General features: G+C 32.5%; 1 protein-coding gene and 1 long non-coding RNA gene across 4 annotated transcripts; one reads left to right on the forward strand and one right to left on the reverse strand.

The window, feature by feature from the left end:
- Positions 1-20,498: 20,498 nt before the first annotated feature.
- LOC132733191 (uncharacterized) lies at positions 20,499-59,778 on the reverse strand. Of its 3 annotated transcripts, none has more exons than XM_060719792.1 (18): positions 59,622-59,778; positions 44,705-45,140; positions 41,978-42,057; positions 40,821-40,946; positions 40,025-40,147; positions 37,472-37,549; positions 35,698-35,822; positions 34,961-35,050; positions 34,027-34,116; positions 31,002-31,064; positions 29,617-29,730; positions 26,356-26,415; positions 25,844-26,015; positions 24,450-24,632; positions 23,983-24,053; positions 23,561-23,639; positions 22,736-22,798; positions 20,499-22,417 (listed from the first exon to the last, which is right to left on the reverse strand). In XM_060719792.1, exons 2-18 carry the CDS (start codon positions 45,133-45,135, stop codon positions 22,110-22,112), a joined length of 2,256 nt encoding a protein of 751 aa, XP_060575775.1. In that variant the 5' UTR covers positions 45,136-45,140; positions 59,622-59,778; the 3' UTR covers positions 20,499-22,109. The 3 variants fall into 3 exon arrangements, with proteins under 3 accessions (XP_060575775.1, XP_060575773.1, XP_060575774.1); XM_060719790.1 differs by having other exon boundaries at positions 24,450-24,635; XM_060719791.1 differs by having other exon boundaries at positions 24,450-24,635; positions 59,598-59,733.
- On the forward strand, positions 52,742-55,380 carry LOC132733195 (uncharacterized). Its single transcript, XR_009626140.1, has 2 exons — positions 52,742-53,457; positions 54,292-55,380. It is a non-coding gene; the product is annotated as an uncharacterized LOC132733195 (long non-coding RNA).
- Positions 59,779-62,903: the final 3,125 nt, after the last annotated feature.

Consider the following 62,903-nt stretch of genomic DNA (forward strand, 5'->3'; position numbering starts at 1 on the left):
AATAACATTGAATATGAGCTACATGATCTTGTTAAATGTCCACTTAATTCGCAAATAAGAGATGCGCTTTATATCGACATTTGTAAAACTAATGACAGATTTCTAATGTATAGTGATAATGAGAAATTTATATATTTGCTATCAAATGAAAATATTGTAAAATATTCTGCCAAAGCCTGCTTAGATATATTTTGTGTGAGGCGCAATTTATTATGTAATGGCTAATCTTTACTCTGTACATATGTATCATAGTCAAAATCCGAATAATAGTTAGTATGCGTTTGTTTAATATGTGTAATTATAAGTTTATTGCCACCACATTTTTCAGCTTTTAACAATTTTTTAATACATGTATTGTTTTTAAATGGGTTTTTATTCATGATCATGTTCTTAGTCTCTCATTACTCTTTTAGAGTGGTTTTGTACATGTATGTCTTTTAAAATTTGGTTATATTTGTTTTGTACATGTATGTACAAAAGTGAGACTTGAATAAGCAAATTGACTTGACTTGACTTGTTTAGAACTATCTGAAACTTTTATTTTATGCTCAAATAAAGGGTTTAATGTTAATACTTTCCTTACTCATTTTTTGTATCGTTTAATTGAAATATAATTAATTAATGTCCAAGGCATCATGATAATCAAATACGAACGCTTGAGCACTGTCTTTATATGAATAAGAATCGTGGTAATTGGCGAAATTATTTGTCATATTTCCCTACGACAAGGATTTACCCGTCCTGTCACAGTATAAAAAGAGAAATAGTACGGACGTAGTAGAATTTCCGATTCGTAATGAATTTCTTTCAAATTTTCCACTTCGCAAATCCATACAGACATTTGTCAAGGTAGCGTTTTGATTAGCTTATCTCAAGGTATGCAGTGCACAACGCTAATCAGAACAGGGCTTCGAGAGTTAAATACAAAATTTGAAGCGTTAACACGCAGTTCAAATGTTGCACTCATTGAAAGGGAACAATCGTGAGATAGGAGCGTAAACACCAGTCGTACAATAAGTTACTTATTCATTCCATCTCTCTTCTGTAAAATAAACAATCGAATAATGAATCAGATGCATCCAATTCATCAAAGTCAACATGTCAAAACTTTTTATGGGTAAAACAAACTAGTTTTTCTGATGGAAATATAATAATTTTTAGAGACATGTTTTAACAATTTGTAAATAAGGTGAAACATGCAAATCATAACAAACTTTATAAAATTTAATTGTCAAATACAATAAATATAAAATATATTTGCTTTCCGTGCAGTTGGTATTCATTTTATAAATTAATGTTTACCATGGTTTTGCACTTCAACATGCTTTAACAGTTTGTATTTGTATGATGCTAGTAGCACTTAAACTCACCCGCTCAGGAAGGATCTCTTTTTTTGTAGTAATTTAAGTAAAAAAGGCTTTTCTTCAACGCAGTTTAACTTTAAACTGCTGAAGCTTTATATATGAGAATGGTACCAGTTGAACATGAGACCGTGATTGTGCCCGATGTGATTTTAATAAATATAGAAGAACGAGCTGTTTCCAAGCATCAAGTGTTTCTAGATATATTAAAAGCTTCAATTATTTAATTAACCTAAATCGTGAAGGCATTTCTGGGCGCGGAAAGCATGCAACCCTTGTTTTAATGTTTAATTTATTTATCGGAAGCAAGATACATTACTTGTATTACTCTCATACTCCGATATTACAAATCTGTCAGACATTTTTTTGCATTGGTTACATGGCAAACGATATAATAAGATGGCATTTGAGTAAACCACGAATATGTAGGGCGGAAGGGATGTTGAAGCAGGAAGGTACACACCTTGAGATTAGTTTGAAGCACCACCAACACTCACCGTTATCACCAGAGCCTGAGCAAGATAGCAACATAATGGTACACCTGACAGTTGGCTTAGCGGAGGCAGACTTGGATAACAACAGCAGTTCAAGACCGATTCTTGATTATCCAGGTCCGTCGAAAACAGTTTGCAACAGCAACGTGTCTTAGTTAGTGCCTTCTTGATGCTTCAAAGGCCAATGATTGTACCCAAACGGTGCGTTTGTAAGAGTGCTATTGACTCGATGTCTTAACAGACCCGTTAAGAATGAGTTAGGGAGCATGTTGTATGGCTTCATAAATGTATGTACATGTCTACTCACTGATGAGTCTAGGTTATTTGACAGGCGTGAGAGAGTTTGGAGAAGAGTTTGGTAAAATTTTCCAACCGGTATATTGCCGAGCATAACCACTACGGGGATGGGTCTGTTATGGTGTGTGGAGGCATCAGCTGGTCCCTTTTTTCTTGTACTTGAAGAAGCAGGTAACTAGTATGTTAAAATGTCAAAACATGATTGTATGAAATAAAGAGGGCATTAAACATTGCTGAGAACAATAATGGTTCTATTGAACTGGTAATCAACTGCAAAACCTATGTAAGGCGCAGATGGGTCCCATGTTACCAAAGTTTTCGTAGCGTATACTCAATCAAATTATTTGAATGAACACTACCAATATGTTTTATATGGACGTTTACCAAAATCAAATTGGAAAATAATAGAAATGAAAAATAAATTAAACAAAGTGATAAAACACTAGCATCAAAATAACCTTATAATAAAGGTGTATAGTTAAATTTTCTGACATAATCTATAGAACAATTAACCGAACACTACTCTTGCTTTAACGTATATAAAAACGCCCTTATGGTCTTCTAATAATATTCTACGAAAGTATACAAATTTGTATAAAATGGTAATTAATGATATTTAATGAGATCGAAGTCAAAATTTCTAGATAAAGTAAAGATCCCTCGGAAGCAATACAGACATCAATAAACATGTACATCGAATACTCGGTTTTGCTGAGTCTGTTCATGAAAGATAATAAACAAGCTCAGCATCTTTTGCGTCCCCTCACCCCTCCCCTATCCTCTTTCCATTATCCTATGTTTTTTTTGCTCAAATTCAATTTTTATTGTGTAACTGATGTATACAAAAGAAAGCTGTTTTGCAGATGATGATTTTATCATCTCTTTTCTCATTTTTGCAAGTTTCCTGTTTCTTGTCATGACATTGAATAAATGTCTTCCCGAAAGTCATATGTTTTTGAAAATATGCTGTTTGACAGTTACTCAATTCATTAATTTGTATGCAGTGTCATTGAGATTGATGGTCAAACAAATATGAATTTCTTATATTTAACACTCGAAGATAGAAAAATCAAAAACAAATAGTGAATATAGATTGATTGATTGATTTTACTTTTCAACGTTTCGGCTTACGCCTTCATAAATAAATTGATTAATTGCATTATTATTATATATTACATAAAACTTAAGTCAATTGTGTTATAAATCTTTTCTAATTATCTTCTTTGTAATAGATGTAGTTTACATTATACGATAACCAAACATAAAGAAGACCAAAACAAAAAACAAAAAGTAAATGGTTTAATCATGGCAAATCAACCAATCAATCATTATTGTTGAAATTATGCCTAATTATTATTCCAATTATTTCGTTATTAATGATGAAATTCATCAAACACGAAACTATCTTATAAAAAATTAGTTGTTAAGAAATATTTCAAAAATTCATGTAATCACAAAAGCGTTGTGCGATACGGCATCTCCGTTTAAGAATACAATATACACATGGCCATGAATTTTAAGGCACATACGAACCTATCTTACAAAATTACAATAGTTGTTTACTTTCATTATGTTGTTAACAATACTTATAATGCTTCATGATCACAAATTTCTTATTAATCATGCTACATTTTTCTGATGAACATTATTATTTAAAATGCACCTTTAAGGATAAACGGTTTTATTTATAATTTACTTCCCTGTTACAATGCATTGTATGGCAGTATGGGAGATAACAAATTTATCATACTTAAGACTCTCCGTCGTAGATAATCTAACTTTGTCACTTTTAGTTAACAATTATACTATTTTGTTACTGTCAATAAAATAAAAAAGTAAATTTATTTAAGTTTTGTTCATATTTACTACACTAATTTTATTATTTTAATCCATTGAGAGCATTTCAATGAAAATGATTTCAGTAAAAGTATTAAGACTTAATCTTTTTTTTATTGAAAAGTATTAAAGAAAGGTTGATGCATCAATTATTTGTCATGACGTTCACGTCCTTGTTTTTATTTGGGTTTTTTGGGCTATTCTATTTTAGTTTGTATTAATATTAAAAGCTTAAATTAAAGAAATGCATTATTTTGTAATGGCACTTTCGTCTCGTGTCTATTTTTTTTTTACCAATCTTGGTATATGGTCGGTATTTTTCGCCAAATAACTACCGATAGCGCATACCGAACAAAGAATCCTATATTTCTCAGGATCATTTCATATATTGAGAAGACAATGTATTTTATCTCCGTACACAAATGATAGACTGTACAACTGTCTAAGGGTAGTTTACCGAGACGAACAAAAATGCATCGCTGTAAGAGCTGTTGCATTGCATTGACATAAAACGTGTGAAGGTTTTTCAAAATATCCATTTGTTTACCTTTAGAACCATCTAGCAAGCAAGCTCGTATATAAGAAATTCACAACTTATCTTTTTAAGGTTGTTTACCATTTGGTCAAGATGGCTTTTGAGTGTTACATGTTTATGCAGATTCTTTCTTGTTGTAGGCAAATATACTCCGAACGACGCAGTTACAGGCGACATGGGATGGCTCCCCCCTCGGATATGACAGTGGCGATCTACACTCGGACATTGGTTTAGGTTAAATAATATGCCATCGACAAGACTTAATAATTATGTATTTAGATGGTCATATAGTATACGAAACAAAATGAAAAATTCGTGCTATGATATAGATACAATTACACAGAAAGTGTCTTTATAAATCTTTGTTATTAAACAAATACTATAGTCAGTCGGAGAGATCAAATGTTGTGAACTCATCGCAGGAGAAACTGTTTCTGGATTTAAAAAATGATTGGTTAAAGAGAATAAATTCAACTACTGGTGTATTGGGACGAACAAAAGGCAACAAAATAAGACAATATAAACTATTTAAGGAAGAATATAACATTGAACACTATGTACAGCCTGAAATAATAAAAAGACAGGGAGCGCATTATCCAAATTAACATATGGAATTGTTCCTCTAAAAATTGAGACTGGTCGTTATGAAGTTTTACCAGTTAATGAGAGAATATGTTTTAGTTGTAGTAATAACATTGAATATGAGCTAAATGTCCTTGTTAAATGTCCACTTAATTCGCAAATAAGAGATGCGCTTTATATCGACATTTGTAAAACTAATGACAGATTTCTAATGTATAGTGATAATGAGAAATTTATATATTTGCTATCAAATGAAAATATTGTAAAATATTCTGCCAAAGCCTGCTTAGATATATTATGTGTGAGGCGCAATTTATTATATAATGGCTAATTTTTACTCTGTACATATGAAATATGTGTAATTATAAGTTTTATTGCCACCACACATTTCAGCTTTTAACAATTTTTTGATACATGTATTGTTTTTATAATTGGTTTTTATTTATGATTATGTTCTTAGTCTCTCATAACTCTTTTAGAGTGGTTTTGTACACGTATTTCTTTTATAACTTTGTTATATTTGTTAATGGATGTACAAAAATGAGACTTAAATAAACAAATTGACTTTACTTGACTTAACTTGTTTAGAATATCTGAAACTTTTATTTTTTATGGTCAAATAATAAAGGGCTTAATGTTAATACTTTCCTTACTCATTTTGTTGTATCGTTTAATTGAAATATAATTAATTAATGTCCAAGGCATTATGATGAACAAATACGGACGCGTGAGCACTGTCTTAATATGAATAAGACCCGTGGTATTTTTCGAAATTATTGGTCATCTTTCCCTACGACAATGACTTAAGCGTACCCGTCCTGTCACAGTATAAAAATAAAAATAGTACGGACGTAGTAGAATTTCGGGGTCGTAACGATTTTCCTTCAATTTTTTCCAACTTCGCAAATCTATACAGACAATTTTGTCAAGGTAGCATTTTAATTAGCTCTTCTCAAGGTATGCAGTGCATATCTGTGGTGTCAAACCATTCCTCGCTGACATTTGACGCTTATGTAAAACCTCGTTCGTTTTAACTTATGATTCTTTTTAATGAGGCGGTGTCAAAAAAAATCTGTTTACTAGTATATACCGTCCTATACTAGAATATATCCCTCCACGTAAAATTGACGAAACTCAAGAAAGTGTTTCTAACATACACAAAATGACCAAATACTACTTGTATGTTGTTGTTGTTGTGTTTTATCACATGTATTAATTATGTTTTTTATTTTTTTTTTTTTAATTGCACTCGATTATTTTTCCAAGCTTTTGGTTCAAACTTACTAATCTCTAAATAAATATACATGTTTAAAAAATTTACAATGTACTTGTGAATACAATGATGCCCAATAATTTCATTTTGTCACCTGAAATGTCCACAAAGAAATATAACTGAAATGCAATTGAATAACATGGTCCAAACAATATTCTTAAATAAAACACATGTGTATTCGTATTTAGATGCAGATAAGAACAATTTGTCCCGCTCATCATAAAAGGGCTTGGAGGGTTTAATTTATCATGCAACTGCTATGGTAACTGCCCGATAACACTTGCCTGATAATTATTTTTGATATCAGGTCAGTAACCTGATATCAAAAATAAGCCCCGCCCATGTTAACGGACTTTTTTCAATTGCTTATATTCTCGTTTTCATCAGCATGTGAATTTTACAATGTAATCTCATTCCCTTACAAGTCTTGAATCAAGGTGCGATATTTATTTATTTATTATTTCGATTTCAATTACGAATAAATTAGATAGCGAATAGTTTGAAGTGACGTCATAATTTATATTGCAAATGACATCATCGATGTTCACGTCATACTATACATGTAATCATAACAAACAGGCTAGACAATTTTCTTTGAGAACTTGTAAATGTTTACTTTATTTTCGCCGGATTATTATTTAATAAGTGAACAAATTGTTTCGTTTGAAAAATATGACGCATGTTTGTGTAGCTTTTGTTTGATTGCCGATTTGACTTTTCTTTGATTGAAATAATCGAGAACTTTTGAATTTGACAATTCAAGGACAAAAATTGCAGTAAAGTTTAGTTTATGTGATTTCTAAGCGGATTTTTGGATCGATGTTTAAATTAAAGGTAAGAATGTTATCGTATTAGGCCTACATTCTGTTGTATCTTTTATCCGAGTCGAAAGAAAAAAATGGCCGCCAATTACAAATTCTAAGTTTCAGGGGCGGAGGAATTTGTTTTCAAGAATTATTTCTTTTGAACAAAATCCCCCTTTTTAAAACGAAATTCGCTATTTAAAAGTAGATTATTTTGTTATTTTGACAGTTATTATGTGTTACATGATAAATAGAAAAACATGCTACTGTCTTTTGATATCAATTTTATCAGGCTCGGCTGATATGGGCAGAAAGGGCTCGGCAAGCCTCGCCCTTTCTAGCCCATATCAACCTCGCCTGATAAAATTGATATCAAAAGACAGTAGCATGTTATTCTCTATGTATCTGACGAAATGAACGATTTTTTGAAGCGTTAAAACGCAGTTCAAATGTTGCACTCATTGTAAGAAAACAATCGTGAGTGTGTAAACACCAGTATCATAAATAATTTACTTGTTCAAGGTACTTCTTAAATTCGAGCTCTCCTCTGTAAAATAAACAATCAAATAATGATGCATTCAATACATCAAGGTCAACTTGTCAAAACTTTTTTATGGGTAAAACAAACTAGTTTTTCTGATGGAAATATGATAATATTCAGGGGCATGTTTTAACAATTTGTAAATAAGATGAAAAATGCAAATCATAAAAAACTGGTAAAAAAGCACTTTATAAAATTTAATTGTCAAATACAGTAGAATCCCTACTTAAGACCACCCCGGAATTAAGACCACCCCGCTATTGAGACCAGTTTTTAAAAGTACGGAATTTTCTGTTTTTTATATCAATGGTTACATGATCCAGAATTAAGACCACCTCACTTATCCACTTTTAAGACCACCAGATTCAGTCCCAATTCTTTGTTTTGTTCTTTATTTGACCCCACTATTGAGACCACTGATTTAAAGTCAACACCTACCTAGATCTTAAATTTGTTGTTATTATCAGCTTGAATGCTCTTAGGCATGACACCTAATTTGACAAGGTGTCAAAAACACCTTATATCATTGGGATATTGTATGAAATAAGGTGAGAAAGTAAATTTTAGAGTGATTTAATCTTGCTTTAAGCACATTGATTATGCGAAGAACTAATTTTTTATTTGATGGGTGAATTGTACATCATATCATAATTATTATTGAAATTGATATTGAAATCAGACAAAATAGAATTTGATATTAAACTTCTTCCTTCACATCAGATGTTAATTTGTAACATAGTTTTATGTTGTATTTGCAGGTATGTATATTGTTTGTTCATACAAAATGACTAAAATAGACCATGGTCAAAAAGTGTGTAAGCATTGATAAGAATATTCACAATTAAGACCACCCCGCAATTAAGACCACTTTTGTCTAGTCCCGATGGTGGTCTTAATTGAGGGGTTTTACTGTACAATAATTATAAAAAAATATTTGCTTTCCGTGCAGTTGGTATTAATTTTATAAATTAATGTTTACCATGGTTTTGTTCGTCAATATGATTGAACAGTTTGTATTTGTACTGATATTATTAGCACTTATAGTCACCCGCTCAGGAGGGATGTCTTTTTTCTAGTAATTAATCAAAACAGGCTCTTATTCAACACAACTTTAAAATGCTGAAGTTTTATATATCAGAAAGGTACTAAGATGATTAATATGTTGAAAATGATTGATCATTAATATGTTGAAAATGAGTGTGCCCGGACCCCAGCTGATATCAATAAATATAAAGTACTCAGCTGGTGCCAAGCACCAAGAGTTTCTAACCATATTATGAAAACTACATAAAAGCTTTAATTGTTTATTTTGCATAGTCTAATTCGAAATTGTTTTGAAATTCACTCGCCTTAAAAGCAATATGTTTTTATCGTGAATTCCTCGCTGGTCACGGAAAGCATGCGGTCCCTGTTTTAATGTTTTATTTTTTTAGCGGGAGCAGAAACACATTACTAGTATTATCCTTATACACCAATATTGCCAATGTTTGTTCAATTAAATGTCAGACATTGTTTGCATCGATAACATGCATAGCAAACGATATGATAAAATGGCATTTGAGTAAAGCATGAATGTGTAAGGCTGTAGGGATGTTTGAGCAGGGGGTACACACCTTGAGATTAGATTAAAGCTTGGTGTGCACCACCAACCCACAGCGTTATCACCAAAGCCTGAGCAAGGTACCAGCATTATGGTACACCTGCCAGTAGGCATGGCGGAGACAGAAAAGGGTGGCAACAACCTTTCAAGACCGATTCTTTATTATCCAGGCTCGTCGAGAACGGCTTGCAACAGCAACGCATCTTCATTATTACATTCTTGATGTTTCTGGGGAGGTCAATGATTGTTCGCAGATGGTGCGAAGAAGGTTGCACGAGAGTAATATGCGATTAAGAAGACCTTGTGTAAAAATGCTGTTGACTCGATGTCACCGACAGACACGTTAAGAATGAGTGAGGGAGCATGTTGGGTGATCCAATCAAAACTGGTTACATGTACATGTCTATTTAGTGATTAGTCTAAGTTATTTGACAGGCCTGCGAGAGTTTGGAGAAGACGTTTGAAAGTTTTAATGCCGATATACTGCTGAGAACGACCGCTATGTGATGGATGGGTCGTGTATGTGTATGTAAAGGCATCAGCTGGTCCTTTTTTATTCTATATCAAATCCTTTGTTGTACTTGAAGTAGCAGATTTCTGTTTAAATGACAAAACATGATGGTATGAAGTAAAGAGGTCATTAAACATTGCTGGGAACAAAACTGATTCTATTGGACTGGTACAAAGTTGCAAAACCTGTATAAGGTGCAGATAGAGTCTCATTCAATTTAGGTTTGACAGCTCTGAATTCAGTATTGTACTCAATACCGTATATTGCCTCATATTAACCTCATATCATTTTACATCATATTTTTATTGTTAAGCATTTGAAGTCTTAGGCTTTGTGTAAAAATTATCTTTTACGAAAACATTTAAACGTTGCTACTATTTTATAACCATTTTCTCGAGAAAATAGTAGAAATTAAAATAAATACATAAATACATGAATGAATGAATGAATGAATGAATGAATGAATGAATGAATGAATGAATGAATGAATGAATGAATGGGATGGATCGATGGATAAATAAATACACAAATAAATAAATAAAACACCAACAAAAAACAAACGAATAATAAAGGTGTATACATTTGTACTGTTTATTCATTGTTGCGTAATAGGAAGGTGTTACTTTACTGCCGGTAGATATATTGTCCATTGTTTTGCTAAAAAAAACTGAATTCAGAAAATATTGTATTACAGTAATGAAGATGTACTCTAAATTTCTATGAAATTTGCAAATACTAGGAATTGATGTGATAAAAAGCAGATAACATAATTGTTTTCATGTTAGATTTATCTAGTTCACAGCCGCCGAATGAAATAAGAATTTTCAAAGTGCACTGGGCCTCAGTCTTACTGTGCTTTTTTCAAAGGTGAATAATCTACGGAAAGGTAACACCCGAGTGAAATTAACTGTATCAAACAATGTAGACTAACGAAAATCGACACCGTGTAAAGTAGCATGTAAAAAATATCAACTTATATCGACCCAGTCCCAGTTTGAACCACATTCTCATTTTGCTTTATAATTGTTAACTTAAGATATTCTAAATAACTAATTTGTTACATATCTTAAATAAAATGAAAAGCTGACCTAAAAAATGGACATTTAAAATATACTTAAAGATGTTTGCGTGAGTTTTCATGTAGGCAAATAGGCAAAATCAAAACTGTTCAATAGAATTTCTTTAAACTTGGCATGTTGTTAGAACATGATAACAGAAAAATTTTAAACGGAAAAAAAAATTGGGGTCACCGTTCTCATTTTAGAGTTAACTGCCCTAGAATTGGACTTTTTTGTTAAATTCAAGGGCAGATAATTTAAAATGAAGCGAAACAATACAACTTTCTTTTGTTTTCGTGAAGCTTACCTTCATTTTAGTCAATATGCAAAATTTTAAAAACAAATTTAGAGTGGATTTTTCCCAACTTCTTCTCTTAACATGCGCGTTTTTTTTTTTACAAAATGGCCCATTTTTTAAGTATTTAGAGTACCTTTATTTTTTTATTGAAAAAAAAAAACCAGATAGGATATAAGGAATTGCATGTTATTATGTATTGTTTTCAACAATAAAAAGAAAAACATTATCCAGAAGTAAAGACAATAATTAATTTACGTATGTATAAGTTATCTGCCCTTAGATTGACCTCAAATGTGTAGAAAATTCTGATTCAGGGGCAGATAACTCAAAAACGAGAATGGTTACCCCAACTTTTTCCCTTAAAATGTTTCTGCTATCATATTCTAACAACATGCCAAGTTTAAAGACATTCTAGGGAACAGTTTTAATGTTGCCTATATGTCTATATGAAAAGTCACGAAAACGTCCTTTAAACGCATCGTTTTATTATTATTTTGAAAATCTGTCACATTTTGTTTCTTATGCAAAGGCTTAAGTGCATCTTCTTCTGTACGGAACACTATAGTCAGATACACCTATAATGCTTTCTATTTTGTTTTAGCTCGAATATATGAAGCAAATGGAGAGCTGTTCTACTCACTCTGGCATCAGCGTCTAAATCCACATGAAGATTTCAGATTATAAATGTTGGGAAGTAAACTATTTTTACTATAACTTTTTAGTATCAATATCAACTTGAATGATATGTTCTGTATCATCAAACACATTTTATGTGATAAGGTTGATAAAATTTGAAGCAATGTTTTCAGAATACTCTTCCCTTGATCTTAGGATTTTCCTTAAAAATGTTCTGTTTACTCTAACTTCTTTTTTCATGATAGATCTACTTCAAACATCACATAACGTATATATGTTCTTTATCATCAACCACATGATGCATGATAAATCCTTATCTCAAGTGCCAAGATGTCCAGAGTTATCTCTCTACAAAACTGAACAATTTTCAAAATAATTGTTATTTCTTACTCTGGCGTCTTTATTTCTCAATTATTTTACATCAAACTTCAAATTCAAATTTTATATCTTTTCCCATATACTTATGGCAAGTTTAAGCGGCAAAATTTCTATTATTTGACATGGTCACAAGAATATCATGTGATACAAAAACGCTGAATATTGAGTGCTTAAACCAGATATATACTTATATCATAATTGTTATTGTTTTTTTTGTCGTTGTTGTTTTCATAGTTTAGGCTCAGTATAAGGACCAGTATTTAATTATTCGAGCATGCTGTCTCCTCCAACAGCTATAATTAGAATACCGGGAACTTATTTGCAAAACAGGTATATATAAATACGCAATAACATCTTTATGGTAGAGAATAATATCCTTAATATCATGTTTCACAAATAATGCGCAATTTAGTGTTTCTTTACATAGGTATATTGACCGATATAATAAAAGTATACAATATATGTCAATGTCTTATTTCTTACAAACAAAAATAAAATAAAAAAAGAATTTCCATGAAATATCTAATTTTTAACAAACATAGATAAAATAAAAAAGAATTTCCATGAAATAAAAAGGACGTTCTAAGTAAAATATGATTTTGTGGAAAGGCTATTTTTTTAAACTGATATATTAAACAGCTAAAAATAATAGAATATTTTCCTACACCCTTACAGGCAGTGTTCGAAGCCTAGCAGTCTGGCAGCCTTGCAGACTAAAGAAAACTAAGAATAGTACAAACATGAAAACAGTCGGAAATACATTAGTAGCACTTCTTATGATCATTCCACGCCTTTTTCAATATCGTGATCTTTATTTTTTTAAGATGTTGAACTTTATCTTAACATATTTTTTTCATTCTGACGCTTCGAAATTTGTGAAGTTAGCAGCCTAGCAGGATAGTACAAACATGAAAACCGTCGGAAATGAATCGGAAAGACATACTTAAACCAATCCACGTCTTATTTCAGTATCGCGATCTTTATTTTTTAAAATATTGAACATTGTTTGTTTTTGTTTTTGTTTTTTTTTTCGTATTTTTTGATACCTAGAAATTTGTGAAGTTAGCAGCCTAGCAGTCCAGCAGCCTAGCAGCAGCCTAGCAGCCTGGCAGCCTAGCCATATACTTAGACCATTCCACGTCTAACTTCAGTATCGCGATCTTTATTTTTTTGAAATATAGAACTTTTTTTGACACTTCGAAATTTGTGAAGAGAGCAGCCTAACAGCCCAGCAGCCTAACAGCCTAGCAGCCTGTCAGCCTAGCAGCCTAAAGAAAACTAAGGTTAATACAAACATAAAAAACCGTCGGAAATAAGACGGTAGCACATATTTAGACCATTCCACGTCTAATTTAAGTATCGCGAACTTTGTTTTTTTAAATATTGAACATTGTTGTTTTTTTTTTTGATATTTCGAAATTTGTAAAGTTAACAGCCTAGCAGCGTGGCAGCCTAGCAGCCTGGCAGCCTGGCAGCCAAGCAGCCTAAAGAAACTAGGATAATGCAAACATGAAAACCGTCGGGAATGAATTGGTAGCACATACTTAGACCTTTCCACGTCTTATTTTAGTATCGGGATCTTTATTTTTTTAAATATAGAACTTTTTTTACACTTCGAAATTTGTGCAGTTAGCAGCAAGAGCAGCCTTGCAGCCTAACAGCCTGGCAGCCTAGCAGCCTAAAGAAAACTAAGGATAATACAAACACGAAAACCGTCTGAAATGAATCGGTAGCACATACTTAGACCATTCCACGTCTTATTACAGTATCGCTATCTTCATTTGTTAAAATATTGAACATTGTTTTTTTGTTGTTTTTTTTTTTAACTTAGAATTTTGTGGAGTTAGCAGCCTAGCAGCCCAGCAGCCTGGCAGCCTAACAGCCTAAAGAGAACTAAGGATAGTAAAAACATGAAAACCGTCGGAAATGAATTGGTACCATTCCGCGTCTTATTTTAGTGTCGCAATCTTATTTTTTTTTAAATATAGAACTTTTTTTTTGTTTTTTGACACTTCGAAATTTGTGAAGTTAGCAGCCTAAAAGCCTAGCAGCCTGTCAGCCCAGCAGCCAAGCAGCCTAAAGAAAACTTAGGATAATACAAATATGGAAACCGTCGGAAATGAATCGGTAGCACATACATAGACCACTTCACGTTTTATTTCAGTATCGCGATCTTTATTTTTTCAAATATAGACCTTTTTTTTAACACTTCGAAATTTGTGAAGTTAGCAGCCTAGCAGCCTGGTAGCCTAGCAGCCTAGCAGCCTGTCAGTCTAGCAGCTTAGCAGCCAAAAGAAAACTAAGGATAATACAAATATGAAATCCGTCGGAAATGAACGGTAGCACATATTTAGACCATTCCACGTCTTATTTCAGTATCGCGATCTTTATTTTTTCAAAATATTGAACATTGTTTTTTTTCTTGTTTGTTTATTTGTTTTTTTTTTGTTTTTTTTGACACTTCGAAATTTGTGAAGTTAGCAGCCCAGCAGCCTAGCAGCCTGGCAGCCTGGCAGCCTACCAGCCTAAAGAGAACTATGGATAATACAAACATTAAAACGTTGGAAATGAATCGGTAGCACATACTTTGACCATTCCACGTCTTATTACAGTATCGCAATCTTTATTTTCTAAAATATTGAACATTGTTAGAACATAGACTATTTCACGTCTTATTTCAATATCGCGATCTTTATTTCAACAAGAGGGCCATGATGGCCCTGAAATCGCTCATCTGTATATAGGTCCCCAGGTCGGGGCCAATTTTAACCAAGGGGCTTTTATTTGAACAAAATTGGAAGAAACACATTTGACGATGTTTCATGATAAATATCTAAGCTCTAGCTGTAAGAAAATTTTTTTAATTTCTTACAAAACACATATAGGGAAAAACAATGACGCCCCCCCCCCTCCTGGCGGGGGCCAATTTTGTCCCCAAGGGCTTCTATTTGAACAAACTTGGTAATCACTCACTAGAAGATAGTTCATGCTTAATATCTAAACTCTAGCTCTTTTTTTTAAAAGAAGATTTTTTAAGATTTTACTATATACATATAGAGAAAACCAATGATCCCCGTGGCAAGGCCAATTTTAACCCCCAGGGCCCTTATTTGAACAATAAATGGTAGACACCCATTAGAAGATGTTTCATGCTAAATATCTTAGCTCTAGCTCTTAGGTATTTTTATAAAAGAAGATTTTTTAAGTATTTACTATACAATAAAGGGTTGCTAGGCTGTTAACTTCACAAATTTCGAAGCGTCAAAATAAAAACAAAAAAAAACAAAGTTCAATATTTGAAAAAAATAAAGTACGCGATACTGAAATAAGACATGGAATGGTCTAAGTATGTGCTACTGATTCATTTCCGACGGTTTTCATGCTTGTAGTATCCTGCTAGGCTGCTAACTTCACAAATTTCGAAGCGTCAGAATGAAAAAATTATGTTAAGATTAAGTTCAACATCTTAAAAAATAAAGATCACGATATTGAAAAGGCGTGGAATGATGTAAAAAAGTGATGTAAAACTAATGTATTTCCGACGGTTTTCATGTTTGTACTATTCTTAGTTTTATTTAGGCTTCTAGGCTGCCAGGCTGCTAGGCTGCCAACTTCAGGCTGCTAGACTGCCAACTTCAGGCTGCTAGGCTGCTAGACTGCCAACTTCTCGAACATTTTTTTCGTGACATCAGATGCATTCTAAGAGTTAAGTATGCATGTATGTTGCAGGTTTATAGGTTTATAAAACTTCTTACAAGTTTGCTTCTTTAAAAAGAAGCATGCGAGAAGAGGTCTTTTTGCTGCTGTGAAAGATCTGTTTTATTCGAAAATATTTGGGGATATTCTTGCATAAAGACACAATGAGTAATTATAAATATCAATGATTTTACAAAATAGAATGTATTATATATATTGAATATAGTATCATAATTGAAGTTTGTTTTACACTTCATTTTTTAAAATGTTTTGAAAGATTATATGCCGGAGAAATGTACTTTTTCTTAGCGCATAAGGGCTAGATTTTCTACACAGAGAACTAAATTTAAAATAAATGATATATATATTAAAAGTATTATCAAAAAATTTCTTGTAAAATTCAAAAAGCAAATTTTCGGTTAATGTTTTTAAAAGTATATGGAAACATTAATGTTTTTGAAAGTATATGGAAACATTTCTTCTATATTTTCCAAAACGGGCATAAAGTATGTTAATCAAACAATTTTTAAGACAAGGATTAACATAAAAAATGTTTATATCATTTGATTATAATTAGAATAAACAGTATATGAAGCTGCATGCCTCCAACCACAATTAATAAATTTTGACGAAAATCAAATTAAAAGTAAAATTTGTGCCATTTGCGCCAAAAAATCTCCGTTGCGTTATTTAGTCATACCGGTTCAAAAGTTTAAGGAGCAGTTAACTTTCGGTACACGGTTCACTCGGTCATATTAGCTAAAATGTTCACTGTTACTATTTATCGGAACATGAAATATTATAATTAAATACGTTTGGATTTTTTTTCAATTGCGACTTTATGAGCTTCATTTCCTCTTTTATATTTTAGTAAGCTTTATCATTTTCTTTTTTATATAATAAACTAATCAGAACTTTAATAGAAATAAATAATGATGGAGGGCAAATGCAGCTGTTTTCTTGCAGTAACATCAGCAGAAGCACGAGGAGGCAGGGCATAAAAGTATGCGTCTAAATCTGTAATTCTGCTTTCCGATTTGCCATGTTTTCGATGCTAGTGCAATGTCATTAGAGAGATGGGGTTTGATAATAAAACAACCAGACCTGTCATTGCATTAAGCTGTTTTTACATTTCGCCCTGCGTCACGCAAAAGAAATAAACATGCAACAACGGCACGGGGTGATGACAATCTATCCACTTATTCATGTTTTCTTCTCCATTATGTTCAAGTATAACTGTTTGCAAAAACAAATTTACTTGAGAGATGTTTATGTATTGCATCCTTATATATACATACAATGATGGAACATTTAATAAAAACTGTCTTATCTATAGTTTAAATGTTTGATGAATTATTCCCAAACCTCTCATCAGAATGTTTCAATCAGCTAAAAAAGGAAACATTCAAGTAATGCTTTAATTTGTAACGACATTTATTCCATCCTTGCAGTATAAGGGAGATTAGCTATTAATAACATCTCAAACAACCGTAGAAGAATTATTTTCATTATGTTATTTATCTCAATGATCCCAAAATGAGAGTAAATTTAGCTTAATTTTTTTTATATAATCTATAAGTTTAACTGTTATATTTTAGGGCATAATAACTCGAAACATTCATTATTTCATTTGTACCACAAAAAGGCTTTACTTTAGTCTTCTATTTGGTTTATTTTAATTCATTTATTTATGTACTTCGTTTAATGCAATTTTATCTGATTGTTGTAATGTCATTGTACCCGTTTTTTGACGTCCGTCGTGCCTCATTATCCATAACACCATAGTTTCATCTAAAGTTTATTTTCAGAAAGAACCAAACAAATACTTGACCAGTATCTTCTTCTGTACAGATTTAATGACCTTGTAGCAATATTGCCGACGCTCAATGGCTCTTGTCAATTCAGCTTTCAATATTACTGCTAACTAACTGGAGATATTCATATACCTAAATTTCAGAGTGTCCTTGAATAACCAATTGTTAAGATTTGATTAGTAACAGTTTAAAAAGAAAACGAAAAACAAGAGGGCCATGATGGCCCTGAAGTCGCTCACCTGTACATAGGCCCCCGGAGCGGGGCCAGTTTAAACCCCAGGGCTTTTATTTGAACAATTTTCAAATTGGTAGACACCCATTAGAAAATATTTCATGCTTAACATCAAAGGTCTAGCTGGTCAAGTTTTTTTCTTTACACTTATAGTTAAAAACAATGACACACCTGGGGCAGGGCCAGTTTTGACCCAAGGGCTTTTATTTGAACAATCTTTGTAGACACATACTAGACAATGTTTCATGCTTAATATCTAAACTCTAGCTATTCGGGTTTTTCAAAGAAGACTCTTTTTTTTTTGCTATAAACTTATAAGGAAAATCAATGTCAGCCGGGGTGGGGCCAATTTTGACCCAAGGGCTTTTATTTGAACACTCACTAGAAGATGCTTCGTGCTAAATAGCTAAACTCTAGCTATTTTAGATTTTTTCAAAGAAGATTTGTTAAAGTTTTTGTATAACACATATAAGGAAAAGGAATGACCCCCGGGGCGGGGCCTATTTTCACCCCAGGGCTTTTATTTGAACAAACTTGGTAGACACTCACTAGAAGATGTTTCATGCTTAGTATCTAAACTCTAGCTATTTGTTATTTTTCAAAGAAGATTTTTTAAGTTTTTGCTATACACATATAAGGAAAATCAATGACCCCCTGGGCCGGGGCCAATTTTGACCCCAGGGCTTTCAGTTGAACAAACTTGGTAGACATCTATTAGAACATATTTCATGCCAAATATCTAAGCTCTAGCTCTTTGGGTTTTTTAGAAGAAGATTTTTTAAGTTTTTACTATGTATATAGGGAAAATCAATGACCCCCTGGGGCGGGGCCAATTTTGACCCCAGGGATTTTATTTGAACCAACTTGGTAGACACCCATTAGAAGATGTTTCATGCTGAATATCTTAGCTCTAGCTCTTTGGGTTCTTTAAAAGAAGATTTTTTAATGTTTTTACTATATGCATATAGGGAAAATCAATGACCCCCTAGGGCAGAACCAATTTTGACCCTAGGGCTTTTATTTGAACAAACTTGGTAGACACTCACTAGAAAATGTTTCATGCCAAATATCTAAGCTCTAGCTCTTTGGGTTTTTTAGAAGAAGATGTTTAAAGTTTTGCTTTTGGTTGCCATGGCAACCATAGTTCTGCATTGAATGGAATTCTTTGAACAACTTTGTTAAGGCTTCACACAAGGAACATCCCTGTGAAGATTCATTATGATCTGCCTTATGGTTTCAGAGGAGATGTCGTTTGAAAAGTGTGAACGGACAACGGATGACGTACGACGGACGACAGACGACGGACGAAGAGTGATCTTAATAGCTCACCCTGAGCATATGCTCAGGTGAGCTAAAAACCAGAAAACAAAACAAAAACACAACAACAGTCTTTGATTAATGATCATTCAACACAGAGACCTAATATCTTAATTTAATAAAACTTTTTATTACCCTTCCAGAATTTTTCCGCCTTTTTGATTGGATATTGATCAACCGAAAAAAAATGATATTACCGAGCCAGACGGGTAATATACACACTAAATTTCCCCGTAGGGTACCCCACGTTGTAAACAACATGCGCTGTGGCGATGCGCGTACGGTTGGATTTTACGCTATGTAAATTCCGATTTACAAGCACTTTTTAACTGTCAAATGATAAAAATTTACCAAAGTAGAGTAATGATACATATTCTCATCAGTATTGAAAACAAATATGACCTCGTGAAAGCTTGATATTAATTACAAAAAAGTGCGTTCAACAGACTACTCCTTTTCTTTTATAAACATTCGTTAGGTACGGAAAAAAATACGTCATGTATTTATGTGACGTCATGTTGTGATGAAGGGGTACCCTAAAGAGAATCTTATTTCGACGTTTCATTTGAAACAGCAATGATTTTTTTTATTCGTCTTAACTCGGCAGGGGAAGGGTAATAAAATTATTATTTTGGTTTTGGAGTGACATATGTGGATATATTACCTGCCAAGATAAAATATCACCCGAGCTAACGGCTCGGGTGATATAAAATCTGGACAGGTAATATATCCACATATATCACTCCAAACCCAAAATAACACATATTATCTATAATACCTGATTCTGTATACCCTCGAGGGAACACATGTAGTAACAAACCCAAACTGTCTGTAAGACCGCACGATTATCGTCTTATTTATTTTACAAAATGTTATAGAAAATGAGACAAGACTCCAGCACGTTATTATTAAAGATTTATTAGCACTTAAGCAAGTGTGTGAACTGTGTGGGGCATTGCAAATGACTTTATTACTCATGAACAGACCGAAACAAATCTGTCCTCAATTTTCATACATAATTTTTATTGCTTCTGAGTGATCACCCTTTTTCCAGATTTTGTCAAGGTGTATAACAGGACCATGCTTCTGTAAGTGCAACGTTTAAATATAAATACACGACGGGCTTCAAATTTTCTGGTAACGCATGCGACCCATGTTCCAACGTCATAATTACATATTTTTGGTAATAGTATGCAAACATTTAGAAAGTGAAAGAAACAAAAACAGAACGATATCTCACACTAAAATATTTTTATTTTTAATTAGTACGTATAAAATGCTGTTTTCATATAAAATAAGTTTTCAATACATATTTCAAATTATCTCTGTAATAAGATATTAAAAACAATTATCCATGAATACTGCTCTTACATATAGAATGGATAGCTTTATATTCTTTCCTTGACTATAAACACGTATATTTTCAATTGTATGCAAACTGTTGCTTGACAATAACTGTTTAATAATTTTCGCTTAAAGCATCATGCCTACATATTTGTGTAGTTTTGAAAATGTATTTAAAAAATAATATATAGTGAAGAAAGAAAGGAAAAGAATTTACACATTGCAACAGCACTTACAACGAACGTAAATTAACGAAAAGAGGTCGGTCAAAATATGCAAAATTAGCCCGTACTGCGCAAGGCATGCAGTGCAAATATGTTGAGAAACAATTCAAATCGCATTAATCGCACTTAACATATAAATAACTACTTTAATCTGTGTATCTAATATGTTTTTAAATATGTTCTACATGTTCTCAAGTTCGATTTTCTTGAATTATTTTGGCTCATCTGGAGGCATGCAGTTTTACAATTACCACATTATACTAATTTCAAAACTATATTCGGTTGATGTGAACCTATAAGTCTGTCCGTGCTTGAAAAACGTGCCTTTAATGGCCAATTAATTACGGAGTGACTTGAAAATTGGACGTCACAAGGTGAACCAATTTACTATGAAACAAATATACAGCAGGTCATAAGTTCATAGTTCATAACAGAAATGGATCTTAAGTAAAACATTGCGTTTCATAAAAGTTTCGTTGATGGTATTTAAACAGCTTATTCCCAAAATGGCACTATAAAGAAAAAAAATGATGAAAAGCAATTCCTTTTAGACAAATAAAATATATCTTGAATATATAATCAAACATGTTCTTGTACAGTTATAAGCAATAAAGAAGGGAATAAACCATATCTGTTTAAAGCACAGTAAAGGTTTAACTCGAATACAATGGAATAACACAGCAAAACAGAAAATTTTCAGATACATACACTCGTAAAGAAAAATGGTTTAAAGTTGAGTTAGTTCTTAGTTAACCAATTAGTCAAATTGTTAAAGGGACTCCACTGAGGTTTTTTGACATGATGGGACTGAAAATATTTTTTCAAGATAAAGGTACCATTTTATGTAGGTTTAGACCACTAATCTTTGTGCAAAATTTCAGATCATTCGCGCACTTCGTTTTTCCAGAATAATTATTCAAATTGTAAAAAAAATGACCCAAAATGAAAAGTGTTTAATCGCTTTTCACTAAAATCGGGCTAAGAAAAGCTAAACTACGAATTTCAATTTATTTCAAAGCATATTTCCTAACTATTTTTGCACATATTTCTCGTTAAAGTACCCCAGCTCATTTATGTAAGAAATTCAAATGTTATGTTTTAAGGCTTTTAAACCTCAGTGGAGTCCCTTTAAGAGTAATACAAAATGAAATGAATAGCTTCCAACTTAAATATAATATGCACATCGAAAAAGGCCGCTAAACTAAATCATAACAAACCACAAATTTAAAAAAAATACAGTTTGTGAAAAATTGAGTAGAAGGAGAAATAATATAAAAAACTATTTCTTTTCTTCCTTCCGGGCTGCTTCAATAATTTCTGAAAGTCCGTCAGCATCATACGTTACACCACATCCTCGAATTGCCTTCACAAGTACATCTAATGTAGGATTTTCGGCATTTTGTCTCCAGTAGTTAAGCATCGCATATATTTGCATGACGATTGAACTTTGGTTATCCTTCGCAATGTGATTCATCTTCACATTTCCAACATCCAGTTCTGTGCCCAACATCTCCCATCCAGAGGGAATCGTCTGTGCAATCTGAAGTGCATGCTTGTCATTCACTCTTATTTTTGGAACATCATTACCTGCAATGAATTGATATTGCTAACCAAGTGCTGACTTATAAAAAATATAACTTCCTTTTGTTCTACGTCAGTTGCATTGTAAACTGTATCAAGCATTAGAAAATTTTCGATTCTGCTCATTACTGTATGTGAGGTCTGTCATCATGTTAACAATGTCCAGTGACTTAAATGGTCGCAACCAAACTTAAATTGATATATATTTAAGATTCATATACTTGTTTATATTATATTAAAAGAATTCTTTTCCTTCTTCTCCTGCTTCTTCTCTTATTCAGTACTTTATGAATATTGGTATTTCAATTAATATGTTTTACATACCATCTTCGCAGACCATATTATTGCCACCGGGGTCTTGTCGGGCTGGTTCAAAAGCTGTCCTTCCTACAATTATATTTGTTTCGATGATAAGCGTTTGAATAAAATATGTTCAGGAAATGCTTTTACAATTTATATCCACTTCGATGTATAATTAAACGTTGTATTATTTTTAAAAACGATATTTATCCTTCAAAATATTTTAAATCGAAACATTAAATGCTATTACAAAACTCTAAAATAATATACCCAAGTAAAATCAGTTGTACCACGTCTCAGTAAGTTTGGAAATTAAAAAGTAACAAAACCTCAAAACAGATGAATAAAAGACTTCGTAGCAACTTAAACATTTTTAAGGAACGAGAAAAGCGTTTTGTTGTATCATTGCTTATTAACAGTCATTTTTTGTTCCTCAATTCTCCCAAACCTGCTAATATATTTCAGACACCTGTATATCGTAACATTTGTTTTACGAGTTCAAGGGCATTATTCAGGCACTGCATCACAGTCAACCCTCTAAAGGTGACTACACAAATCCTTTTCAACCTCAATTTTAACAAGATCGCCTTAGTTACTGAAATATTAGCGCCATAGGCTTATCATATACAGAGGATAATATCCCAGGTTCTAAGCTTTAAATGTCCTCACTTACATTGAAATAGTCTGAACTCTATGTATACTCCACACATCATGAACTTTAAAATATCTATATAGCTAATATATACCGAAGATATGATATTGTCAGCTGATTATGTTGAGAAAAAATATATTTTTGCTTTAATCTATAGATATAATGAACATGTTTTCTTCCCTACAATAAATGCATACCTGGATCCATCAAAGGTACGACCTCAGATGAGCGAGTGCCAAAACGATATTTCCCTCTATTTCCATCATCCCAACGAACCTTTATAAAAAGATTTTATACATGATTTCACGACAATAATAGATATGATTGCATCGTGTATTTGGTTATTTATTTCCAAAAGCATTAAGGATCATGGTTATTTCAATCTGTGTATTGACGCTTTTATTGACGTTCGTCGTTGTTTATTCGGCCAGATATTTAATGTAAATGATTATCAATGTAAATTTGATCAGGAAGCTTTTTTAAGGCTTTTAAGAACAGCATCAATCATGTACGGGTAGAAAATCTACTTTTTTAAAAATTGAATTTCTAAATGATACTGCATATTAGTAAGAAATACGAGACTGACAGCATAATAGTGTACATTAATTTCGGCATTTACCTCAACTCGATTTCCATGGAATCTTATGACTGACCCTTTCACATCTGTCTTTTCGCCTCGATATCCTTCACCTAAACAGAAGATTTTAAAGTGAATAATTCTAAAAGAAACAATTATTTCGATTTAATAATTTTCTTCTCACCCTATAGTTGACACCTTCTGAAAGTAACACGGGGCTTCGAACAATATGCCATAAAATAAATGGTAGTGCACGTCATTCCAACAATGCTACAGTAAGAATGAGACATATTTATATTGATATTGGTCATATGTTTCGGTCCCAACTGAGACATTAACAGACTTTACGTTCTCTTTCTTCTGTAAATATTTGCCAGAACTAGGTCTTACTTCTGTTGCGTATATGATCATTTTTCTACATTTAGTCTTACTTTTCTTGCATTATTTTATTTATTGAATGAAGTTGACTAAAATATTTGATATCGAAATTTGTTGGAAGAAAGATAAACCTTGTTTCACCCTGCAGCCGACAGCTAAAACCTTTCCAGCTGGAGGCAGCCGATCATCTGATGCCGCCTCTCTTACGTCCCCTTCCATGTCATCGTCCATTTTGTATCTGTAGACATTTTGAATTCCTTTTTCCGGGCAATTGTCATCATCCCATTCCACATGGACCCAGCATTGTCCATCGTCTGCTTTGAGTGTAAATGTAAAATACAATTTAATTGTTTGAAACAATATTGTTTAATTAGATATTCAATAAAATGTGAATTCGAGATATAATTTCACCTTAATGCATCACTGTAAAATCTTACACTTTGTTGGCTTTATATAAATTAAATTACCACTTTCGTATGAATCATGAACATAAAGTGAAATATTGGGTGGGTATTGATGTTTTTCATGTAAAGGGAGGTAATCAAAAAAGTATTTGTCAGTATAGCATTTTAATTATTTATCAATTTTTAGACATAATATATTTTGTGTTATGAATTTCTGGTATAACATTATTTGTAGGTTTCTTAAAAAAATCTATGATTTAAAAACCATCGTTAAAGTTGTTTTCATTCAGTACATGAACATGTAATCTAACCGTAGCATAAACGTATATAAATATCGCTAATTTTCGTGTGACAAAATCATAGTAAATTGGCATGTACCGATATAAATCTCATATACTATTATATTGATATTTGAAATAAAATTAAAGTTTCGGACATGTGTAAAGTGAGGATTACTACTCTAATTAAAAATATTTTGATTACTTTGAATTTTGATTACTCAGAACAAATTGTTTGCCATCTTGTGGACGAGGGCTATCCGACTCTATATTGGCCATAATGAGCACTGAGTGTATTACTTCATTTTATAAATGCCCTTATATCAGCATACAATTATTTCATGGGGTTTTGTGAAACAGTCAAAACTGTAGAAGTAACATTTGACTGTTTCACAGACACCCTTGGATAATGCTTTGCAGTAAACTATAATATATATTGAAACAACATACTAATAACATTTTAGAACTGTTTTTTTGTAAACTGTCTACATACATTTTATTTTCTCCCCGAATCCCTCGGATTTAAAAAAAACCCATTAATTTTATTGTTTCGCTGAACATAATATCGCGTGATCTTTGATTCATATTTTGATTATCTGTAAAATAATTATGCTTACTGTAAAATAACTATGTTGTGTAGCAAAATAATATTTGTCTCCTGGGAGAAATATACGTATTGAGAAATAAGGTAAACGTTAAGTGACATCTCTCTCTGTCCTATCTTTCATACTTTCTCAATTCTATCCACATTTGCTACCGATCTCAAATGTGCAAAACGAAAATGAATCAGCGCAGAACTTTTATTGACACCTTGTAATTTAGATTTGATGTTAATAGAATTACCGTTAGGGTCGTCAGCATGACCAATGATCGTCCCGTCTTTGTCTCTATTTTGGTTTCCCCATGTCCAGTCACTGCCTTTCTCAACTCTTGTTCCTATAGCCGGGTGTTGACCATCGTTGATCTCTTTGTAAACGTTTATGAGACGGTCTCCTGCCATTGTTATTGTTGATGTCTGTAAATAATTGTTTTAAAAATGCTTTAAACTAGTGCAATCTTTCAGTTGATTTTAATGACGGAAATTCATTTTCCTACTTGAAGTGCATGACGGTTTTAAAAACCAATTGTAATAATGCAGATGTTTTTTGGCACCAATCAAAGCTGGTGTTTGGAATGAAAAAATGTTAAATTTATTGTTGAGAATGATATACTAAAATAGCATTTTCAGATGTTTTGACTACTGCTCTAAATCAATAACATTGTCCTATCCTGTAACATATCTTAATAAATGCACATTTACAACATAGGCAGATGTGTCTTTATGATAATGGTTCGTCTGAAATTCATATATTTACCTTGTATCGCGACCTTGATGCCAATTGCAAATCAGTAGTACTTTTATCCGGCGATTTATCCTTAAATAGATGTTTTCATTGATCAAGAGTGTGTCTTTTTCTTAGAAATGATAATACACGACTCGAATTTCAAATAAAAAACACGTTAAAATTTATTAAAGCGATCTGTTTTAATGAATCAAGTTATTTTGGATACATTTCATATGCACGTCAAAAGCATATTTTGAGCTTTCATCAATTACACGTAAGAAGTATACGATTTGAAATCATTCTATAATGTTGATCAAGTTCATTTAGTCATACTCTTATCCAATACAAAAAATATAAATACGGTGGCACAAAGGTGACATGTGAGTATTTTTATGTCCCCGCCATGTAATGGCCGGGGCATATAGTGTTACCCTGTTCCGTCCTGTCCTTCCGTCATTCTGTCATTCCGTCATCACCAATTTCCGTTCATTATTTTAAGAACGGTTGCACACGTTCAACTCAAATTTGACATATGGATATATCATGAGAAAATACAGGTCAAGTTCGAATTTGGTCATGGTTCGATGATTTTTTGGCAGAGTTATGCCCCTTTTACATTGAAAATAATATGGAATTTTCAGTTTTCGTTCATTATCTCCCCAACGGTACGACAGATTCAACTCAGACTTGACATATATATATGTCATGAGAAAATACAGGTTAAGTTTGAATTTGGTCATGGTTTGATGATTTTTGGCAGAGTTATGCCCCTTTTACTTTGAAAACAATGTGAAATTTTCAGTTTCCGTTCATTATCTCCCCAACAATACAACACATTCAATTCAAACTATACATATGGATACGTCAAAGGAATGCGCAGGTCAAGTTCAAATTTAGTAATGGTTCAATAATTTTTGGCAGAGTTATGCCCCTTTCACTTTGAAAATAATATGAAATTTTCAGTTTGCGTTCATTATCTCCCCAACGGTACAACACATTTAACTCAAATTTGACATATGGATATGTTTTTGGAATGCCCAGGCCGAGTTCGAATTTGGTCATGGTTCAATGATTTTTGGCAGAGTAATGCCCCTTTCACTTTGAAAATAATATGAAATTTACAGTTTCTGTTCATTATCTACCCAACAGTGTTACATATTCAACTCAAATTTGACATATGGATATGTCAAAAGAATGGGCAGGACAAGTTGGAATTTAGTCATGGTTTGATGATTTTTTGACAGAGTTATGTCCCTTTCACTTTGAAAATAATATAGATACATCTTACGAATAAGCAGTTTAAGTTTGAATTTGGTCGTGGTTCAATGATTTTGGACAAACTTATCTTTCCTGAATGTTGGAAAAATTTTGAACTTTCAGTTTCAGCACTCATACTATTGTGGAAATGTTTGTAGCCATTATTTTGGCTACAAATATGCAATATGCTATTTTTTAAAAGGTTAAGACTGAATAATTTCAGTGCCTTGAACATTGTATGAAAAGGGTTTGTGTTAACATTGAAAAGTTTTAAGGGCTTTGAACTTAAAATGAAAAAAATAATTTGTGCAAACAAATTTGGAACTAAATATTATAACATCTGAAATTTTGGCTGCATGCAGGGGCATCCTTGGCATGATGACACATTTTTAGTTATTTATCTCGTGGCCCCGAGATACTATGTCGTGGCCGCGAGTTACTAAGTCGTTGCCACGAGATAGCTAAGTCGTGGCCACGAGATACTATGTGGTGGCCACGAGACACTATGTGGTGGCCACGAGACACTATGTGGTGGCCACGAGACACTATGTGTTGGCCACGAGACACTATGTGGTGGCCACGAGACACTATGTGTTGGCCACGATACATTATGTGGTGGACACGAGACACTTTGTGGTGGCCACGAGATAGCTAAGTCGTGGCCACGAGATACTATGTGGTGGCCACGAGTTTAAAAGTCCTGGACACGAAATAGTTAACCAATCAGAATACACTATATATATTATGAATCTTAAACCTAACAACTTCTTTTACATCAATCTTTGAAAATACTGAAGATATTCACTTTGAACTTGTCTTTAGGATCATATTAGAAAGTCTCCTTCCAAGGCCCATCAGACATTAATTTTGACTGTAGCTCTTTGTTCGAATTGGCCAGTATTGTACGTACTACGGCCTGTTAACCTTGTTTATACGATAACATGAAAAGAAATAAGTCCTGGTTTATTTTATTTGGAAGGGATTGCCCATGGACAGTAGATAGCCTATAAGGTAAAATCTTTGTCTGATGAATAATTTAGAAGGGATAAGCCATGGTTTATATAACTTAGAAAGATCATTGCACCTGATCAGTAGATGACATCTTATAATTTCGAGGTCATTGGTCAAAAATCAGGGTCACATTGACGCTAAATGTAAAATTATAGACTAGTCAATAAGTTGTATAAATGGTACTTTTACAGGCTGGTGAAGCTGGGGCATCCTTGTACAATATCACATGTATAGTTAATTAGTGAAATTCATATAAATGGTGTTATCTGATTGGTTATTTATCTCGTGGCCACGACCTAGCTATCTCGTGGCCACGACTTAGTAACTCATGGCCACGACATAGTATCTCGTGGCCACAACTTAGCTATCTCGTGGCCACGACTTAGTAACTCGTGGCCACGACATAGTATCTCGTAGCCACGACTTAGCCATCTCGTGGCCACGACTTAGTAACTCGTGGCCACAACTTAGTTACTTTTAGGCCACGACATAGTATCTCGTGGCCACAACTTAGCTATCTCGTGGCCACGACTTAGTAACTCGTGGCCACGATTTAGTTACTCGTGGCCACGACTTAGCTATCTCGTGGCCACGACTTCGTTACTCGTGGCCACGATATAGTATCTCGTGGCCACAACTTAGCTATCTCGTGGCCACGACTTAGTAACTTGTGGCCACGACATAGTATCTCGTAGCCACGACTTAGCCATCTCGTGGCCACGACTTAGTAACTCGTGGCCACGACATAGTATCTCGTTGCCACGATTTAGTATCTCGTGGCCACGACTAAGCTATCTCGTGGCCACGACTTAGTAACTTGTGGCCACGACATAGTATCTCGTACGCACGAGATAAATAAAAACAAACACATGTCACCTTTGTGCCACCGTATATAAACGACAAATGCTGAAAAACTTTCAAACATTATTGTAAAATGGATTAGACTGAGGTTAAATATGTTGGAAAAAAGAGTTAATTTTCCCTTTTTTTTATTTAGAAAAAAATGAAAACATTAAGCGATACCCGACTTGAAATAATGCTTTTCAGTAGAAGTGACGTAAGTTGTGGATTTATTCCAGGAAGGTCGTCCGACATCTTATTCACTAAACTCGAGAGCTGTTCCATGTCAGGCATACCCTTTAATATGAAAATTAATACATGTAGATGCTTTATTTTAAATAAAACTAAAACCTGACACGGTCATGATAGTCCTTGATCGCTCATCTAAAAATACTTTGCTAGCAAATGTCACATATGTTAAAGTCAGTATTGAGGTCACATTTGATTTGTATTTTTTTACCCAAACTGCATTATTTTCAAATTATTTGTAGATATCTGCTACGAAATCCTATACTCTCGGCATGGTAGATTCAGAAAAAGAAGACTTAAATGTATTTCCTTTACAAGTCTACATGAAATAAGTGACCCAAAGGACGGGGCTAATTTTGACCCCCCACCCCGGGGGGGGGGGCATGAGTGATTTAATTTTTATAGAGAACCACAAGGTGTTTCTACATGTAAAGTATTTAGCTGAGGGTATTGTACGTTCAAGTAAGAAAATTTGTACATTTTCACTACATAACTCTATGTACTAAACTGAACGACCCAAACGCTTGTCATTTTTGACCCCAGGGGCATGACAAATGACATGCCAGAGAAGAAGATTATAATTTCTGTCAAGTCTTCGTAAACAAAATGAGCCCTAAAGCAGGACATTTTTTTACTCGCGGGGCATGACTTGTATAAATTTCGTTAAGTCTTCTTGGCAAGGCTACATGCCAAATATCTAAGATCTTGGCTTTGAAGTTTCATGGAAAACCTTAATTGCGCTTTCTTCAGCCTATGTTAACAAAGTGAGACCTAGTGTGGATCATTCTTTAACTTTTGTAGAGGACCACAATGATACAACATGCCAAATTTCTATTTCTGAGTATTGTAGTTTCTAAGAAGAAGACTTTTCTTTAGATTCCATGTATTTATATTTTAGCTCCTGTGACCTACTAATGCATCGGACCGTAACCAATTCAAGGACTGCCTAATGTTCATTCATGTGAAATTCGCTGAAAATGTATCTTGTCGTTTAGAAAGAGCTATTGGTTATAGAAATGGAAGAAATAAACGTCAAACGACGGACAAAGATTGACGGACGACGGACCCAGTGTATACACAAAACCTTACCTATCAGTTTTTTTGTGCTCAGGTGAGCTTATAATTAAAGAAATCAACTTTTCTACAATTCAAGATATTATATTGTATTTATGCTATGCTATCAAAAATATTTATTTGACAATTAAATCATAATTCTATTCATATGTACTCGTACATTAGTTTAGTGGAATAATACATCACTTATCATATCATAGGATACCTTAAATAACATTTTTGTTTGACTATGTTAAATGCATTACCAAATTTCCCATGCCCTCAAGGCCAGCACATCGTACAAAGCGTTGGTCACCTTCTTTCATACACTGGAAAAGTAAGAGTTAAAAATATGCCGTCTAGTTTAATAGACAATTTACCCTAATCAAACTGTTTTTTATGGCGACGTGAAATATATTTAGAATGCGTTGATATATTTTATTGATAGGTGATGCGTTACAACAAGATACCTATTAAAAACAGTCTGAAATATGTCGAATTTAGCTGAAAATATTTTGTTATACGAAGTTTAATGGGGTATCTAGGAGTCAGCTTGTCGGTATGTCTCTGATTACTTCAGTTTGGAATCAGGTATTGTAATCAAACTTGGTATATATCAACCTGATGTAAAAACCCCTGTCAGTATTTCTTTTCAACATAATGGGTCTAAGGTAACTGTCATTGTTACGAAATATAGAAAAATGGTTTCCGGACATAGCTAGAGTTCGGTATGAGACATTGTAATCAAACTTGGTATATAGTAAGCTTATGTACAGACCCTGGTTGATATTGATTTTAGATATCTGTAAAGGTCAAGGTCACTGTTACTTAATGTAGAAAAATGATTTCCGGACAATAACTGGATTTTGGAATGAGATATTGTAATCAACCTTTCTATATAGCAAGCTTATGTAAAGACCCCGGTTGGTATTGCTTTTGTACACCATAGGGTCAATGTTATTGTAACTAAAAATAAAAAAGTGTTTCCTTACAATAACTTGTGTTAGGAATGATCAAATTTGATATATAGCAAGCTTTTATGAAGACCCAGTTTGCTATTCCTTTGAACACCCCGAGGTCATGTTCACTGTTACTATAAATAGAAAATGGTTTAAAAACAGTTCGGAATGAGATATTGTAATCAAACTTGGTATAAAACAAGCTTATATGAAGACTGAAGGTAGGATTGCTTTTGGACACTCTGGGGTCAAGGTCTTCATTACTTAAAATAGAAAATGTCGTTTCCGGGCAAAAACTATAGTTTGGAATGAGATACTGAAAACAACCTTGGTATATAGCAAGCTTATGTGAACAGACTTCTATTGCTTTTGAACCATCTGGGATCAAGATCAGGGTTAGATTGCATTTTGACCCCTAATGTCAAGGGTCACTGTTAACAAAAATAGAAAAAAATGCTTTTCGGACAATAAATAGAATTAGGAATGAGATATCATAATCAAATTCAGTGTAAAGCAAGCTTATATGAAGACCATGGTTGGAATGAAATTAAGATATCACTATCCTAATGCATTACCTCCGCTTTGAAGAGTATTCAAATAGGCTAGATTTACTTTTAAACTACATTGAACCTGAGGGTTCAACTTTCTTTTCTTTCTTTTTTTTCTTTTAAGAAACAAATAGTACCATTCAGTTAACAATCCACATAAGCAAAATTATTGTTCATCTCAATATTTATGAAATATGTATAAAAATGTTACCTTACCTGACCCATTTTTAAAACGTGTTTGATCATTTTCCTACGTAGAGAGCCTAATTGAAATAGTCCTTAAAATTTATCCAAATGAGTGCCTGTTTTCAAAGTTACTCTAAATAAAGAAGTATATTGGTGGATCTTGTAAAATATTGGATACTTTTACCGTCTAGTTTTGATTTTATTACACTTTACCATATTTATTATTAGATTTAGCAATATTAGCCCATATATATCAATATAAATTAAATATTCAAAATTAAACAATTTTTTCTTTCCAAAAGGAATATGAGAGATACTTAACCTACTTTTTCATTGGGATATTATTCTTGATTATTTCAAGGTTCCTTATTTCTGCATAACATCCTAGTTTCAATTCAGAAAAGTGGCCTTAACTCGATTTCCATACGGTAAAGTTTGTTTAAATTTTGAATACAAGTGTACTTTAAGGTATATATCTGACTTGTTGGTAATTTTTCAAGTCCTTATATTGCCCGTTAGGGTGGCCATACCTTAACAGTAAATTCTTTGAACACTGTTGAAACTTCAAAATTTATACTATTTTCTTCAGTTAATTTATGGTTAATGAATATTGAGTTAAGATATTAGATGTATAAATGACACTTTTTCAAAAGGCGTTTAATATTTAATATATTACACTTTACTATATTCTAAACATAAATGAAAAAAAAAACACAAAAGTTAACCAGCTTGTTTGAAAAATGTTGACAGTTAAATTTCAACTTTTATATCGGTTTTAAACAACTACAGCAACAACAATTATGCTTTAATTGTCTTTTGCAAAGTGTCACTTTTTTAATAGTTTGCATACTTGAAAACTGATAAAGAACTAAATTTTTTGAATATTTTCAAATAAATCAATGTAAAATGTAGATGAAAACATTTTATTTTATTTTCTTTATTGAGACAAAGACAAATAAAAAGAGGGTGGGGTAAGAAAAACTGTCAGATTTTTTGTCAAATGTAATCGGGGCATCAAATATTTCTTTTTTATAATACTTATCTAGAAACTATTCTAAACATTGGTGCAGAAAATAAAGAAAGTTAACCATGCTGATTTTAAATTATAATCATTTTAATTCGTTATGTTATCAAATTTCATTTATACATTTATACATTTCACAGTAAAAATACATAGAACTTAAAAAAAAATACAAATTAAGAAAGAAAATAATAATCTGACAAAACAAAAAGAAGAAAAAAAGACAGAAACTGAAAAAGAATATTGCGTCTACTGGGGTTTGAACCAATGCCCTATCGAAACTCCTAACTGAAAATGAATACTCTTCAGAAATGAGATAATGCATTAGGCATTCAATACCTTAACTGAGATAGATATGTTATATATTTAGTTACAAATATTGTATGTAAATATGACTGATTGTATTTATATGTTTTTGAAATATAAAAAATGGGGGAAAATGAAGGGTTGAGTTCAAATTTTTCTTCAAACAACTTATTTGTCAAACAGTAAAGGTTGCTGGTTTGGATATAATCACCGTCAGTGATAGCTCTAGTTTTGGTTGTTCTTATAGTTTTTAAATTTACACATTGCTTACTTTTACCACGGTGTACAAAGCCATGCGTTCACCATCTCTGTAAGACATAAGATCTCTGACATTCTTGCTCTGGATCCTTTTAAGGAAACTCTGAAAATAAAGCAAAACTAATTATATAATGAAATAACAAAAATGATATTTTACAAAAGTCTAGCATAGACATAATGTAACTAGAAACAAAGGGTTTTTATCTCAAAAACATATGCCTCCAAAAATTTGGTATGGTACTGATCACTCCTGTGAAGTTTGGTCGAAATCCCACAGTTTGACCTGTGAAGCCGGACAAGAGTTTTCTTTTTATTGCTCTGGTGGCCATTTTGTGCAGCGATATTTACTTCTTAGGATTGTACTGATAACTTGAATTTGAATTGTAATTTAAATTCGTCAGCGGTTTGACCTGTGGAACTTATATTAGCTCTATTTTGTGCTGCAAAGTGGAACGTGCCGACGATATACATAACTAGGGATTGTAATGATCACTCCCGTGGAGTAATGTTAAAATCCCGTCAGCAGTTTGACCTGTGAAAGCTGAGAAAGATTGGTATATCAGGAGGCCAGTTTGTGCAGCGAAGCCAAAAGTACCAACAATTGCACAGCCAGGAATGGTTCTGATCACTCCTGTGAAGTTTGGGCGGAATCTCGTCAACAGTTTTACTTGTGAAAATCGGACAACATGCACAATGATCATTTCTGTGAAGTTTCATTAAATTCCTGCTAGCAGTTTGACCTGTGGCAGCCGGACAAACTTAATGCGGTCGGCCGGCCGGACGGATGGATAGAGATACGTAGGAAACAAAAACAATACTAGTATTGTATATCACTTTAATTTTTTTGGAAACATTATAAGAAATCAGTCATTCATCAGTTTGTAATATAATATTTTTAAGATGAATTAAAAGATTTATTTTTCAAATAAATTAATTCTCAGACTTACACGATCAGCATTTTGGCCAACGTAAATGCAATGTAAATCTATTTGATCTTTTGCCAACTTGTCCGCTTCATCACTGATTACACTTTTAGTCTATAGAAGTAAAAAAATAAAATAATATCAGATGGTTTTAAACGACGAACACAGAACATAATTTTAGAATACCTCAATATCAGTGGCGGCACCCCTCTGTGTACCTTCACATGTGCTTGTTGGTTACGTGTTTTGAATGTTTCACGTTCTGTGGTGTCCGACCTTGTTACATTGTCGTCAACAGTATGTATATTCTTTCCATTCCCCATCTTGTCCCATTGTGTGCCCTTTTTACCCCATTGTTTCCTTGCACTCCTTGTCACTTTAAATTCCAATATCGCCCACCACTTTAAATTCTTTTCATTTTGCTTATTGTGTACTCCTGCACTCCTTTCACCGCCCTTGTTTCCTCTCTCTCTCTTTAGTTTGGTGCCATCTGGGTGCCCTGCTTGTGTGACTTGATTGTGTCAGGGGCTGCGTTCTGTGAGCGTCACCTTGCCTTGTTCATCTGTATTCTCGTTGTTTTCTTAGACAACTTACTGATGCTCAGTGTAGTTATTATAAACATTCTGTTAGGTTAGCCATTGCCAAGATATACAAATGCAATTTTTAAAACTTAGCATAAGTTAGAATGTACTTTATTTCACATTATATGATTCTTTTAATTATTCTTAAAATGGGCAATAAGTATTAAAAGAAATACTTGCCCATTCCATAAGCTCCGGATCAGCAACGTCAGGTCCTTCAAGTAAGGTCAATTCTGTAGGTTTACCATCTGTTACCAGAATCAATTTCGGGATAACAAGTAGGTTGTTCACCATAGCGAATGAAACTTTAAAAACAAATTGATAATTTAAGAAAGAACAGTAGTATTACATGTTACTGAATTACAGGAATACAGTTACAATGATTGTTACACTCGATGTTTGTCTAACTGTAATGATTGAGTTGGTGAGTTGGTTGAATCGTTAAATTTTGTATCTTGTATATTTGTTTTGTTTTTTAAAAAGAAGGAAAAACACAAAATATCGCTTATTGCGATGAATGATCCTCGAACCTGCACATAGAATTAATATCTTTCATTACAAAAGGCAGGATAATAAGTAAAGTATAGAAATATATTTCAAACGCCAGTGAACTTTACCCGACTAACTATGTCTTCCACCCAAAGTTACCAGTCCACACGAGGTATTTACATACCAAATACTAAAAGCATCAAACAAGAAGTAAAAATTATTTCTTGTTGGCCGATGTATACGGATGTATTTCTGAATCTGGGACCTTGACACAATAGTCTTCTTACTCAACAAAAAGTCAGAGTAGCAGCCATAACGTCCAAATACGATTAATTTAGTCATTACTAAAACCGTTGAGGAAATGGTATTTAAAATAAACCTTGACCTAGAAGTCAAACAATCTGTATCTAAATTAGTGAATGGTAAATGTTGTGGTTCGTACGGCATATCTAGATCTTCCGAATTTTATAAACATACATCAGCTGAAATAGTTCATTTTATGTTATCACTTTTAACAATATAGTTTTCAATTTCTTGGAGAAATAGAACACAAATTCAAAAACCAAGACGGGGTAACTATATGACTGGACCGAGGATAAAAGGGGAAAAAAGATGTCACATTTAACCTATTTCTGTCGGCTTTCGAAAAACGTCGATCAAGTGAACCATTCTTAATTGTCTATATCATGTTTTTGTCTATATCATTTGAAAGGAAAAGTGTGTTGGAGTTTTTCTTCTTCAATCGATATACTTTTTTCTATTTTCATGTGTCAAAACAATCGAATTTTATGAAATGTGATTTTTACATTTGTTACAAAATCATTTTCCTATAACATTGATACACGGCAATGTGAAAAGACATGTTCGACAATTTGAACATTATTAATAGTCGAGTGAACATTTCTGTTAAGAGAGAACTTTGACTTAGGCATTTTAATTAGCAAATAATATTGTTTTCTTTGATTAGTGTTTGCTGATGGTTTCGCAAATTGTGCTTAAACTGCTACAATTGCAGCAATAACCTACAAAAGTTGATCAATTTTGTTAGAATACTGACATGATAATCAATCTTTACACAACAAAGATAATTGTATCATGAAATAGAGGTCGGTTTAGTTATTATGAATCTTGTTTTTTGTTGTTGTTTGTTGTTTTGTTGTTTTTGTTTTTTTCGTGGTCATCAATACCACTGCTGTTTATAAATAAATGGGTTTGTTATTTACTCAACAATTATCACAGAATGAAGCTCGTTATGAATAAGTTTAACAAGCCCAACGATGATGTTTTGCCATCAAGGGTTATCGAAATAAAGTGTCGATGGTATACTGCATACAAGCAACAATCACTTCAGTATAACAATGTTAGAGATAGATACTAAGAAATAAGCAAAGTAGAATTGTTGTTTTTATACACAAAAGCTTACTGTAACAGGTAAGTTATTGTTAACACTTAATCGTAAACTTACATTTTGATGTTTTTGCTGCAGCGCCTGCCATTATTAATCCACCGAAGATAGGACTTGGACCAGATGGTTTGATATCATCTACAACAAATATCATAGTATACAATCGGTTATTTTCCCATATTACGTCCGTTAATTAATGGGACAAAAACCGTGTGTTGACAGTGTCAAGCGCTCTTGTTATAGCCCTGTTTTATCTGTGCGCTACCTATTTTACTTATACATTATTCAGTGCCCGGTAAAGAAAACGTTTTATCAAAAAATACCGATTGAAAGTAAATGCCAGATCAAATAAAGATGTTTCAAATGACCTATATAAAGGTAAAGCTGCTATTATTTGCCAGTCAATAGTTTGGTTTTTTATTCACTGCCAGACAACAAAGCATTGATGATTTTAATTTTTAATTAACTATATTTATCGTTTACATTTTGCTGTAGTTGCAAAAGCATATTACAATCATTTCAGTGTAAAATAAACAAAATACAAAAACAAGAGGGCCATGATGGCCCTGAGGTCGCTCACCTGTATATAGGCCCCCCCACCCCCAGGCCAATTTTTACCCAAGGGCTTTTATTTGTTTATTTGAACAGACTTGGTAGACACCCATAAGAAGATGTTTCATGCTAAACATCTAAGTTCTAGCTCATTGGGTTTTTTAAAAGAAGATTTTTAAAGTTTTTACTATACACATATAGTTAAAAACAATGACACCCCTGGGGCAGGGCCAGTTTTGACCCCCGGGCTTTTATTTGAACAAACTTTGTAGATATTTACTTAAAGATGTTTCATGCTTAATATCTAAACTCTAGCTATTTGGGTTTTTTCAAAGAAGATTTTTAAGTTTTTGCTATACACATATAAGGTAAATCAATGACCCCCCCGGGCGGGGCCAGTTTTGACCCCAGGGCTTTTATTTGAACAAACGTGGTAGACACCCATTAGAACATGTTTCATGCTAAATATCTTAGCTCTAGCTCTTTGAGTTCTTTAAAAGAAGATTTTTTAAGTTTTTGGGGCGGGGCCAATTTTGACCCCAGGGCTTTTATTTGAACAAACTTGGTAGACATTCACTAAAAGACGTTTCATGCCAAAAATCTAAGCTCTAGCTCTTATGGTTCTTTAAAAGCAGATTTTTTAAGTTTTTACTATATGCATATAGGGAAAATCAATGACCCCCCGGGGCGGGGCCAATTTTGACCCCAGGGCTTTAATTTGAACAAACTTGGTAGACACTCACTAGAAGATGTTTCATGCTTAATATCTTAGCTCTAGCTCTTTGGGTTCTTTAAAAGAAGATTTTTTAAGTTTTTACTATATGCATATAGGGAAAATCAATGACCCCCGGGGCGGGGCCAATTTTGACCCCAGGGCTTTTATTTGAACAAACTTGGTAGACATTCACTAGAAGATGTTTCATGCCAAATATCTAAGCTTTAGCTCTTACGGTTCTTTAAAAGAAGATTTTTTAAGTTTTTACTATATGCATATAGGGAAAATCAATGACCCCCAGGGCGGGGCCAATTTTGACCCCAGGGCTTTTATTTGAACAAACTTCGTAGACACTCACTAGAAGATGTTTCATGCCAAATATCTTAGCTCTAGCTCTTAGGGTTCTTTAAAAGAAGATTTTTTAAGTTTTTACTATATGCATATAGGGAAAATCAATGACCCCCTGGGGCGGGGCCAATTTTGACCCCAGGGCTTTTATTTGAACAAACTTGGTAGACACTCATTAGAAGATGTTTCATGTCAAATATCTAAGCTCTAGCTCTTAGGGTTGTTTAAAAGAAGATATTTAAAGATTTTTCTTTCGGTTGCCATGGCAACCAGAGTTCTGCATGGAATTAAATTCTTTGAACAATTTTTAAAGGTGACCACCAAAGGAACATTCCTGTGAAGTTTGGATGAAATTGGCTCAGTGGTTTATGAGGAGATGTCATTTAAAGCAAAAGTTTACGGACGGACGACGGACGGACGGACGACGGACGGACAAACTTGGTAGACACTCACTAGAAGATGTTTCATGCCAAATATCTTAGCTCTAGCTGTTTGGGTTCTTTAAAAGAAGATTTTTTAAGTTTTTACTATATGTATATAGGGAAAATCAATGACCCCCTGGGGCGGGGCCAATTTTGACCCAAGGGCTTTTATTTGAACAAACTTGGTAGACACTCATTAGAAGATGTTTCATGCCAAATATCTAAGCTCTAGCTCTTAGGGTTGTTTAAAAGAAGATATTTAAAGATTTTTCTTTTGGTTGCCATGGCAACCAGAGTTCTGCATGGAATTAAATTCTTTGAACATTTTTTAAAGGTGACCACCAAAGGAACATTCCTGTGAAGTTTGGATGAAATTGGCTCAGTGGTTTATGAGGAGATGTCATTTAAAGCAAAAGTTTACGGACGGACGACGGACGGACGGACGACGGACGGACGCCGGACGAAAAGCGATCACAAAAGCTCACCCTGTCACTTTGTGACAGGTGAGCTAAAAACAATGATAATTCAATAGAAATGACCTTCAATGTGTATTTTATTGAAAAAGGCATTGAATACCTAACAATCCTCTAAGACTGTTCAAATTTTTTGTCAACCTTTGTCGAACCATCGTTTCCTCACCAAATGTGACGACAGCAATATTGTCATGATGAGCATCCTGATCTTTAAGCTGTTCCATACCTTCAAAAGCAAATAAGAATAATGGAATTACGAAATTGTATACAATGCGGAAAAATAATTCTGTATTTATCTGGTTAACAATACTTCTGTATTTATCTGCTTAACAATAATAATATATTAAATATGTGCTTTGCTTTAGAATTTGAAGAAGAAAAGAAGTAACATTATTATAAAATACACGGTACGGCAGAATTGAACCTAATCTGATTAAAGTTCAGATATACTTATTTCTTACATGTAGATCAGATTAAAACCTATATGTTTCGCCTTCCTTATGATTCAGATTTCCTCGAGTAAGCTATTTCAGTCATGCAATCAAACCGGTTTTTAACAGATATGCATTAGACGAGGCATCAACATTTCGTTTTCCGTGGAAGTAAACAAATTGTTGATTTTTGTAAGATAAACATTGTTTGAAGAAATGTGAAACAAGCACACTGGAAATAATAGACTCAATTTCAAATGGGCAAGACTATATTGACTACGCAATGTTTGTTCTCGAAATCGTGAAAATAACATATCAGTATTGGTTTTCCAGTGGTTAAAATTAGATCACGAGAAGGTGCCAACCTATTGCTTATCGTCAGATCCTAATGCGTATTTATATGGGAGCTGATTTTTATTAGCCTGAATTCAACATACACTACATTGTTGAGTAATGAAATAAATATACCATCTAAATAGTCATTATAAAATTGTTTGACTTGTGACCAAGCATTTCCTTCTCTCATACTGCCTGACGTGTCAATACATAAGATGGCGTGAGTCCCATGCCTCCCTCCATATCCATTTTTCCTTCCTTTAAAATACATATAAATACAAAATATGTTTAATTTTATAAATTCTTTCATGTTCATTAATGTTATTGTCTATTCTTTTCCAGATAACATTTTAACTGGATGCTTTAACCTAGGTTAATATGACCTCGGACATGGTAAATTTACAAGTACATGTATTGACAATTATTTCAATAATACTATTTTAGTTCAATTCTAAATGTCACTATAAATCATTCACCTTTAACTAAAATTACTTGGTTTCTTTATATTTAAAATGGAATGCTTTTTCAAAAGGATGATATCCAGATGAACAATTTTTGTTTTACTTTTTCCTCATTTTCTCACATTTGTGTCCTAAACGGTTGCACATATTCAGACCTACAATGTTTGTTCTTTATTAGGAGCAGATACGACTGCCGAGCAATTTAGATGTATGCCCCCCCCCCCCCCCCTGATTACATTTATAAGTCTATTTAGCGTCAAGAGGTGTCAGCAATATGCCGGCCGATAATTGTTGTTCGTCTAAATATCTATCATCATTTGACAAGGTGTCGTCGGCAAGATCCATGATGTTATGTCAAAGGTAAATGCCCAAGAGAAGGATGGAACTTAAGTTATAATGCAGCTTATGTTCAAGTTACATTGGATAATTAACATAATTTTACTGTCGGTACTATTCACATGCATTTTTGGTTCATATGAGTATGTCTCCCTATATTTTTGACCCATGAGGCAGATGTACACATGTCCTATTGGAACATTTCAAGTTTGGTTAATATTTACACAACCTTATTATCTTAGTGATACCTTTATGACTTTCTTTATTGGCTTCCAACATTTCACGAGGAAAAGATGTTTGTTATGATAATCATGCATCTGTACAGATGTGATGTATATTTCTCATTTTTTTATGTTTTCATTCTTTTAATGAAATCGTCATATTGCACTTGCTGCGATTAAACTAATCATTTTGAAACATTGAATTTGAAAATTTTGATTGAAACTGAAATTTAGCTTCCATTTATAATTTACAACAATAAAAAATAATTACCTTCATCTATCTCTTTGTCCGCTAAATTACGCCATTCATGTTCAATTGCTTTTTCATCAGCTTTCTTTGCTGCTGCAGACCTAGAAAATCCATATAGTGACATGGTTTTATCTCATCGGGTGAATTTGTTTGTATCAATTGGATTTTGAATCCACAATTTAAAGGAGCTATGCAACTCGTAATAATATTGTTTTTAAAGCTCACTTGTTAAAATTAAATTTCTTCTCACAAAAACACAACAACAAATTGTCTTTTATTTATTTAATTTATTAATTATTAATAAGTTATTAATTTATTTAATTCGAGCTTAAATCACATGTCTGCAATTTCACAAATTTTAAAACCTTTTATTCACGACAGGTAGCCTCATTTAAATGTCACAAAATAAACGATATAATATAAATGTTACTGCTTAAATGAATCATAAATGTTCCCGGCAGGCACATAACGTTGTTTCAACATTGAAACAACGTTGAAGTAAAATTCGTGACGTTGTTCAAACAAGATTCAACTTTTGACAACCACACAGATCTATACCTGATGTTGATTCAACGTCAATTATGGCCAAAATTTAACTTTTTATTTAATTTTTAATTAAATCTTGTTAACACCCTAGTGGCTGCAGTTTTGACCAAAAATATTCTGGAATTTGATCAGAAAGGTTGCTTCATGAATTTCTAGTTTAAGTTCGAATGTGGGTTGTCTCGAGTCAAAAACTAGGTCAAAGGAAATAAAAATATCTTGTTAACACCCTAGTGGCTGCAGTTTTGATGCAAATTTCCTGGAAATTGATCAGGAAGATTGTTTTGATGATTTCTAGTTCGAATGCGGGGTCATCTCTTGTAAAAAATATGTCACTTGAGCTAAAAATAGAAAAAATCTTGTTAACACTCTAGTGGCTGCAGTTTTGACCCAAATATTCTGGAAATTGATCAGAAAGGTTGATTTGATAATTCCTAGGTCAAGTTCGAATATGGATCCACTCGAGTCAAAAACTAGGTCACAGGAGCTTAAAATATAAAAATCTTGTTAACACTCTAGTGGCTGCAGTTTTGATCCAAATATCCTGGAAATAGGTCAGGAATGCTGTTTTGAGGATTTCTTAGTCAAGTTTAAAAATGGGTTGACTAAGTCACAGGAGCTAAAAATAGAAAATCTTGTTAACATCCTAGTGGCTGCAGTTTTGATCCAAAATATTCTGGAATTTGGTCAGAAAGGTTGCTTCGTGAATTTCTAATTGAAGTTCGAATATGGATTGTCTCGAGTCAAAAACTAGATCACAAGAACTAAAAATAGAAAAATCTTGTTAACACCTTAGTGGCAGAAGTTTTGATGCAAATATTCTCGATATTGATCAGGAAGATTGTTTTGATGATTTCTAGTTCAAGTTTGAATGTGGGTCATCTCTCTTAAAAATAGGTCACATGAGCTAAAAATAGAAAAATTTTGTTAACACTCTAGTGGCTGCTGTTTTTATCCAAATATCCTGGAAATTGGTCAGGAAGGATGTTTGATGATTTCTAACTCAATGATGAATATGGGTCGTCTCGGGTCGAAAACTAGGTCACAGAAGCTAAAAATAGACAAATCTTGTTAACACTCTAGTGGCTACTGTTGTTATCCAAATATCCTGGAAATTGATCTGCAAGTCTATGATGATGATTTCTAAGTCTAGTTCGAATAGTGTTCATCTTGGATCAAAAACTAGGTCACTCTTCTCAAATATTGAAAAACCTTGTTAACACTCTAGAGGTCACAATTTTGACTTAATTGCCAAACATGGCCAGGATGCTTGTCTTAGTAATTGCTCGTATGAGTTCGATGAGTCAGGTGAGCGATCAATTTCAATATGTTTAGTTTACATATTTGTTATCTTCAGGATGCAGCATAAATTGGTCTTTGCTAGATCCTTAAATGAGCATTTTTTTAGATTGGGCTAGGGGGTTGCGTTCATTAAACGTCGCCTGTCCTTGTTGATCTTGTTTATCATGTTTTTCTTAGAATAGTGCTATAACTGTCGGGGAAATTTTTTTTCAATAAATCAGGGGTTATTTTTTTTTTAAGTTTTTGATTTTACACAACTTATGTCAATATGATAAATCAGCTCAAACTAAAAAAATCTGTTTTTATTGCAAGCCAAAGTTTGTTAATGAAACTTTTTTAAAAAGCATTTAAAGCAAAACATATCACTTAATTAAATATTAAAATGAAAGTAAAAATGTTTACTATCTTTGAGAAGGGAAGTACCTCGACTGCACTGAAAACAACACAATTATATGAAAATTTCAGCATTTGTTGTTGTTGTTGTATACTTTGAAGGAAGAATAATTGTCAAACTGTTAAGAAAAGACGATGTTTGGTGGTCAGTGAATTAAATGAATTGAAGTAAGTCTTATATATCTGATTACGAATGTAATTTTAGTTTTTTTACCGCTTCAAATAGGCCTAATAATGTCTATATATATAAGCAAAAACAAATAGAGAGGTAATATAACGAACAATTTTAAAAGTAGTTTCTGAAATAATGTTTAAAAATTTTCACAATTAAACTATCAAATTAAAATATCTTTATGAATAAATCGGTAATCCTTTTAAAAGCTTAACAGAAATATATAATAATTATCTTGTCTTGATCATATACAAGTTACAAATATAAAGTCCGAACATATAAAATATTTATGTCTTAAGATTCATTATTATGACATTATGTTATAATGACATACTTACGTTGAGGCAATAATTTTATCTTTTGCAGCGTGATCGAATTTCACAAACTTTGGACTCGGGCTTTTATCGTCAGAAAAGCATATTGAGGCATTTCGATCACGCTTCTTTCCTTCAGTTTTCTTGAACATTGGCTTGCCATCGGTATTTATAATGTCTTTTTGATCTTGGCTATTTCCTGATCTAATCATATATCCAATTGTCTCGGTAAGGCTTGCGTTTTGCTTCATCAAATCATTTATCACAGCATGGCAGTGCTCAAGGCTCTTGTAAGCTTTGTCAAGACTTTCTTTGTCTCGCCTGTCAATAACGTCTGCTACAGCTGCTTCAGTGAGAGCGGGTGATAAAACAGATGTTTTAAAGGATTCACCACTCTGTTCTGTCATGGGTAATACGTCGTGCCTTTCATTTTCGGTGGTCTCTTGATCATCCATTGTTACTAAAATTAAAAAGATATATTATTTTACGTCCAACTTTGTCTCTTAACACGTAAAGACACATACGCCTCTCCATCTGGATCTGAAGTGATAAGTTACGCGCTAAAAGAATGAGTTGTTTTCTCCAAACAAATAAACTTACAAAAAGTACTCGACGTTAGTTTTCAATCGCCTGTTCAATTGAAATTAAAATTTATTAGTGATTGAAATTTGGATTTAAACTTTAAAGTTCAAAACATAAAAGACATTGGGAGGGGTGAAATTTGGAATTCCAATTACGTTATCCGATTGGCGTTTTTTTTCTCCGAAATATTGCTTATAAATTTGAAGAGTATTCCTACATGAATAAATTATTTAAGTATTGAAATCGAACAGGCGGCGTAATGTCAATTAAAATAATAAACGTTTAACTTAAGTGGAAGTGCCATGTTTGAATATCATATTCTTTTTGTTTTTATGGGTTTCTTTATTTTCCTTATAAATAACGTGTCAATGAGCCAGTCTATATTCTAATGATTTGAAGGACCCAGGGGAATGACTTAAATACGCAGCGGAGATTTTTTGGCGCAACAGGCAAAACAGGCAAATGTATGCTTAAACATGAAAACAATTAACATTTAAGTAATAAAACAGATTAACTTAGTAAAAAGGTAAGTTGTTTTAAAATGTATCACAACTATTTGCATCAGGTTGTTTTGGAGGATTCTTTGCTTGCAAAATGGCCGCGAAATGGACATATTCTCCTATAATGTATGATTAAAAATAATAATTATCAAAGTAATATAAATTATGTATATTATTACAGTATCAGCGTAAAAGTTTGTTTTAAATTTCAGTGGGAAAATTTTTATTTAAATGTTTTGAAAGGTCATGCCTAAGAAATGTACTTATTCGGGATCTCAGCGAAACGAAGATAAATTTGTATAAAGAGCACAATGAATGTCTATAAATTACAGTTATCAAACTAAAATTTATTCCATAATAACAGCCGTATGAAAAACATCTGCGAACGTTTCTAAATTCAAAATTTGACCATTTCATGTTTAAATGTTGAGTTCTGCTTAAGTCGGTGCTAAGGGGCGTGGACGGTAGTTTGCACTTGAATGACAGTACCGTCCATTAACAGCCTCAATCAAACCGAGCCTGCAACATTTTCAATACTGCCGTGTTAAGCTTTTAAGGGATTCTTATTTTCTCTATTTTATTCTATTAATTGAATATTATATCATTATGGAAGTTTGTTATCAAATTCAATAGGAATATTGTTTAATTTTTTAATGTTTTGAATGATTATATATATGCCTGCAAAATGGACATATCCTGGGCGCAACGGAGATATTTTTCTTTCCCTCTGTCTCTGAATTTATTTTAAGTACACCTATCATTTCATTTTTACTTGTTATCCAATTTAATTTGCTTCGACAAGACCTTTCAATCTTCGTCGCAACAGACAAAAATTCAGACATGGCATTAATTTGTGAATTTATGCATTAGGTTCTACTTTTTCACAAAAAATATGCAACTTCCGCCCGGTCAAGGAGGATAAATTTAAAAATAATTCGGCATACTGAAAGACGCCAAGTAGCGATAAAGAGTTCCGCACTTGAATGTCAAAAGTTATGATATAAGAGGGTATTGGTGGCCATGTCCAGTCCATATATGTGTCTTTCATCGAGAACTAAGGTTAAATACTTAGAAACAATGTGTCATGAGAAAGGAATTGTAGCTAAAAGTTATGGATCAAATAAAATACATCAAAGGTCATATTTTATTTCATATTATAAAATATTTTGATGGTCATGTCTGGACATGAATAATAACATTTAGGTTGTCAAACTTTGTCAAAATGTTTGTCTCAAAGATATATAGGTCAAGGTCGAATATGGGTCATCTCGGGTTAAGAAGTAGCTCACATGAGCTTAAAATAGAAAAATCTTGTTAACACTCTAGAAGTTACTGTTTTGATCCAAATATCTCGGAAATTGGTCACGAAGGTTGTTTTGATGTTTCTAGGTCAAGTTTGAAAATGGGCTACCTGGGATTAAAAACTGGGTCACACATCCCAAATATTGAAAAACCTTGTTAACACTTTAGGCGCTACTGTTTTGATTAAAAAGATTCTTGAAATTGGTTAGAAAGGTTGTTGTGATGATTTGTTGGACAAGTTCGAATATGGGTCACTTAGGATCAAAAACTAGGTACACAGTGTAAATATTCAAAAATACTCTAGAGGTAACTATTTTTTATCAAAACATTGTGGAAATTGGAGAGAAAGGTTGTTTCGATGATTTCTAAGTCAAGTTCGAATATGGTTGACCTTGGGTCAAAACTAGGTCACACATCTTAAATATGGGAAAACCTCGTTAACACTCTTGAGGCTGCTGCTTTTATCCAAATATTCTGAAGATTGGTCAGGAAGGTTTTTTTGATGACTTCTTAGTCAAGTTTGAATATGGATCACCTGGGGGTCAAAAACTAGGTGACATTGCCCAAATATAGAGACACCTTGTTAACACTCCAGAGGCTACTGTTTAGATCCAAATGTTCTAGAAAATGGTCAGAAAGGTTGCTTTGATAATTTCTAAAATAGATAAATACAGAATCCCTAAAGAAAGCCCAACACGACAAAATTGAAAATGTTGCAGGCTCGGTTTGATTGAACCTGTTCATTGACGGTACTGGAAAGTGTAAGTTACCGTCCACGCCCCCCTAGCACCGGCTTAAGCAGAATTCAACATTTAAACATGAAGTAGTACAATTTTGAATTTTTGATACATCCGCAGATGTGTTCATATGGCGGTTATCATGGAATCTTCAATGTGACACTTCCGTGCCATTCCATGAAAAGCGGCGTATGGTCCCCAAGTAATAATTAGTGTGTGTCCTAAATGAGAAAACAATGGGCCGAACTAATTAAAATGGAATTTTGAAAGAGAGTCAGAGGTTATGAAGCCTGCATATCACAGATAAGACGTCAAAAGACAAATTTAAAATAAAGAGCAGGCAACATATCCTAAGGGTGATTCAACATTATTCAAGTAACCCAACTAGAAAATGCCGAAAAGTTGAAACCAAAAATACCACAAGCACAACAATAATGTCGTGCCGAACGATCTTCAAGGATCGAAAATATAGCATCATTGATTAAATGTATGGGGAGACTTTTTACAACTTTTTACTTTTTACTTTCTAAGTCAAATTTGGATAAGAGACACTTTTGGTCCAAATCTAGGTCACACAGCTGCTATATGAAAAAGCCTTGTAAACACTCTAGAAACTTCTGTTTTATCCAGATATCCTGGAATTTGGTCAGAAAAAATAGAGAAATACAGAATTCATAAAGAAAGTCTAACACTACAAAATTGAAAATGTTGCATGAGCTTGTTCATTTACGGTACTTGAAAGTGCAAGAAAATTTGCGGTGATTTCTAGATCTAGTTCAAATATGAGTAACCTGGGGTCAAAAACAAGGTCGCACAGCCAAAATATGGAAAAACCTTGTTAACACCCAAAGTGATTTATTTTCAGCCCAAATATCCCTAGAACAAGTCAGAAAAAGTCTTTTGTTGATTTCTTGGTCAAATTCAAATATGAGTCACTTGGGGTCGGAAAGTAAGTCACACAGCCTTCATATGGAAAACCCTTGTTAACACTCTAGTGGCTACTGTTTTAATCCAAATATCCATGAAATTGGTCAGAAAGATTGATATGATGATTTTAAGGTTTGAATATGGGTCACCTCTAGTCAAAAACTAGGTCACACAGCCAAACTATCGAATAACCTTGTACACTCTTGAGGCTGTTTTGATCCAAATATCATGGAAATTGGTCAGAAAGGTAGTATTGATGATTTCTAGGTCATCGACTATCTGCTTTTACTATAAATGCCGTTAGACTCTGAACAAAGGGTTATTTCTGTACTGATTTTAGCGAACCACTGAGACACAACTTGTAGTATATATGTTCCATTTCCCGTGCTTATAATAACTAGGGTAACCGAGTCTGCAATTCTCTTGTAATTTTGTTGTGATAAATGCTTCCGAGGGATTACTGTGTTTTCAGATTTTTTTCGAATCTTTACAAAAATGTACTGAACATGGATCAAGAGCGTGGTGACATTTAGAATATTTGTCCGAGCCAGTATGGCAGAAGTAATGAATATCAATGAGGTATTTGACCTAAAGAATCTCCAGAAAATGACACGAGAGCAGTTGCTTCATTCCCAATATAATGAAGCAGCAGAAATTCAAAAGATTTTGCGTGCAGTGACAGCCGAATTTTTTTGTGATAGAACAAGGAACGAAGAGAGAACCGGTAGCCTCTGGGGTTGCTGATGCATCCACCTCCTTTTTACCGACATAGTTAAATTTTCGACATTAATGGTCAATGGTGACATTAATGGTCAATTGTAGGTAGGTAGGAAATATCGTAACATTTTCCTCAGCAACTACTTATCAGATCCTCTTGATACTTGGTATACAGCGTTAACACGTGGTTCAATACCGTGGTATTCAATTTAACCACTTCCTTTTACCGACTTAGTTAATTTTTCAGTATTAATGGTCAATAGTAAAACAATTTTCGTAGAATCACAGCTACAAATGCAACCTGACCATTTCTGTCACTGACCCATCATCTTAGACACTACTTTGCTCAGTCATATCTAAAAAATAGTTCATGAAAAGAAGAATAAGGTGCTTGAAAAGTAAACACATATCTGGAGTTGAACGAAAATCTGAACAAACTATGGATCCAACAATTTTATAATCAAATAGCAGAAAGATAAATAGTACAGATGCAAGGGAAACGTGTTGTTTTATGAATTTAAGCCTGAACGGGCTGGTGCTTCCACACAATTAGATAACATGTAAGGCTCAATATATTCTAATTGCACCCCGAATTGGCTATACAAATTTCACAATATTTTTCTGTATGTAAGCGAATGCATTATTTTCAACAGTACATGACTTAGTCATTTTTTGTTTTGGGCCAACGTTGCATATCTTAAGCAGATAGGGTGTGTATGTTTTTTAACCGACATTGCACGGATAAGGTCATCAATGCCGTATCTACAGAGATCGTTTCACGCAAACAGTGTTTTTGTTGTTGTTTGTGTGCGTATATTGAACATGCATTTACATTGCATGAGTTACACCGACCGCTGGTTTATTGGTAATGTGCCTACAGTGCATTATTAAGCAAGTAGTGTGTTTTTATATGATTTGCCTACAACAAGCCTTCAGTGCAAGTATTTTTGTGTTTGCAATTGATCATTTACATGTTTTATGAGTTTGTGTTCTATTGTAGGTCTTTTATGTTATACAAGTGCTCTGAAAGTTGGAATTTGGGAGAGACTTGGTAAATACACATTCAAGAAAAACATAAACATTTCTAAAAGAGATCTTAAGAAATTCAAATTGAAATTTAAAAGAGATATGTCAATCAAGACACATAGTCCCTGAAAATAAAAATGAGTTTTGACTCCGCACAGTTTCATATTTATATTTCATATTTATTTTTAAAAAATATGAAATATATTTGACTGATATAGCACCATATTTCATGGGTAAAATTAAGATAATAAGATTATAATATTGATAAAGGGATCGAACAACGTGCTACAAAGACGGAGTATGTAAATTTAATATTCGTTTGATTTATACACATTTATTCTGTAAATCTAGAAGTTTATTGTTTGTATGCATACAATTACAACATTTTCATATTTGATGACCCAGTCACATTCTTAGTATGGCAATTAGTACAATTAATGTCTTGATTTTCTGTAAACAAGATAGTCATGGTATGTTCTTAGATAGAGTGGATTGTACTTAGCGTATTTAAATGATTGAATTTAAACTTCAAACATGTGTTCTTTATCATCAACTCTATGTGACAATGTTGTTTTTTAACTCTAGCACCATTTTTTCCAGGATTATCTCCCCATGAACTTTTTTTTTACATGTACTTACTTTTTTATTTCTTAAGGTATCTACTTCTAACTTCAAATATATTTCTTTATCATGTGTGACAAGATTCATAACTGAAGCATGAATATTTCCAGGATTATGTCCCCCATTAAACTTTTTGTTTAAATAAAAATTGATATTTGATAACTTTAAACAATAACATGGCAAGCTTCATAACTCTAGCATCAATATTTTCAGAATCATCATCCCTTTATACTCAGAATTTTCCTTATTAAATTCAGACTTCAACAAGAGCTGTCACACGAGTGACGAATGCCCCCGTAAAGATTTCTTAAGCATGCAGGACTGGTAGTATGAAAAGAAAAGATGATGAAAGTAACTAATTGCATAATATATTTCTTTTTATTATTGTACCTATAATCTCTAATTATGATAGCGTGAACCTCCAAAATATAAGTGTGACCTTGACCTTTGAAGAAGGGACGTGGTTCCTGGACACGACAGAATGTTGTCATGAGACAGATATTTGTGTCAAGTTATTTCAAAATCCCTCAATGCTTGACAAAGTTACATACTGGACATGATTGTTGTGTAAGTGGGACACACGGACGGACAGTCGGACATGAACCTTAGCTGCGATGCATCGTCGATATGGTAGACATTAAAAATGTGCCAAGTAATTATAAAATCTTTCCATGCATGACAAAGTTACAGTGCGGACATGAATGTGTATCTTTAAACTCTTCTCGAGAGAATGAGTACCTTCAAACTATAAGTATGACCTTGACCTTGAAGGTAGGGATATGGGTCTTAGTCGCGACATGTCGTCTTGATGTGGAAGATATTTATGCCTAGTTATTTTGTAATCCTTCAATGTATGACAAAGTTACAGTCAGGACACGAATGTGTGTAACTAAAAACTCTAATTTTGATATAGTGAAATTCAAAATGGTAGTCTGACCTTGACCTTTTAGGTAGGGGCGTGATAAGTGGACACGACACATCGTCTTGATGTGGTAGACATTAATGCCAAAATATTATAAAATTCTTCCATGCATGACAAAGGTACATTCCGAACACAAATGTGTGAATCTATACACTTTTATTGTGATAAAGTGAAACTGCAAAATGTTAGTGTGACATTGACCTCTGAGGTAGGAACGTAATTCTTGGACGCGACACATCGTCTTGATGTGGTAGACATTAATGCCTAGTTATTTTAATATCATTCCATGCATGACAAAGTCATAGTCCGGACACGAATGAAGTGGGGACGCACAGACAGACGGATGTCCTGACAGACAGCGGACGGTGCGTTTTACATATGCCTCCCTTCGGCGGCAAAAAAATCTTTCTTATCAACACGTATATCAGGTGCAATTAGATTTATAACTCAAGTCCTGTATTTCTAGAATTATCTCCATTTCATTTTTTGAACTAGAGATTTATTGAAAATTAATATATTTCTAGAAATTAATATTTGTTATTATAAAATCTTAATGACATCAACTCTAGACTTAAGATAATTGTCCTTTGTCATTAACTAACATCACGTGACAAGGTTCATAACTCTGGCATCCTTATTTCAAGAGATATTTCCCCTTTGAACTTAGAATTTTACTTTAAACACTTTATTTACTTTTTTTTGCTTGTATCATTTTGGTACCTTTTTTTAAAAAAAATCACATTCATCTCTTTTCCTACTAAATTGAATGATAAGCTTCAATAATGCTTTGAATCAATTATAATTATTACTAAACATTATTTTGCTCCTTCTGAAAAAAAAAGAGAAAAATAATGTAAATCACTGAGGTATGATATGCCTTTAATATGAAAGTAATTTACACAAGTATTTTCATTGTGAGTTGTTGTAAGTGATTAAAAACCTTTTTTTAATGTAATCCATTTTTTTTTGTTCTTAACTATTATTATAAATGGTATGTTACTCTTTACACTAAAAAGTTAAATCTTTAGTTTTTCCTTACATCTAAAATGTTCTCTATGTCTTCCAGCTTAAAACTATACATTCTTGAAACATGATAGGATCATAAAACATTCAAGGGTGCTGCTATCAGTAATACAGTGACAAGCCGTGTAATTATTCACTGACCAGAGATAGGAAATTTTGGGGGAAAAAGTTTATGTGTAGGACTATGTAGTAGAAGAGAGATTCACCACAGGCTGTTTCGGTTGAAATAGAAAATAGTCTGAAGGAAAAGTACATACGTGTTGTGTAAAATTTAAAGTGTCAGTGTGTACTAAAATAGTGTAACAGAACACTGAATTACTGATTCGAACTAATAAGCTAAACATAACAAACAATGAAACATGGCTATCAGAAGTACATGACGGTGATCGATTAGTGCTTGGGAAATTGTTAATTAATCAGGTACATATACTCACCATTTTTATGTTTTGTATACATTCATCGTACTATTTTGATGCTTGTATTTGTTTTTAGCATCACATAATTTTCACTTTCATTTCATAAGAGTTATTTGGCGGTTTTTAACTATTCTTTTAGCTTAGGCACCTCTCTTTTATTTTCATGTACTTATGTGCCATGCATTTTAATTTACAAACATAACATCTAAAGTGTGATGACAATTTAAATTGTTGTAACAATTTTTAACAATTTTATATTTATTGTAACTTACACACAAATTCTTAAAATTTGAAACAAGCATAATAAATTTACGCATGTTATAATACTTTGTAAAATATTTATTACAAATTAATAAGTTGTTGTTTTTTTGTGTCAATATTTGCTTTTCTTGCATAAAATTATCCTTTAATGTTGTTTTGACTCGTTAAAATTTGTCTATGAATTAATATTAACATAATAACATTTCAAGCTTAGATGAAAATAATATAAAAATTATTGTTTATCCTTGCATTAAATAACATACATTAAATTATATATACTTGAAAACCCCCATTATGCTTAAAGTGTAAATCAATGTATTTATACGACTTATATCACAAATTTAGAAAGAAAAAAAAATAAACATTTCAGATTGAGCATGCGATACATTCACATTTTGTCAGTATTAAAGCGAGTAATACTTTTCCTATAAAAGACACACAGTCATGTGTTTCATTTGTGTCAGGAAGTTAATCGTTTAAAACTTTTTAATTAATGTATGACTTTTATTTTATCATATCTAAGGAACAAATTTGATGTGGAAAAAAATCAAATGAAATTGTTTATTTTATTTTACAGATTAGAGAAGAAAAGAAAATATTGTGATTTGATATTCAACAAATCAATAAGACGTATACTGGATTTAATATAAAACGGCGTCAAATAAGGAATAACAATAAAATACGGATAAAAAATGGTTGTTTAGAAAAGTGATGCATCGGAACAATCGCAAACATTTTGAATGCGCGATGAAAACATCAGACATAGACATTTAACATTGAAGTTGCTGAAGTGATATTGGTATTCTCAGTTCATCATGTTTCAACTATCGTTTTATTTTTGTTTTATTTTTGTTTTTCTTTACAGAATGAAACTCATTATTTGATTCCGCAAAAATATATTCAGAAAAATGTATGAATATTATGTTTTGCACTGTCATTGCTTTGTGTTTTGTGTAATATAATATTACCCATATCTGTTTTTTTCATAATCTTTTGGATTTACAATTAAAGGCACACCATGCTTCAAACATGAGGTTAGTTTCATTTCTCAAAAACGTTTTTTAAGTTTCAAAGTTGGTATCCTGTTACAGTTTCTTAAAAGTGGTACGATCTCATGTTCTAAATACTAATTTTGCGATTGATATAATTAGTGTAAATACGTTTTTCGTGTAGAAGTCAAAATACTACCTAGATTACATTTTGCTACCTTTACGAAATATTACTGAACATTCAGCGATACTTTCCTCATCTGTTAAACACCTTACATCCTCTAAATCGTTGATTATACATGTTTGACATTTCTAAACATTTTAATTATTATGGATTTCTGCGACAGATTGTGCCTTTCACCTTTTTAACATTTTGGTACTAGCTTTTATCATCCAATAGCTTTCTTTGATACACATCTATTTCTTATTATGTTTATTATATTGAAATTGATTTTTATTTTTGTGTTTGATTTTCGATAATCAGTTAGAAAAATAGATATGAGATCAGAATTCTCCAAAAATAATGTTAGTTATTTTTATTATATTCCATGAATGTTCAGTAACGTCAAATTTGCCTTAATTTTCGTTTGTTGCAGTAATAATGTATAAAATTGTATGATAAAACATTAAACTATAAGCCCTTTATATGCATAAATGTTATTGCAAGTTAATTTTTTTCTTCAAAAAGATGAAGGAACAACACCAACAACAATAAAATAGAAAAAAAGAAAAACAACAGTGAAAAAACGAAAAGAAACATATCATTGAAAATACTTATGAATATAAAAGTAACATACATGCATAACAAACAGTTATATGTTATTTGTCCGCATAAACTTGGCTATTATTTCAAAAGAATTAACAGATGAAGATGTGTCAATATATAACCACAAAAATATAACTTTGGTTGCATGAGTTTTGTATTCTCTCTGAACCGGGTTAAATGATTAAGCTATTTACTCAGCATTCAAACAATAAATTTTCATGACAGCAATCAATCACATCATTGCATATATAAATGATAATGATATACCGCATTTTTATTACATTTTACCATTTGATGTTTTTATCACTTTTCAATCACCTTATATTACATGAATGAATTATATGTATATTTATTTATTCATTCATATATTTATTTAATTATTTATTTACTTATTTTTTTCATCCCTTTATTTATTTATTAATAACTGACATTAGCTTATTTGCCTCATTTTCATAGCACCCGGGCAAATAAACATAACAAATTTTTTGAAAAAAAAAAAATCAGTTGAAATCATTTATTATTTCTTTTGTTGTTATTATTATTTTTCATTTTTCACTTAAAATATTATATTTTTTCACTAGTTTTTTTTAAGTTGATAATTAATGTAAATGAATACTGTATAATGAATACATTATAGGTAATGGATACGTATTTTGATATAAAGATAGTTGGTTAAAATGGATTAGTTGGCAAAAATACGTTACCACTAGCTTATTAATTATTATATTAATATCAGTTGTAGATAACTTTTTAAACATTTTTATTTTTATTTTTGTTGTTTATTTACTATATATTTCATTTTAACAACATGATGTATGATGGAAAATGTTAAATAAAGAAACTTATTGTCACAGAAAAAGAAAAAAAACAAACAAATGTTTGCGTTATTTTATGACCCTCCATTTTGTCATTGATCATATCATCTTCATATAAACGGGGGTAAAAATATATCACGAACACATTTTCATATACACAAATAAAATTATAAGCAAAGATCATACTAACGCATGAGGAATATGGAGAAAAAATATCATTTCGTTAAACAGTATTACACCATTTGCGATTCCGGAGAATGAACTGCATAAATGACAGTAATACTAAAATATGATAAACAAGATCAACAAGAAAAGGCGGCGTTGAATGAACGCAACCCCATACGACCCAGCAACAAGACCCATTTTAAAGTATGAACAATATTCTTCTTTGCATATTTATCAAATAACTCCGAACAACGATTTACAAAATTATCCTTAGAACCCCTATAAAAAGATAGTGGAATACTATCCGCAGAACGGACAGATACAATGCGTTTCGTCTGAGTTTCGTCTGAATTATTCCCCTATCTTACTAGTCTCACTATGAATCTCTCTCTGCATGCAAATTTGTTGCTGAAAAAGTGCCTAAAGGTAGACCCCCGGAAAAATGACATCTGGAATTTTCTTTTTTTATTCTGGAACGCATTTTACATGTTTTATGAGTTTGTGTTCTATTGTAGATCTTTAATGTTATACCAAGTGCTCTGAAAGTTGGAATTTGGGAGAGACTTGGTAAATACGCATTCAAGAAAAACATAAACATTTCTAAAAGAGATCTTAAGAAATTCAAATTGAAATTTAAAAGAGATATGTCAATCAAGACACATAGAAGTTATTTCAACATTTTTGCAAATTGCAAAATTCCATGATTTATATTCTTCAATTTTAGTAACTTGCATGTATTTTTGTCATTTACCAGTAGTTCCAAATTCAAAGTTCATTCAAGTTCCATTTTACAATTAATTAAATATGCTCGTAAGTTTGCAGATATTAGTGATCCGTTTGATTTTGCTTTTGTTACTAATATGGAAATTGGATTTTTTAAAAAAAAAATTTGTACAGCCTAGATTACTAACTGCGTGACAAGTATAATTTTACTCGATATTTCTTAGGTTTATGACTTATGATTAATAATACAATGTGAAAACGGTTTTACACTATTTATTCTAATAGTCTAATTCCGGTATAAATAATAAAGGTCTTTATCCCAGCTTATTCGTAGGTACTAAAATATGAACAAGTCATCGTTTGGAAAAATTTTAAAACAAATTGATCCCGGCCAGGGGATAATTTGATCTATAAACAGTTAAATTCTATGAAAAACATATTTAAGTTTCAATGTGTGAAATAACAATGTCTAGAGATATTTAGCGTGTAACATTATCAATTCAAAAATAAACAATTCATTGTTTGGCAAGGTTTCAAATGAAAAAAATAATCTTCCAAATAATGTGATCTTATTGTGAATGTAATGTACTTTGCAACCACTTTGATAAATATGTTTGCACTTAAGATAAAACTTCTTATCGGAGTATTGTACAAAATAATATATATGAACCAGTCATCGTTTGACAAGAACTCAAATAAATAAATTGGCAGTTTGTCAACTTGTCAAGGTCATAAATGAATTGCTACAAATGTTGGTTTTATGATAGTTGGTGGTAAGCCTAATCAATATCAGCCTTTATTAACCACATCATACAATTTGTTTAACAAAATTCAATGATTTAGGCCATTTTAAAGCTCAACATGGCAATCTTATATTTATTAGAATTATGTATAGACTAAAGATAAACCCCCGATCAACGTTTCATGAGAATCAAAATTATGAAAAAGTACCCAAGTTAAACCCAGGGTAAAATCGGTATAAAGTTAGAAGAAAACATTTTACAGCCTGTACGAAAAGCATTCATAATTTTCAGCAATTAAACCGCGATCTCTGACGTTAAAATGAAAAAAATACTGAATCTCCGAACGGGCATATTCTTCGTCTATTTATATTGAGAACATGTGTTTATAAATAAGGGCTAATTTAGCAAGAGTTATATACCTATCTAAAGCACCAATTACGTGTACCTTGACTTGAACCTAAATGATGGGGTTCTGTAAACAAAACTCAAGGATAACTCCATATGAGCCTGACATGATATTTCCAACATAGTGGTCAAATTTGACATTTTTATTCATTCAAAGATTCTCAAATGCAATCTTTTCTAAACTATTTAAGACAAATTTTATTGTTTTAGGACAAAAAAAACTTAAATTGATTTATTATGCATTTGAATAGAATATTGTTAGTGACGTCGTTTTATTTGACGATAGTGACGACGTCATTAAAAATACTACGTGATTAAACTGAATCATCGTTTTACTTGAAATATACACTCCTATACACATGTATCTTTGTACATAAAATTATTAGCAATGAAGCTCACATTTTTATTGTTCAAGAGTACCATGTCTATTGTAAGCCATCTTAAGAACATGTAACGACTTGTACCAAAACTTGTATTTTCAATAAACAAGTTTAACAGCAATAATTATTATAAAACAAGACAAAATTATTTTGGTTTATTTTTTCCCTTTAATTTCATATAAAGCAGGACAGGATTTCAGCAACTTCAAGTGTCGTACACACACATCCACCAAATAGAACAATTATTATTTAGTGTCCGTTAAATTTAACAATGATACCCACTTGATGTAATATCTTCCATATTCTATTTACATTAAAGTGTTTATTCTGATTTATATATTGTATATCAGCCCTCCTACATGTTACTATATATATATGGATGAAGAGAAATACTTGGAAAAACATCTTCACGCTGGAAATTAGATTTGTCAACTCATAAATTTTCTTGAAATTCTTATTCTTATGGTACTAAAATACGATTGAGCGAGTGCCAGGTGTTGAAGGATACCCGGAAAAGTTTATTAGTGCAGTTATTACTTACAAAACATTAGTGTGAATAACGTCATACTTGCGGTAAAAAATATTATTTTAGTGCAGTAATTGTCATTGAATCGAGAAATTTGCTTTAAAGAACTTATTATTTTAATAATATAACATGAAAATAAATACTTTCAAATAAATACCGTCAGACTTTGTCGACTATGTTCAGTTATAATTAATTAAGCATAATTATATAAACGGTTTAAAGCGAAAAATTCAAACAATATTCCTTTATGGCGGTATCACGGGAATACACATCGTGAGTAAAAATTACAGCTTTCAACGAAATAGTTTTAGCTACTTGTAGCTTTTATTTTTCTTCTGATGATATTAAAATAAATAAAAAGTGTAAATTACCTATAAAAAAGCATCATGACATACCTGTAAGTCCATATACAGTATGACTTAAACTTCAAACACATGTAACTACTCGTACTGGTAAGAAGAGAGTGTAATGTTCTATCTCTGATTTAGACTGCGCACTAAATTAGCCAGGGAAACCAAATTTATCACCGTGTATCTTATCACGCCTCTAGACTGTGTAAGTGACGCAGGTATTGTGCAAAAATAACAGCGAGTAAATACATGTTATGATATGGAAAGGCCAATACGACTGTATTATTGCCTGTGTTAGCGATTCAAGGTTAAAGTGTCGTTTCTTTGTACAGTTATTTTTCAATCCACAGTTTGTTCTCGAGCGGTATTGTTAGATCAGATTTATTTTGGGTTGATTTTACGCAACACAAACACAGTATAAGGGCCTAACAGATTTATGTGCGAAGCAATTCATAAATTTACAGGTCAGGCTCTTTTTGTATAGACCGCCCATGATGACCGTGGACAGATTTCCTAATTATCACCTGAAATTGTGTTAAATGAAATAATAGTCAGTACTTCTGTAAGAGATCCATTTGGAGAAGGAAGCCGGGTGATTCGGTCTGAATATGCAAATGTTGTGTTGCTTTGAAAATTATTCGTAATACATGTACCTTCAATTAGTGTTGTACAAATAAATTCAACCGTATGTTGAGTTTATTTGTTGAGATCATATTCGTCTTTCCAGCTAACCTGGTGGATTACTTCAGGTGCCCTTCCGTACAATAGTTCAGACACGAACGGACACATAAGTAGAAACAATGACAGCCGGCTAGCCCCCTAACATGAAAGAATCTAGAGGTCCCTGTCTTGACTCGAACCAACAGCGGTGAGGGGCAACTGGTTTGCAGCTCAAAAACCTAATTGTTATCACAGTTCGATTCTGAATCTCAAATTGTTTAGATTTATTTCTAAATGTTATCAATTTTGTATGTCACTGGGTAAAAATGTTGGTCAACTGATATCTATGAAATACTAGGAATTGATATGTAAAAATAGCTTTATGGTTTAATACATCTTATTCATGTAAAATTTGGATTCGGCTCTATAAAATATTATCTCATCTTTCATAGAAAACCATTACAAAGAATTCGTAATGTCGCGAACAGAAAAAAAAAATCTGAGAATTTAAACCTTTCAACTAAAACCAAACAAATGAATAAATTAAATGATCTTGACGACTGACAAAAGAATAATTAAGGAAACTAATAAATATGACTAATTAACAAATACAATTTATTGAGAAAACAGACTGATTCATGTTACAAATGGTACATTGGTTTGCTTCAATTCGAATAAAGTAAATTATGATTGGAAACTTAAGATACTTGCATCTGAAAATTGACCTACAAATGAAAGAGTGTAAATAAATTTACAAATAGCATAAAACAGTTTTCAGTAAAAGCTGAAAAATCGTCTGCCTAAAATGCAAGCAGCGTTATTTGAGATTCATCACAATTGCAAAGATAGTGTAATAAGTTTTAGTAAAAAGTATTGACTGAGATATTTAGTGTTGTTTTTTTTTATTTTGTTTTAATCATGCAAGGGTACCAGCACAAGTGAATACAATCGACACTCAACTAATTATAGGAAAAAGTATTTATAGATATTTTGTGGAAAACCGATATGACCTCATAAAATAAGTTAAAAAAATATATAAATGAGAAACCAATATATGACTTTACATAATAGAAATCGGAAGGACTTCTTCGCCCCGATTTATTTTTAGCTGTTTTAGAGTGTGTTTGAGGTACTTAATTTGTCAACAAACGACCGAAAAATGCGATTATAAATATTTCAATCAGTAGAATTAGTGTTTGACACCTGAACAGTAAAACATATTGTTTTGTGTGAACAGGATCAAAGTTTTATTTCAATAAATGTTTATTAATGTGATCTTTATAGGAATTGATTTTATAAAGTTTCAAGTTTTATTGAATATATATCCCAGAGTCAAGTACATTTGTGAGTACTAAATGCGTAGCTGTGTCTGCTTGATTACTATTGTTTGGTGTTTAATCTATTTTTGTCAATTATCTAATTGATGTGATTTTTATTGGTAAATTTTGGCTGTCAATGACACGCGTTTTGTGTAAATACCTGGTTACAGGGTCAGAAAAATTGTGTCATAAAATTGCTAGAAAATCATTCAGGTTTAACTGTAATTCTATTTAATCAATTATATCTTATTATTTAAATTTGTAAACACCTGAAGGAAGCCGTGTATGGACCGGCAGTATGTATTCCCTATAATAACACGCTATCCATGAAATAGCATATCATAAGGAAATTCATAACAAAAAAATGAATATTAAATGTTGTCATGTACCAGATACTCTATACCGATACGAAATGAAAAGAGTTGTCATACATGCGGATAATTAAGTATTCATATTAATAACAGTGTGCCTCATATATATTTGTATTGTATAGTTAGTCACTGACCTCTAAACAAGACTACTGTAGAGAATGTTTAGCTAAGCTATCTATCTTTGTTCCTGTAACTGAGTAAAATCGCAGCCATAGCTCAGTACTCAGTGACAAACCATACATGTGCATAGTTAAAAGTAACAATTATATACATGTATATAATACACTATTGTTCATGATCATTGGTCTGAATTTTAAATTTATGTTTATCACATTATTTAAACAATATTACAGTTTTGTAAATTATTACAAATACAATAGTTATGATCTGGCAGAAGTATATAAATAATGACATATTTCAACAAAATGATGATATATCTCTGTAAATATAATAAATGCGTTCCAGAATAAAAAAGGAAATTCCAGATGTCCTTTTTCCGGGGGTCGACCTTTACGCACTTTTTCAGCAACAAATTTACATGCAGAGAGATATTCATAGTGAGACTAGAGAGATAGGGGAATAATTCCCCTATCTTTTAAACCTCAGACGAAACGCATAGTACCTGTCCGTTCTGCGAATAATATTCCATTATCTTTTTATAGGGGTTTATTTTCTAAGAATAATTTTGTTAGCTGTTGTTTGGAGTTATTTGATAAATATGCATATATTGTTCATACTTTAAAATGGGTCTTGTTGCTGGGTCGTATGAGGGTTGCGTTTATTGAACGCCGCCTTTCCTTGTTGATCTTGTTTATCATATTTTAATATTACTGTCATTTTTGTAGTTCATTCTCCGAAATCGCAAATGGTGTTATACTGTTTTACGAAATGAATAAACATGATATTTTTTCTCCATATTTCTCATGCGTTAGTATGATCTTTGCTGATAATTGTTATTGTGTAGATGAAAATGTGTC

Source organism: Ruditapes philippinarum, unplaced genomic scaffold, assembly GCF_026571515.1.
Source record: "Ruditapes philippinarum isolate M1 unplaced genomic scaffold, ASM2657151v2 ctg2519_1_1_1_1, whole genome shotgun sequence".
Lineage (NCBI taxonomy): Eukaryota > Metazoa > Mollusca > Bivalvia > Venerida > Veneridae > Ruditapes > Ruditapes philippinarum.

Excerpts from the sequence above, each read along its gene's own strand:
- LOC132733191 (XM_060719790.1), bottom strand. The coding sequence starts at position 45,135 with ATGGATGATCAAGAGACCACCGAAAATGAAAGGCACGACGTATTACCC. Across the intron at positions 40,947-41,977 it reads GGACAAAGAGATAGATGAAG|GAAGGAAAAATGGATATGGA; the intron begins GTAATTATTTTT and ends TGTATTTTAAAG. Across the intron at positions 26,416-29,616 it reads AAAGCATTATTTCAAGTCGG|GATAAATCGCCGGATAAAAG; the intron begins GTATCGCTTAAT and ends CATCTATTTAAG.